Below are 71,597 nucleotides of genomic sequence, written 5' to 3'. Positions count from 1 at the left end.
TTAATGAGATTTCATCTCACTTTCTCTTCTTGTCTTATAGGAAAGCAAGCAGAAAGTTCACCTAGTTTTCTCAAACTTGTTGAGAACCGTTTCGTCTTCACAATAGTTGTGTAAATGCGACTTCACTTGCACCTATGGCCAGCAACCGTAGACTTGCACCTCGTCACATCACCAAGTGGGACTCGACGTGGTTTCTTGTAACGCAGATTGTCGTTCTCAAACAGGGGAAACACCTCAACGTAAGATTATTGTTAATGAAAAAGGTTTGAATGAAGATAGAAAACCACTACTTAGACCTGTTGAATGGATAGATTGAGTCGGGTCATAAATGATCCGACCCTAATTGATCCATTTAACACGTTTATGATCCATCTATTATAATGCAAATGCGCCCGACCCAACTTATACCCAATTCATATTCAACTCAACCCATTTAACTAAATTTAGAAAAAAATTTCTTCTAAATTAAAAAAAAAAAAAAAAATAGTACTACTAAAGTATTTTCATGTAATTCAAATTTAGTTGAGATTTTCATAATTTTTTTAAATAATAAAGGTTTCGTTTGTTTCTTATAATTTTTTATAAGAAAATGCAATATTTTTTTATGTTTGTAAATATTTTTTATTTTTTTAATAAAATTAATTTTTAATATATTTTTAAAAATAGTTTTTTATTTTATTTTTCCTTTTCTTCGACCGACAACCAACCACATGCGAGGTTGAGCCTCGCCACAAGTCAGGTGAGGCTTGAGCTCGCTCGAGGCCTCACCTAACCGGCGAGCTCAAGTCTTGCCCAAGGCCAATAGCTCATCTCTCACTTGACTGGTTGCTATCGAAGGAAGATGGAAGAAGGAAGAAAAAAGAAAATAAATAAAAATTAGAAAAATAATTATAATTATAATTCTGATTTAAAAAAAAAAAATTATAAGGCTAAAAAGGGAAAGAGTGTGTGTGTGAGCCTTGAGTTGGAAATGGGTCACAAACTCAACCCATTTAGACCTATTTATTTTAAACCTATTTAAGAAAGGTCTATAAAATTGAAATGACCCATATATGACCCATATATGGGTCACAACTCTTATCACAAGAACAAGGATGGACAACATCAAAGAAGTACCACGTCATACCAGACCATATGATTTTCATTTCATTAAAGTAAGATTTCAAATCCCACCAAACCAAAAGCATTGAAAGAAACATCACTAAAGTAAATATAAGGTGTAGTAACGATGAGGATAAACAAGAGTGTTAAGAAGCGCCTGGAACCACCTTCTCACCAGGTGGGAAATGAATTTGCCCCATCACTGTCTCAACAAAATATTCACATAAAAGAATGCGTCAGGCGATGGGAGTTGAGAATCGATAATTAAAGAAGTACAAAGACAAGCACATCGTCCAGAGACAGTACAGACTTCAATCTATATGTCTACTATGAAATTATCTAAGTTAACAACGAAGCAGCAACCACAATAATGCCAAACCGGACATGTGCTAATCCCTCCTCTGGGCTGACCACAGGTCAATCACTCCAAGTGGAGGGGCTGGAAGCATACACGAACCTCATGTTCTTCAGGTCCTGAATGATGCTTGGGTACAATGATCTCAAGCAATGTCCCTGTCTCATCACAATATGCTTCCAACTTAGCATCTTCTGGAATACGGGCTGGGAGGGGAATCTCTCTAATGAACTCTCCTGGAGGGCAGTGCTCCGGTGTTGGATCTGTTAGCTTAAAGGTCCTCTTGTGTCTTGATATAAAAGGTATGCAAGCTGTACTAACACAGGATATCTTCACAATCCCATGTGAATTAATGTTCTTCCATGTAACTTTTACCCTATGAAGATCTACGAAAGGCAAGCTAACAATGATCAGAAACCCTTCATCATCTTCATATATCGTTTTCGCTGCTGTAGCAGGGCCACAGACATTCTTCATGACCCCAGTAAATTCATTAAACCACGATGGCTCAACCGAGTAAATTTTCAGATCCAAACCTCTGTCAGAATGAGAACCATTTGATAAATTTAAGTCATCACTATTTCCATTTGGAGAATAGTCTTTCTTCCTTTTGTTGCGAACGGGCGACAGATCCACTACATCACCATTACTATGGTCCGATGGCTGGGTAGACAGATTTAAACCACAGCCATTGAGCAACTTCCTAGAGTGGTGATTTGTGTTGCTCTTTGACGAAGGGAGTGGCCGCTCAAGCTCAAAATCAGTGCTTGAAAGATTTCTCCAGGAACTGAAGTCACTAGCTTCCATAGGAATGGAAAAGTTTACATCTCTGCCAGTCAATTCCATCCACCTCTTCAGCTCTCGCTCATCAAGACCCGCAAGTTTGGGTGTCCGAACAATTTCAATCCCATGAACACACTGGGGATTGGAGAGGCCGCGGTAGTGCTTCCTCTGCATCCTGTGAGAACGTACAAAACCCCTATCCACACTAAAGGGAAATGGACGCTCCCCTTGCCGACTATGCCCATTCATATAACTTCTCAGCTGCATCTTGCCAAGAGCATTTTCAGGCCTTTCCTTAAAAACCCACATGTAAATGTTTTCCATATCATGCTGAACCAAGAAAGCATCGAGGTGCAAGTCTGATTTCTCAAAGCTGGACACACCATTACGGTCCTTAACTATTTTGGACTTGGACTTTTCATTCAACACGGGCTTGAAGTAGAAACTAAAGAAAAACCAGGCGCCCCACACACTATCAATGCGCTTGTTGCTTTTACGCCCCACTTTTGGGATATTAACAGTCATCTCTGTTTCACAAATTTGGGTTCCCAAACCAACATCTAAAATATCACAGGGGTTGTTCCAAGCTACAGGAGGCGGACTAGGCCTTGATGACAAAGGGAGATTGATATCAGGTGGTCCACCATGGATGATCGAGCCATGTATCTCTCTCTCCAATTCATCGTGAGACAAAAAGCCAGAGTCCATGGACAACAATGTCGATGGATGATGGCTGTTCATTTTTGTCCATGGACTCTGGCTGTCCATTGACAGTGCTTTTAAAAGAGCTTCTCCCACAAATTTCACTTTCGGCTGTCTTAACTCCAGCTTGTGCTTCTAAATCAAGTTAGAGAAAAGATCTTCCTAACATGCTCACGAAACAAATCAAAGCAAACACAGGATTCTTCGAGCAGCGATCAGTCAATCCACAAAACCACAGAGACCCCTCACAAGTACAGTCCTGAATGGAACCCACAAGAATCCAACCACAAGATATCGAAAGAGGTTATCCATCAGATTCAGTGAGTATCCCGCAGCACACCTAACCATCCTGAGATCACCACAGCCCTGGAAACAGAAATCAAGTCTTACAAACACATCGCAACTTCTTTTCTCACAACTACAAAAACAATAAAGTTTATGCACATGAACTTCAGTTGGATTCAGGACAAAATGAAAGTCGAAGAGAGAGAATTTCATTTTGCATCCGATTCTCAATCCTACAATCAGCAAACTAAAGAAGACTGAGGTTTACGGTACACGATTCGCACGAGGGATACTTTTAACTATCCAAGAAACTTCTTCGTACTGTACCATCGAGATTTAAATCGCCAACACCAAGAAAACCCTTCAAATACTCAAGAAAAAAAATCACCATCCAAGGCCAGATTTTTTTGGTGCTAATCTCGCTCAGATCTTATTCTTTCCGTTTACTCCCATTTCCTCGGCAACCAAACAAAACAAATAAATAAATAAATAAAACCACTCGATTCCAAAAAAACCCTAGAAATGCCGCCGCCGCCGCAGTTTCTCCATAAAGCAACAGATTCGTCGAACCCACGCAAATCCACCCACAAACCCCATCTCCTAAAACGGGCTGTACAGCCCAAAAGCAAAGCCAAATCAACGAATTGGAAAGCAGATATTCGAATAAATACCCGGAAAGAGAAGCCGAGAATCAACATCAACAGTCGATCCGCATTTCGAATCGCCGCCAAATCCGAGCGAGTGCGCCGCACACCAAGGAGGAGCGCTAGGTCAGGGGAGACAAGAAATGCGGAGAACAGAGGGAGAGGGAGAGGGAGAGGGAGAGGGAGGCAAAAGGGTCGTCAATTTGGGGGAAATTCGGAACGCTCGAGGACCATGACGGACGGTTGATTTTTATGCCCCTAAGATCGGCACCAGCACCAGCACCGGCACCAGCACCAGCACCAGCACCAGCCGAGGAGGACCGACCAATCATATCTCTCCCTGTAGAAGAAGGCGCATGACGAGAGAAGAGAGAGAGAGATTCAAAAGGCGGGTTGGGATTCAACTCTCGATACGAGCTGTGCAAAAAGCGGCAGCATTCCGCCCGCCCTCGCCCTTTTGGGGAAGTGGAGGCGCGTGGTGGTGCGCTACAGGACGCTCCATCCGACAGCCCCCACGACTTTTCCTCTTTCACGCTTTTCGGGCTTTCCTCGGATTGGAGTGGAGTTGCTGCGCTGGACCGAATGAAGAGGATTAACCAGTAAGCAAAGTGGGGGAACTTGGAAAAAAAAAAAAAAAAAAGGGAACAGTTCGACGTGGGGATGAATTGACATGACATGATAAGCATTTCTGCTTTTATTGGGTTATCTCCTTTCAGATTGGATTTTTAAAATTGTAGAAGTAAGAATGGTCAAATTTATCATACGTCATATCCCAAGGAAAAAGGAAAAATAACACAAATGCTCCCTAGACTTTAATCTTATATGTAGTATAGTCAATGAATTTTTAATTTATTCAATATAGTCCTTGAACTTTAGCTTATTGTGTAATGCCATCCCTACATTATCAATTTGTTCAATGTAATCCATAAAATATTTAATGTGGTCCTTGAACTTGAATTAATGAAAAATTAATATTTGATATTTTCATATGGTTTAGCAATTAACATGAACATGTACAAAAAGTCCAAATATCATATTACATAAATTAAAATTTTATGGACAATATTACGCATTGAGTTAAAGTTCAGAAATCACATTGAGTAACATAAAAGTTCAGAGACCACATTACACATTAAATCAAATTTTATAAACTATTTGTGTCATTATCTTAGGAAGATATCATACATGCGTACACATATATGTGATGGCCCAAATAATTCTCAATATGGTATAATAAGTATCGAACTCGATGAGTAGTATGGATATGACTTAGGAGTCATATGCGATGCGATATAGCAATTGAATATGTAATGGTTGAGCATGGCACATTGATGTGGTGTAAATTTCTGATATAACATGCGTGAATGACATGGTAATCCGATATGACATGCACGAATGCCATGTAAGATGATCGAATTAAACATGCTCAAATGATGCATGGTATGCTGAATGACTTGAGAGATTGCATGTGTAATGACTTAGAAATTGAAATTGGCATGAGCGAATAGAATGGAAAATGATGCGGCATTTCATAGAAGGCATGTTAGAACGACATGTGGCATAGCATAGAAATCGAATATGACATAACCGAATAACATATTTAATGAGGAAAAAATTGAATATGGCTTGAGCAAATAACATGCAAAATGACATAGCAATTTAGATATGACATGTGTGAATGACTTGCAATACAACATAGAAATCGTATACATAATAAGTAAATGATATGGAATATGACGTGAGAAACCACATACTACATGAACAAATGACATGGAAATCAAATAAGACATGAGTGAATGATATGCAAAATGGCGTAGCAATTCATATAAAACATGTGCAAATGACATGCGATGTGATGTATAAAAAAAAAAAAAAAAAGGCATGCGTACAAAATTAGAAAAAAACCTAACTTCTTGACACTACGAAAAGGCTAATTGGTCATGCAGGACAAAACTGATTGTCGGATTTGAGTGGCAATATGTGTATAAAAAAATTTGTATTGATGAGTATAACCCATTTTTCAGATTGAAAATAGGTTTTGTGCCTTGCATCTCATTCGTTAAATCTTGACAACTTTCGATGGCCTAGGTAAGCTATTTAAATTTTTTGAAATCTTAGGAAAATTTGAGGTGTCAGTACCAAATTACATTATGTTATGAACCTAAATCCACTTCATAGAGTTAAAAGAAATCAGAAAGCAAGCGTTTTGAGTGATGTGAAAATAACAAATTGTTTTAAGATTAGATAAAGTATAGTACCTCGGATCTGATTTAAAAAAATGTAAGTACATGACAAGGGCTAGATTGACACAATATTGACTCGTGGAAAGGAAGAACACCAAAGTATCTACTCTCGTAATAAAAAAAAAAAAAAAAAGTATCCAATCAATCTAAAATATATTATATTGATACAAATTTAGTTCTAAACTTTTCAATGGAATTTTTATATAATCATGCCAATCAATTCTAATAAAAAAATTGCTAACATAATGCTCTACTCATCGCTGGCGAAAATTGGCTAGACTACATTGAAATTTCATGTAAAGATTTATAATTAAATTGACAAAGCTAAAAATTTTATGACTAAATTGACATTCGCGCAGAAAATACAAGGTGGATTTGATAGTTTCCCCCTCTTATAAGTGTTGATGGTTCACACAGTCGATGGTTAGGTAGGTGAGTCTTGCTTTTCATTCACTATGAGCGCTTCTTTAAAAAAAAATTCGAAAGATTACAAGAGAGCCCTCGAGATTCGAGAGGTGGCTCAGCTCACAAGATGCCAAATGCAAGCCGAGTTGGGAGATATATATATATAGTACTCATCGAATTGCGTATCAGCTCCTGGCCGCACATCGGCACATGGCCTTCCCTCGATTATTACTCAGCAACGCATATAAGTGGGCATTGTTATCAACTAATCATTAAGAAAAACGATGCATTAGAAAAGTCAGCAATTAATGCCCTTTCCTCAGGTATCACCTGCCCGGGTTAGTCTGGGAATCTTCTGATCTGATGGAGGTTGTATCCTCACTTTCTTTCCAGTTTCCCCGCCAAACTATACAAGAGAAGTCAATAGCCATATCAAGGATATATATATATAAATTAGAAATTGGTGAGCTCAGGCCCAATGTAACATCATGGTGAATGAAGAATTTCCGGATCTTTGGGGGTGTGTGATCATACCAGCATTGATGCATGCAAACTTATTAAAAAGTTCAAAACTAAGCATGTTTGGGCATGATAGTATCATGGCGGGTAACAATTTGGGAAGTCTTCTTGTTATAATGCTTTTTAAGTCATATCTTATTTTATCTCTAGTGGACGGAAGCTTCCTGTAACCATGTCTTTGACATGTGGGTTAAAAAATTTGGACATCTTTTTTGTCACATACACCTAAATTAAAATATAAAATGTAGGTAATGTTCAATTTTGTAACCCACTAGTGATTTTTTTTTTTTTAAAGTCTTGAGAAAGAGAAGAGAGTTGGTTGAATGAAAAGCCTAATTTTCCTATATTCTTCTGCTTTTGGGTTCAACCATTTTTATAGTCTTCCTTTTGAGATTGAAGTAGCAAATTTGCATACGACTCTTGCAAAGCCGTCGCTTTTGAATTTCCTAGAAGATGGATTATCTCTTGGAATAGAATATTGCATGATGCCCCCGCCATCACTGCCGCGTTCCAAGGGATGGACTGAATCTGACCTTGGATTTCTATAATCCAAAACCCTAGCAATGGGACAAGCCTTGCAAGTAGGCGCTGCTGGACCACGATGTGCTTTTCCATCTAATAACTAATTATATCCATTTTGCGAAAAAAAAGGAAAAAAGCAAAACGAGAAAATTAGCAGAGGTGGGTTTCCGCGGGAGAAGATACCTCATGGGATAGTTGCACGCTTGACAATCACATGTGGCGTAGCAAGTAAGCACCACAGATGATAAGATATATGTCATGCAAAAATTTCCAAAGAAGTCCTAAATCTATTTGTGATAATTTAATCTATCCAACCAATTTTATCCGGAATTATTGACATGGATACTAATCGTCATACATAACACATCTAATCTCGACGTGGACAATTTTTATAAATGTTTTAATAATTTTTGTGAATTATTTATTTATTTTATTTTTCTTTTTTTCTTTTCTTTCTTGTTCTTTTTTTTTTTTTCCCTTCCCTTCTTTCAATAGCCGATCGTTGAGGTCCGATGACTAGTTAGAGGTGATGGTCGACAACCAGTTAGAGGTGAGCGTCCGCGAGGTTGACCTTGCTGGCCTATGGCAAAGCTCGCCCCTATCGGCCACATACACTATATATTTAAAACGCGATTGCAAATCACATGACATGGCAATATCTACATACGTCAAGACATGTCAAGTTAGATTCAAAATATGAAAATAAAATGACGTGACATGATAATATTCATGACATATTGTATTCAAAACGTTATAAGAAAATAAGATGACCTATCAATAATTAACTGTAATATGATATGACAAATAATAAAAAATATGACGCGATGATGTTATAAATGTGGAGGTCGAGGGACGTGCCTGGACCGGGGAAGCTTTGATGCCTTCACACCAAACACCGCAAATCGAGTGAACCTTTAATGAGAGAGAATTTCCATCTCGTTTACGTTTAAGAAAAATGCAAACGAGAGTTACCATCAGTAGGGAACCTTGCACGAGACCGGAATAGCCTTTGCACATCGCCAAAAATGGCCCTGCGCAAGTTTCACCCCCACCATGCTCATCGTCGGCCCGTCCTTGCGCGGGGTTAGCCGGCGCTGTGCAGCACCGCATCGACCTTGCCACTGCCACGTCGCAGTCATCGGCTGGCCCATCTTGAAACCTGACGTCCTTAAAATATATATATATATACACACATGCATACATACATATACACACGTATGTATATTCCTTAACCTTTGACTAATCTTTGATCACCCATTTTTTTTCTCATCCATCAGTCAATTTGACCCAATTCTCACATCCATAGAGAGCTCGTGACTTGACTTTTTGGCAATGCGGCCTCTTTCCTAGAAAGTGTCGGGATTGTTGATTTCCACAAGTTGGGCCAAATGGGCATTCAAGATGTTAAGTCATGATATTTCTTTTAACAAAACTCCTATTGAAGTGATTCTTGAAGCGCTAGAAAGCTCAAATCAGATCCACATGGTCTTATTAGCTGATTTGCGAAAATCATGATTATTCCAATATTATTGAACTCAGACTTTCACAATTAAAAGTAGCAATATCCAACGATCCAACTGTCTGATTTGGTCAAATTGGGTGTCCTTGGAAAGCTCTCGCAAAGCACGATCAAATTGTACCTTTCAATTTAAATTTTGAGTTGTTGAGTTTCAACCAAAATTTAGTCAAAATCTAGTTAAAAATTTGATGTCTAGTGTCTACACCTATTTTCTTTAGGTTTAAAACTCGTGTTGTCCGTCAAAACCTTGTTCAATTCTAGTAACACTAGGTCCATTAAAGTGAGGTGAATTTGAGGAGTCTCATGGCTTGTAGAGGGTGGCTTCAAGCTTAGCATGAGTAATCTTGAAGCTTGCTATCGTCTCTGGAGGGACCAATCCACCATTCCAAAAAACGCTATACCATAATAAATTCTGACCCCACAAACACTTCAGAAAATTTTAATAAATGATCGAGATTTATTCCTTTGACAATCAAAGGCGACTAATTCTTAGGATCAAACTTTCAGAGATATGTAACAATAGGATCAATTTCGCTATCCTATCAATCTCTAATGTCACTGGCTCTGTCAGTAGCTTCACCCCAAATCAATTTACTCAATCAATTTCACCATCCTATCTGATCTCCTCAATTGTTGTTCTTCCTTTTAGTGGGAGTTCTCCGCGGCCAAAGATCGATGGATGATGACTAGATACCGTGGCCTTTCCGCAAAAGTCATGAGCACCTTGGGTGGAGAAGTGGCAAAAGGGAGAGGGGGGAAAAGCAAGATCCACTGATCCAGTCCCCGAAGTTCATCCGGATTCTCTATGGGCCACGACAGCGACAGATCAAAGCCTCGCCCCTCGTTACCGTATCGCAAGGCAATGTCATCCCCGGTGCTCTCAACTTGCTGTTTTTAATACTATGGAAAAGCTTCATTTTTCCTTATACGAGCCCGTGGCAAAAGCGATTCCTCTTCGGGTTGCCATTACTTTTCCGGTTCTTATTTTTTTCCATTTCTTAGTCTCTGATTCACGAGTTGCTAGTGGACTCTCACTCGGGGGATTAAAGTGCTTGTTTTGTTCCTTTTTTTACCAGAAAAAGGGTGGAGGCCGGTCCGCCCTACAGCCCACTAACTAAAAAATCTCAATTTTTCGGCACTACAAGCGCGGATTGATCCGACCTCGAGATCTCTTAGGTGAGAATAATACAGGTTTCTTGCCTCTAAAACACCACCACCAAAAGTAAAGTACTCGCTATTAGATGGGTTAGCTAACGGTCTATCTGATCTGCACTTACTAAACTAAGGGTGCATTTGTTTGACGTAAAGTATTTTCCTGGGATTAGTTTTGCGAACTTTTACTCTAATGATTTGTCGAAAATGATTAGTGAACTGCAAACCTTTCCGATCAAGGAAAATATTCATGCATAAAATTAGGAAAGTAAATTCTAAATTTAAGAAGGTAAAAACACTTTCCGAAATTGCTCCTCTTGAATTTTTGGATATTTTATTTTTATTTAAAATTTCAAATTGTTAAATTTTTTATCTTTTATTTTATTTTTTCTTCTTTCTTTTTCTTTTTTTTTTTTTTATCCTTCCTCCTCTGCAAGTGATTGGCAATAGGCGAGGGCAGGTGCAAGCTAATAAGCATCGACCTTGAGCAAGGTCAAGCTTGCTAGCCTTGGGAGAGCTCGAGCTTGCAATGGAGCTCTACCTTGCCATTGCAAGCTCGAGCTCACCCACGGTCGAGGATCCAACAAGGCTCAACCTTGCCCGAGGCCAACCAGGTCAAACCTCATCAAGCCTCAAGAAAGGCGCTAGTGGCCTACCGTGACCGTTGCTAAGGCCTGCGTGAGGAAGGGTGCGTTTGGTCAAACTTTTAGAAAGTCTTTAGGAAAATGCAAAAAACTTTAAGTGAAAAAAGTTTTTCAAAATGCAAATTACATTTGGAAACTTATAATCTAAAAGTCCATCACGAAGTATCTTTGAACAAAATGGTGTTTGGAAGACTTATATTTACAAAGTACTTTTATTATTAATATATATATTTGGTCGGTAAGAGCAGCGGTCACCGGCGATATGGGAGATCGCCGGCAATAGCCGTCGTCTAAGGTCACTGGACCTTAGGTGGTCCTTGGAAACCATTAGTGAGGGCCGCCCAAGGTTGGGCGACCACCGGCAGGGGTCATGCGACCCTCGGTGAGACCTCGCTTGAGGTCGGGGCCTCAACAAGGGTCGCGCTTGGGTCGCGCGACCTTGCCGGTAGTCACGCACCCCGATCTAGCGTCACCTAGGCTACGCAACCCTCGCCTGAGGTCGAGGGACCTCGGTGAGGGCCACGCCTAGGTCATGCAACCTTGGCGAGGGCTACACCTGGGTCGCACGACCTCACCGATGGTTGCGCAACCTCGAGCAGCTGTTGCTGAGGCCATGCAACCCTCACCTGAGGTCGCGCGGCCCTCGTGGAGGCCGTCGTGACCCAAATGGCATGGAGATCGCCACGACACCCTTGTGATGGTCGCCTAGGTCGCCATGACTGTTGCCTAGGTCACCGTAATGATTGCCAACCTCTCTCTAGCCGATCGCCAGGCCCCTTGCAACCCTACGCAACCTCACCGACCACCCTCAACGGAGAAGATGAATAGTGAACACGGAAGATGATGAACAATAAATTTTTACATTTGCAAAGGCTTTTGAAAGCTCAAGGCACCCTAAGACCAACCTTGGGCTTTTTCAACCTTAAGAATGGCTAGCTTTTTTGACTAATGGAACTTGTAAAAATTTTCTCAAACACCTCATATTTAGTCCAAAGGACTTTAGGTGTTCAAAGCCCATTTGCAATGCAATTTTCAAACACAGCCAAAGAAGGAAAATGAAATAAAAATTATTAAAAAGATTCTTTATTCATTTAAAATAAAGTTATTAGATTCAAATCATTTTCCAAATGAGATATGAACATCAAAAAATATTTTTAATCATATATCACAAAAAAAAAAAAAAAACCAAACATTTTCCTGAAAAATGATTTACCAAAAAGTATGTCTCTTTTTTCAAAAAAATTTCCCCAAGCAAACGTTAATATGAAAAATGAATTAAAATATACATTATGAAAAAAGACCCTTTGTCTTGCTTATAAAGATAAGTAGATGAAAAATATCCTTATTATCCACGAAAATATTTTAAAATAAATTATTATTAATAATAAAATATATTTTATTGATTAATTATTTCAAAAATATATACTTCAGGCTCTGACACGATTTGCTCGATCAATATCATCTTCTATAGCCTATAGCCTATAGCCTCACCGTCCAATTTCCAGGAGGACATGACGACCCAATAGCAAGTCGTCCCACACTTATCAAATGAGGTTTATAACCTTTGGAGACAAGAACATGTGCGATCAACAGGAAAATCACCACATGTATCCAGCCTTGACGCGTCTAGCAATCAGCACGTGTCATCATTAATCCACTGCTTTTCCCGTGACACCGGAACATCACAATGCAGAAACTCATCAACATCGCTGAAGGACTGGAACAAAACATTAAAAAGCGGGAACAGAATGATGGAGGCTCAAAATCAGACTCAAATGCCAATAATAGGGGCACAGGAAAATAAAAAGCAGAAAAATACACTTCGATATTGCCAAAAAAAAGTAGTAGAAACAACCCAATCGCTTGAGACCTAGGCGTAGGTCATCTTTAAAATTCCAGCAACTTAATCGACCTCCTCAATCTTGGGACCAGCACCGCTGCTGCCCGAGGGAGGGGCATCCTCATCCATGCCGCCGGCGCCCATATCAGCCCCTGCGCCCTGGTACATCTTTGCAATGATTGGGTTGCAGATGCTCTCGAGCTCCTTCATCTTATCTTCGAACTCGTCGGCCTCGGCCAGCTGGTTTGAGTCCAGCCACTGGATGGCTTGGTCGATAGCATCCTCAATCTTCTTCTTGTCCCCATCAGATAGCTTGGCGCTGATCTTCTCATCCTTGATTGTGTTCCTCATGTTGTAGGCATAGTTCTCCAGTGCGTTCTTGGCTTCAACCTTCTTCTTGTGATCCTCATCCTCAGACTTGTATTTCTCAGCCTCCTGGACCATCTTCTCGATCTCTTCCTTGGACAGCCTCCCCTTGTCGTTGGTGATGGTGATCTTGTTCTTCTGGCCGGTGGTCTTGTCTTCGGCAGAGACATTCAAGATACCGTTGGCATCAATGTCAAAGCAGACGGTAATTTGGGGAACACCCCTAGGTGCCGGAGGAATGCCTGAAAGCTCGAACTTGCCCAACAAGTTGTTGTCCCTTGTTCTGGCTCTCTCACCCTCGTAAACCTGGATAAGGACTCCAGGTTGGTTGTCCGAGTAGGTGGAGAACACTTGTTCCTTCTTGGTGGGGATAGTGGTGTTTCTTGGGATCAACACAGTCATGACACCTCCCGCAGTTTCCAGACCAAGAGAGAGGGGTGTGACATCCAGCAACAATAGATCCTGGACCTTCTCATTGCCCTCGCCACTCAAAATTGCAGCTTGAACGGCTGCGCCATAAGCCACAGCTTCGTCAGGGTTGATGCTCTTGCAGAGCTCCTTCCCGTTGAAGAAATCCTGCAATAGCTGCTGCACCTTGGGGATCCTAGTGGAACCACCCACAAGGACAACATCGTGGACAGTGCTCTTGTCCATCTTTGCATCCCTGAGACACTTCTCAACTGGCTCCATACACTTCCTGAAGAGGTCCATATTGAGCTCCTCGAATCTGGCACGGGTGATTGTAGAGTAGAAATCCACACCCTCATACAAAGAATCAATTTCAATCGTTGTCTGGGCAGTGGAGGAGAGAGTTCTCTTTGCCCTTTCACAGGCTGTCCTCAATCTCCTAAGAGCCCTCGGGTTTCCATTGATATCCTTCTTGTGCTTTCTCTTGAACTCTTGAACAAAGTGGTTCACCATTCTGTTATCGAAGTCCTCACCGCCAAGATGAGTATCTCCAGCTGTTGCCTTCACCTCGAAGATACCCTCTTCAATAGTTAGGAGGGACACATCGAATGTACCACCACCAAGATCAAAAATCAACACATTCTTCTCTCCCGAGCTGGTGGCTTTCTTGTCAAGACCATAAGCGATGGCCGCAGCAGTCGGCTCATTGATAATACGCATGACATTGAGGCCAGCAATGACACCGGCATCCTTGGTGGCCTGCCTCTGAGAGTCATTAAAGTAGGCAGGGACGGTGACGACTGCGTTCTTGATAGTCGCGCCCAGGTACGCCTCGGCGATCTCGCGCATCTTTATGAGCACCATGGACGAGATCTCCTCAGCAGCAAACTGCTTCTCCTCACCTTTGTAGGTGACAATAATCATTGGCTTTTCACCAGGTCCGGGGATCACCTTGAAGGGCCAGAGCTTAATATCACTCTGGACCGAGGAGTCGTTGAATCTCCTTCCAATCAACCTCTTAGCATCTGCCAATTAATCAAATACATATTAAACACCATAGAGACAACCCAGAACTGCAAACCATTAATAACATAGAGGAGTAACGATTATGTCGACAGAATTAAGCACTTGTTAACAAAATTCGTTTTGGACACAAATTAAAACACAACCGGCGCGATGTCAAGCTGTTTCAATGGCCAAATAACAGAGCGATCTCGCCACATGGATGTAAGGACACCATCTGTCTGAAGAAAAAAGGCGCAGGAAATCTACGAAGAAGGCCCATGTTACCGGTTGTATACAATAGCTATGTACGAAATCTCAGTCAGGATACCCCAGGACGTAACGAACTAACACCGATTTGCCAAAACCGATCTCGTCAGATGTATCATGCAGCCACACTTGACAAATCCAAACTCGAAACCAGGAATTTTCCAACCAGTTACACAAATCGGATATACTAATGACCTCAATCCAGCAGGCAGACTAAACGCCAACGGCAGATCGAGACATTATCATAGCTAAAGCCCGTCGTCAGTCATACGACCACCTACGTTCGAACCTACACAAATCTACCCAAACTCATGCCGCGCACAATATCGAATCAACCAAACATCGACCGGATCCACCGAAAATTTTCAAATCAGGAGCAAAGAAAGCACCGGCCTGGAGACACTTACCGAAGACGGTGTTGATGGGGTTCATGGCGACCTGGTTCTTGGCGGCATCGCCGATGAGGCGCTCGGTGTCGGTGAAGGCGACGTAGGACGGGGTGGTGCGGTTGCCCTGGTCGTTGGCGATGATCTCGACGCGGTCGTGCTGCCACACGCCGACGCACGAGTACGTCGTCCCGAGATCGATGCCGATCGCCGGCCCCTCTCCTTTCCCGGCCATGCTCGGACCTTGGTTTCTCGGCAGATCGACGGATTGAGAGAGAAAACGCGAGAGAGATAGACAAAGAAGAAGAAGAAGAAGAAGAAGAAGATGATGAGGGAGGAAATTTGGGAAGGAAGATCGTGTGGGAGGGACAGGAGGAGGACGGAGAACGTATATATTTACAGGGGTAGGGGAGGTGTTAGGGTTTGGGGTTCCAGAAGGTTCGGCGATGGGATCGGCAGCCGTTGGATCGTGGCCGGGGGGAGGTGGATGGACGGATGATGGGAGCGGGAGCGAACGAGAGGAGGAGAAGGAAAGGGGCGAGGGGATGTGACTGGTCGGTCGGGGGAGGAGGGCCATTAACGAAGGACGAAGAATCCCGGGTTCCTCGAAGTGGCGATGACGCGGGCCACGTAGGCAAACACGTGGCGGCCCCGGGGGCGGGTCGGCGTGGGGCTGGGTCGACGCCAAGGAATGGAAGGCGCAAATCGGACGTCGTATTTCTTAAGTTTCCTTGGTTCGCAAAAGCTTGATTGGTTTTTCTTTCGCTTTTTACGTGAACTCAATTCATTTCGCAAAATATATAGCATTTTTGAATAATATTTTTTTTAAGAAAATAATAATGTTTTCCGGTGCTTACTTGAATTTTGAAAATGAACTAATGATTTTTTTTTCGTGTACTCATTTTAATTAAAATTTTATTTTTATTTTTAAATTTTAAATATAATTTTAATTTTTATATTTTCTATTTTCTATTTTTTTCTTTTCTTCCTCCTTTTCTTCGACCAATTGCCAGCCATAGTGACAACTAACGACCATCCCATCGAGTTCGAGTTCATGCTGGCGACTGATTGTAGAAGAAGAATGAGGAAAAGAAAATTTAAAATTTAAAATTTGATTTTTAAAAAAGAAAATAAAAATGATTGAAAATAGTGCAGATGGAAGATCAAATTGAACTTTCCATACTGAAGAAAAAAATTTCTAATTTACTTTCAAGTTTTTGCTGATTATTAAACTCCATATTTTTTACGAAATAAATGGGGTTTTAATTTAAAAAATTTTTACGTCATATTTATTTGCATGGTAAGTTCATATTTTTTTTTCAAAATATTTTTAAAAATTTAAGTAACATTTTGAGTTTTAGTGAGAAAGCATAATCATTTGTTCTAATTTTCATTAAATTGCGAACAAATTGGGGAAATGGCTAGTTCTTAGGGTGGTAGGAAAGGCCAAATTCCAAAAAGACAAACTTTTGCTTATTGGATGAACATATCTTTGACTTTTCGAACTATTCTTAAGAATCAACAAAGTTTTACGCGAGAGACAAAACACCCACCATTTAATTTAGAGAAATAGATTAGTAGAAGAAAAAAAAAAGAATTACAGCGATCTTCTAAAACATACAAGAGAAATGGGAAAAAGAAAAACAATGACGTTTCAAAATCTAACAACCTTCTACGAGGGCTAAGAGTGGAGACATTTAATTTTAAGTATTGGTTTCAACTTCCATTCTTTATAAAGAGGGCAAAATTCTGAGAGTAAATTGAGAATTAGAGTAAAAAAAAAAAATGTACACCATTTTGTAATATCATGTAACGTGCCACATGAGGTGATATAGTTAGAAATCCTAATTGTGTGTATCTTTTATCTTTCGAATTTCTATTTTAAAAGTCTGGGTAATTTTATCCGTGAATAAAAATTCGTGGGATTTTTGGGATTTGGCCGAATGGGAATGGGCACGAGGGAAGACAAAAACAAGGGTGATTATTTTATCGGTACCCGAGCGAATTTTTGCTTGAGATTTGTCTCTTTTAATTTTTGTTATTTGAAAAACACTAACTATCCTCCTCACGGTGTGAAGAATATGGCTTTGCTTTTCTATTTCTAAAGTCACCGATAAGAAAAAGAGTCGACAGTCCTTAGAGCAGTGGATCCTTCTACCTTAACTCATTTGTAATCACATAAGTTTTATTGTAAGCCTCGTCTAACATGTCGTAACACACAAAACTTAACAAATTGACAATCAACCGAAGAGAGGGTGAGCCCCCACTGATTAGTATTACATCTTAGAACGGAGTTGTACGAGTGAAATAACCGAATTGCACGAGTGACTACTGTCGCGTTACTGAAAAAACTAAAATTCATTCTACTTCTTTCTTCAAAATGATTATTGTACTTTAATGCCCACGATTAGCCCTTTATTTAAAGTGCTTTCCCAGAATGGTGAGCTGTAAGTCCGAGATGCTTACTCCATGGCTTGCTTGATAATTCCTATTAAGTACCGAAAATTGAAAAACTCACCTCTCAACGTGACTCGAAGTCATCGTCGGCATTGAGGTCATCTGGCAAGTGAAAAATTGATCGCTTAATTTGTTCATGATATTAAATTATTTGGTTTACAGCCTGGCCATAATAACGATTGCAATTCTGAAAGACATTAATTTCATCCATTAATCAATTTTCATTTATCACCGGGCACTTAAGATTGCGAATATATGATAGCGCTGTTTGGTTTAGCATTTGTAATGGGTTTTGGGACTCTAAAGTCCATTTGGTTAGCACAAAGTAGGTATCGAAGTGCGTTAGTTTTAAAGGCCTTTATCACAAAGTAAGTATCGAAGTACTTTTGGAAGTTGCATTTTCGGAATGGAAGTCTTGGTCTCAATTACTATTCATCTTTTCCAAAGACTGTCACACGGAAAAGCTAATCAGAGGTCGATGACCGTCGGTCAAGAAGTCGCGCACGCCGGCAACTGCTGCTTGAGGGTCACCTAACCTTGGCGACCGTCACCGGACCTCAAGCAACACCTAGCTCGTGCGACCTTAGGCGACGGTCTCATGATTTGGGCGACCTTAGGCGGCCATGGGTCGCCCGACCCAAGTGACAGTTGCGTGACCTCAGGCGAGGCCATCCGCGCCACTAGATTCGATAGTCCAACGACTAGATCGACAGTCGATGATTGGACTTAAAAAAAAAATTACAAAAATCTTTTTAATTTTTTTTTATAGTAAAAGTCATTTACAAATGCAATTTTTACCAAATGGCATTTTAACCAAAATTGTTTCCCAATACACTTTAAAATTACAATTTACTAAATGCTATTTGCATTTTGAAAAACTTCTTTAATCTAAAGGTATTTGCATTTTTCTAAAAATATTCCCCAAAGTCGAGCAAATGGGGCGGAAATTCAAGACTTGATTTTCCGGAGCTTATTTCCAGTTTTTTTTTTTTTTTTTTTTTTTTTTTTTTTTATCAGATAAGCCATCAGTCGACTAACTAAAGATGTCGCATTAGTATTTCCAAATGTGAGGCTAATTCAACTCGTGGTAGGCACCACGACAGCAAAATATAAATAAGATTTTTTTTTTTCCCACAGAGAGAGAGAGAGAGAGCTGATAGGCCACCACTTAGCTGTTTATTTTGCCTTTTTCTTTTTCGAAAGAGAGAAAGAGCACACAACGAAGCAAAATTAATAACTCTAAAAAAAAAAATCATATAGTTCAGTCCTAAATTATTTACTTTTAATAATTTTATTCTAATTTTTTGATCATTTGAATATTTAGTATCAAGCCTTTTGATGATTTTTGCCTATTTAGTTATTCAGGTTAAATTTGATTGAAAATCGTTAATGTAACAGTTAGTCATCATCAACGATTATATATGGCATGATCGAAGTTGACATGGATGATTTTTATAATTTTCATTATGGTTTTTTTTTCCCCTTTCCCTTGTCTTTTCTTTCATCGATTGGATTTTCAACCCAAAAAAAATTCATACATGTTTTTAAAAAATTGAAAAAATCATCAATGTTAGTGTCACCATGACAATTAGGATGCCCACATCCATGTCATTGATTTCCAGACAAAATTAGCCGGAAGAATTATAATAATAATTCATCAACAAATTTAAGACTAATTGCGAAAATTAGAAAGTTTAGGATGAATTGGCTACCGTACAATAAGTTCCAAGACTTTTTTGATAATTTTTCTCAAAGTAGAAATGCTGAGAGATGATGATGGCCGGCAATAGCAGCAGTAGCAACGGTGGCTGCTAGTTTACATTTCTGAGTTTTTCGGTTAGTGAGTGATTTTGCAATTAGGGCTTTTGTGGGTGATTTTGAAGGGTACAGATTGGCCCTTTTTGTCCTGGTGGTTTTGTCTTCAAATGCAACATGTAGCACATTGATCTTCATTTGGACAGTCCTCAAGCCCATATGCGGGTGGCCAATTGGATTAAAAATGCAGCACCTTTCAATCACAACTATACAGTACAGGGCTTCCTTGATTTTGAACAAATTTGTCATGCTTGCAACGAACAGATTATTGGAAACTTTACTGACTTCAATGTGGCGAATTGCATAGCCGTTGATCACGGCAAAGAGCACCCTTCACACGAATTGGCACATGCTCAGTATTGAATCCTATATGGTGCATAAGAACCGTGCCAAATTTTAATGATATTTGGCACAACAGATCGCTTTACAAACCAAGACGCTGTAAACCTGCCGTTGTATAGATATTCCAGTAGAAGAAGAAACAAAATGTCTCCCTCAAGAACGTTATATTCAGAAACCAACACAATGGCTAAAGTTAAATAAACTCATATTCCTAGAGAGCTATGTCAACAAATGGCATAATCATACAGGCAACTGGGAGCACCAGTAATGGCCATTGTGTGTGGCACAGCTGATTCTGACCAATGACGAAGTCAGTCAGAGACCCGTTGCAGCAGCTTCTGTCACTCCAAGTTCCAGACAGAGTGGCTTTAGTCCAGCTTCACCCAGGATACTGAATGCAGCCAATCCATAGTAAGAGTGATACAGATCTGGTAGCACTCCGGGGGACTTAGCGAACCCACCATACTAGCATAAGAAAATTAAGAAAGGGACAAGAACATCAGGCACTTCAACATAGAAAGATCTACAGCAGAGAACAAAGCAATTGCTGAGATTTGGTGGAAAATAATATAAGCAGTTCGATATTTCGTCTTTTTCTTTCTAACCGAGTATGTCTATTCTTTTTAATGACAAGGGGGAAACTTAGTCAAACTGACCCTATTTCCATAGCAACACAAGGTTAAAATAATAATCAATCATAAGGTCAGTTTGCAATGCTTCAGGCAAATGCCTCCCTTTGCTTAAACAAAGCATTTTAGTAAGGTCTATCATGACCAGAAAGGGATATAATTCCAACAATTCAACTCATGTAAAACTATTGCGCATAGTACTGACACACTCTCCTAACATACTAGCATGAATATACTGTTCCACAGCTTGATTATATACAATCTTCAAGGTAGATGTGCATTAGCTTCGGATGAAATCAACTATTCTAGTCCAGAAATGATCGACAAAACTCAAGATACAACACTGAACAGCAGACTCCCGCCAAATCATAATAACCCTTGATTAGGAAGATGGTAAAACCACAACCAAATAAATTGAATATTGTGATACTGGCAGAAAATGATCCAGCTACTCAATACTCACTAGCTGCTCGAGCTTGACTCATCTTTTTGGGATCAAATAAACTAGATGGCTTATCAAGTTGAGCTTGATTTAATTGTTTACACATATAAAAAATACACCGATGCCATTATTCTTGCACTGCATTTGAAATTTGAACAAGTGGGATCGAGCTTTTGTTGGTTATCATGTCTTCAACAATTGAACAGACTTCAGTTCAAGTATAAATTATGTTTGACTTGACTCTGCTTGAATATAATTATTACAGATCAAGTAAACATAAAAGCAAAAAGAAGCTATTTATCACCTCAGATTGGCAAGTCAATAGAAAGCTTCTCAATGCCATCTCATCAATAAATTTGTTTGCCCCTAGAATCCCCATTGTTGCTCCAATCCTATGTGGAAATATTACATATGTCAAGGCACAATAGACTATCTTGGAAGTTCCGAATGGATTTTTTTCACTCACCAGAAGGCATAACATGTATCACTAGGCTTATTGGGTCTACCTTGAATTCCACCATCAGCAAACTGCCTCTGGATGAAAGAAATAAAAGAAAGAGAAGATTTTACGGAGTCAGAAAATGTTGCCACTGACCGTATTTGATTAGTTTTTCAAATTTGAAGATTTTTTTGCTTCTTAGGTGCTTGATTTCAGTTCACTCGCAGCACGTTTTAAAATGCAGCTTCAGGAATCATACAGTAGCCAACAAGTGTGGATATTGAACCTGCAAGCTCCAATCGAGTAGCGACCGTATGTTCGCTTTTGAACTGGGTGCAGATGCATTAGACAAACAATCATCTCCAATGAATCCCATCAATCGCAGAGATGCGATGGCACAATATGCAGCACCACCTGAGCCACTGAAAATATTGGTATTAGTCATCAATAACCAATCCGGCAGAGAATTCTTCAAAATACAAAAATACAAAGGGCAATTAACAAGACTATGCAAGATCATTAATCATAGATCTGCTTCAGAAAATGTTTTCAGGTGAATGATAATAAATGAATTTCCTAGGCATAACAACGTTGATTACCAGTGAACAAAAGTATACCCCAAGAGCTGACCCAAAAAAAAGAAAAAACCGAAGAAAATCATATAAATAGATCAAGGAAATAAATCAATCTGTTTCCTGCAGTTCTCAATTCTCAAAAACAATGAAGACAGCAATCAGACATGCTTGTCACTCCCCACATATTTTGGACATCCTTGCCTAGGGGCCTATAGGTTCGCAATCAACAGGGAACAGTTCACTGTTGTTTCCACTGACAGTTCGCTGTAGGTTCCACTGACTTAACTAGGATTTTCTTTTCTCTGGATGCACAATGAAAGCACATGAGGCTGGATTTGTGATATAATGAGGAACCTAATTTTATCCATTAGGCTTCTTCATTGCCATGCTGGAAATTGGCTTATACCCACAGCAGGAAACCTCAATCTATGTGGCAGTAGACTAGAGGGGTGGCCCTGAGATACTTGCAATTCCAGTTACTCTCCAGAGATTTGTCAATGTTCTACACCAGCTACGAACCCGTGGTACGGTTGTTCTCTCGGCTTGTTTCCTAGCATTCATGATGGATATAAAGAACTCAACAAATCACTCACGTTCAGTTGGAAGCTGATGGCTTGGAGTTCAGATCCAAATTTCCCAACAATATCGACAACAAAGTCCAAATAGATAACAAAGTGATCACTCTCCCTATTCTCTGCTTGGCTGTATCTGGGAGTGGGGGTGTGGTTGTCTGTCACTGAGTACACGTGGCTTTGCATGCATGCATGCATGCAGACGTATGAATGTTGCACAAAATCATCAATGGACAGTGCTTGCAAAGAAGAGATGCAGAAAAATCATGGCCATCACTAATCTCCAGCAAGCAGATCTTATCACATTTCATGATGGCTTTAAGATTGCAACATCTTATCGTCTATAAATGGCTATGCTAGTCAATGAAGACCGAAATGCAGTTGTATGCTTTAGGTTGTGGATATGTCCGCAGCGTACTTGGCTTCAGACACATAATTTAATATAAACAGACAATTATACACTCATGAACAACAAAGCAAAACTAGCCAGAAAGAACAAATATTGTAAGATGTCAGACGAGTCAATGGTCGTCCTGATTCCACTGAACCACCTCCATAGGAAAACGGAAATTGGAATTGTCAAAAAATGTGTATTGTTTATGCTCATAATCTGTGTCTGTTTCTTTTCTCATTTTATATTAGAAAGAAAAGAAAGGAGATACAATCGAGAGATAATGGATGAGGATTATTTAACCGCTCACCAGCTGACATATCAAAGAACTAGGTGATTCTCAGGAAGAAACAATTTTTCCTTTACACACAAACAAGAAATAGATGGAAAAGAGAAGTCTTAGAGCATAATCAAGATGGGTATGCTCCTTCAGCCATCCATATCAGTGGTAAGGAGGTTCTCCAGCACAAGACTCCAAGAAGATGATCAAGGCTCAGGTGATAGAGGCAGCACTGCAGAAGGATACAGCCATGGGGTGGCTCCGAAGAGGATGAAATCACCATCATGATAGATCAGCATTGTGATTTGAATAATGAATGTGATGGTGGCAGGCCAAAGAGAAGCTCACGATGGAAAGGTGAGAGAGTGACAAACCAGGTTTAGCTTGCTCATGAAGGGTGTAGAGAGAGAGAGAGAGAGAGAGAGAGAGAGAGAGAGAGAGCATCAGGCAGGCAACAGTAGTTGTTGCTCAACAGCAACGATAGTGTAGAACAGCAACAATGGCAAAGTCATGGCCGATCAGCATCGGCGATGAAAGAGCGTTTGCAAGATCAGCAGCAAACATAGACGAATCGGCATTTACTAGTTGATTCAAGCTTGCTCTTGCAACCTAGTGGCAACTTAGTGTGAGTGGTGGCAACGTAGTGTGAGCGGTGGCAACTGGCAAGTATGGGGAAGTGAAAGTGCTCTCTCTGGGTAGTACAACGACAGCATGTGCATGGTGATTAGCTATGTAGCACCGACACGGACACGCGACATGCGACGCGATACGACACGACATGCCGACACGTCATTTCTAAAAAAATAGAGAATTTCAACACATTCCGAAATATATATATTTATATATAAATGCAAAAATAAATAAATAATAATAAAAAGAGCATAGAATTAATTTATACTAAAAATATCAATCCAATATTTGTTAATATTATTCATTGTTTTAATTTGACAAATATTGAACAAGAAATTCAAAAATTGCAAACATGAAAGAGTAAACTTGAAGGAACATGTCATGTTTTCTTATATTTGTCGAAAATTAGTGAGATTTCTTATAGTCTTAGACAGAGTTCGGAGTTCATGATATAGACTAGCTTGGAGCTCCTCGCAAAACAAGATTCGAGAAAAATGAAAATCCAGACAAGAACTCTCGAAGTATGAGCACAAGAAAAAGAAATCACTAAATTGGCCACGGAAAATGTGAGAGATAACTTACAAGCCAATAACATAGACCAAAAGAGATAACTCGCAATTGATGCTTGCGAGAAGCGGAAATAAGTAAAAAAAAATTATAACTTTTAAGTATGTGGGGGCAACGGAGCGACACTGATGAGAAGAGAGGCGTTCCAACCATCGTCACTCACGCAAAGATCAGAACTTATAAGTGAGAAACTTAAGAGTAAGAATTTTCTTATTTCCCTTTCATTTTTGTTATTTTCATTATTTTTTCATATATTTACATTTTGACCGCTCAAGTATTGAAAATTTTTAAAATTGACCCTGTGCGTGTCAGAATTTCGAACTCGTGTGTCGGGAAGAGTTGACCACGTGTCGGATTTTCTAACACTCGTTGACTGCGTGTCGGAACGTGTCGGAGCGTGTCGGACACGTGTTGGACACGAAGGCTTTCGGAGAGTGTCGATACTTCTTAGGTGATTAGGCAGCAATTATAGTGTTTATGGTGGTGAGGGTTAGGCCATGAAGTAAGTGTCTGATGGTGATGGAATTCCAGGCAGTCATTCCTGAAGAAGATGAAGGGGAAGTGGTGGATGAAAAGTAGTGATGGTGTTTTCTAGGGATGATCATGGGAGAGAAAGGATTTGAAAATTTTTGTCCGCTTCTATAATTAATTGTTTGTTTAAGGAGAAAAATTGGTTGCCCAATTTAAATGCTGTGCCCAAAGCCTAGGAGGCTGTGGAGATAGTAGCTCCCTAATTTTTATGTCTACATCCAAGCTTCTAAATACAGTGGAGTGCTGTTATACTGCAAACCAGACTATAAAGACAAGAGCACGTGACAAGGCCACAATGTAACTTTTAATTATGGAGAAATGAGCAGTAGCAGCGATTATCCGTACCATGAGATTCTGAGCCTGGACTCAACCCAAAGCCGCCATCATATGACTGCAGAAGAAACAGTACACTATTGTCAGTATGCATTCCCAGATATCATTTTGGATATGGCTACTGACTGGCTACTGACTCTGACAAAGTAGCGAAAACATGAATAGTGTCAGCTAAAAGAACCTATACTACTCTTACCTGACAATTTAATATATACTCTTTAGCTTTCTCCCTGTCCATGCCATTCCAGTTATTCAACATAAAGCAAATGGCCGCTGTAAGAACAACTAGCAAGCATATGTCAACATTGAGAAACACAGCAAAAATTTGATGAGTACAATAAATTATTCATCAGCACTCTTACCAGCACAATATAAAAACCGAAGATCTCTTTCTGCCCCAATATGAATGGGCATAAAGCTGAAAAATGTAATAGTATATCAGATAGCATCTAGACCAAATGGAAACGTTATGAAAGGAAAGCAAAATATGATCAGCTTATAATGAAATCATCTGGAACAGAATCTGTAGACAATTTTTAGTTCTGCAGAATTTAAGGTCCATCAATGCACTGCTATAAACATACATAAAGACGATGAATGTTAAGGGAGTTTGGTGTGCTTGCTTGCTTACTTCTAAGCAAGGTGTCTGTGTGTGATTACTGAGGAGTCTATCATCTCAGATCACCAAAAGAAAAAGAAAAAAAAAGGAAAAAGAAAAAAAGAGGGAGATATGGAAACAGCTCAAGATCATACCTTCCATCAGACTGTTGAAGATTTCTCATTGATGTTAACATGGATTCAGAATCAATGTTAGATAAATTGTAGCCAACAATTTTCAGTATTGCCAGGGCAGAGTATGTGCTTGCCAAATGACTTCCATTTGGAGTAAAAATCTACAAACAGGTAAAATAGAATGAACTGAACCCAGGCAACTGCAAAAGCTTGCTCGGGATTATATAAGAATGCACATATCTTTCACCATACCGCATTATCTTTTGAAGGGAACTGTGAGCTTCTGGAACCATGAAACCCATAAAATTGTCCTATTCAAACATAATCATCAGATTTATTGAGATTTAACTCAGTGACTGCTGAATAAGAAAGTAAATGCCATCTTCTCTCTTTCAAAATTATAAGCACCTAGTCCTCACTGTATGAAGAAGAATGGCTGCAGGAGCTAACATAGAACTACGAGATCAGAACTTACCTACTCATCTCACAAACCAAAATCTACACAGTCAATTTACTTCTTGTTCTTTTTTTTTTTCCATATATCAATGAAAGTGATACCGTACCATTGTCTAGATCAGCTTTACTCCTCGGATGAGCTTGGAAAGATAAAACCCAGTCAGCAACCGCATCTTTGTGTACCTAAAATTTGGATTGATACGTGAGCGCTTTTGTGTACCATAAATAAACACATCGCAGACGTCTGTATGAAGCATTACCCACACCTTCCCTCTGAAAGAAATCTGAGTAGGAGATATAGATTGTATATTAGCATTGTATATCACCACCCTTAATCATCTCAACTTCATAATTACCAATAGACTATGCCTAGTCCAGTGCCACAGAAAAATTTAAGCCGCAAAAAAGCATGGCCGTGAGTCAAATAAACTAGCTTGCATTCTATAAAAACTTGGCTCTCTTCCCCCCCTGAGCATGAGTGGCTCTAGCACTGAATTGGAACCCACTAGAGGTAGATATTAAATGAACATACTCGAATCAAAACATCGAACAAGCTTAACTACTTGATAAAAAAAAAACTAAAAAAATCTCATCTTTAAAGGAAATTTCCATACCCAAGATGGAGTAAAAGCTTAACGGCTTAAATTAGAATTCACATTATGAAATCCAGCCACGTAGAGCTGAAAGCTCAAATTTTTATAAAACCCCCCAACACCTCGCACAAGAGAGAAGGCGATTAATTTCGAAATTCAGCAAAGCTCAGGTTCGCAGCCAGCGCTGGAACTTCACTTGAGCCGATTCGATCGTCACCCGACCTCATCTTACAACGGCAGATTCAAGGTGAGGTCGGGTGACGAAATCAGAGTCAAAGTCAATTCTCAAAGCAAGCGAGAGAAAAAGGTGGGGAAGGACGAGGTACGCGATCGAGGGCGTCGAGGATGTCGAGGCCGGAGATGACGAAGTAGGCGAGGGTGAGGTGGTTGATCTCCTGCGACTGGTAGGGGCGAGGGAGCATGTGGTACATCATCTCCAGGAACGTCACGTGCCTCTCCCTGTCGAAGAAGGTAAGCGCGAACGGCCGCGTCGGGGAGAGTGGCGGGGAGAGCGATGGAGACGGCGGATCTGAATCGTAAAGAAGCCCCCGATCTCGATCATCCTCCATGGCGGACGCTCGGAGAGAGAGAGAGAGAGACAGAGAGACTTTACTCTCCCGAGACGAAACAGAGACCGTTGCCTCGAGCACGTCTGTAGACGCAAAATATATTCTAAAATAAGGCAAATGATCCCCGAATTTTCTCCTAATATGTGATATCGTTTTTGAAATTTTAATTTACTTAATATGATCTTATTATTTCTGAAATTTTAATTTATTTAGTATGATCTCTAAACATCTGGTATATATTTAATTTAATTCATGAATTATAGAAAAATGTGAAGTTTATAGATAATATTGAATATTTTCAAACAGTTTATGGATTAGATTGAATATGTACAAAAATTTAGGAGCCATATTTGAGGACGTCATTGTATAATTGATTGAAGTTTTTAGGAATACATTGAATACATAAAAAATTCAATGACGACATTATATATTGAGTTAAAATACAAGAACTATTCATGTAATTATCTCTAAATATATTCCATTTTTGATAGGTACACTCTCATATAATATAATCTAATCGAATTCTCACATTTTTAAAAAAATATTTTGATTGAAAGTTTGTAGGCGATATTTCAAGATTATTTTATTGTGACCAATGGCAAATTCAACTCTCGCTAATTGTTTTTTCCTTCTTTGGTCAATTTCAAAACCGAAATTGAAAGTTTGATTCTAATTAAAATCCTTCAAGACTAATGTGAATGTTATTGCACCCAATCGATCGAATAATTGAACATGGTTAGTTTTTCGAAAGAATTCACAGATTGTTATCACGTGGCACTCTTGAATATATTTGAAGTAAGTATATGTGTCACATATTAAAGTTGATTTAGTGTAACTAAACACAACAATATTACTTGTGATATGTGATTATAACAGTAGAAGTAATTCTTTTTAATTGACAGGTGAAAATTGATTGTTTAGCTGGCCAGTTTGAAATCAAAAAAGAAATAACTTACTTATTACGGGCATTGTGGTCAATCTAAGTAATGAACGCTTCGTCTACTTTTAACACTTGAAAATTTATGGTAATCTTAGTGAATCTATTTATTATAGTATAAATACGTGGACTTATACAGATAATTCTGTCTTACTTAACGGAACATTTAGAAGTGCCTTCGACAATTTGAATAATGGAAGTTCCAGAAAAGTCATTACTTTTTTATTATAGAAAATCGATCAATCGTATACCTAATGCTTTCAAGTTCAATGTATTCTGAGCGAAATAGATGTGCTCACATGGTTAAAAAATTTGCTTTATTTTACTTGATTTTTCAAATTATTTTAGGTAGTACTGAATAAAATAACTAACGCTGAGTCCGACAAGAAAATCAGTGTGGTTCTTTATTGTTTATCCATTTCAGAGAAGTTACAATTTATTGTTTTGCTTATCATCTCTTGCCAAACTCCAGTGTCTTATACTATAACTAATTCACCTCTAGGCAAGAAGTTGACTTTCACCTAGCACTTAGAATTTGAGGTTCTCAATCGACTAAGAAATGATCGGTGACGACTTTTAAAACGATTTAAACATTGGAATCATAATTACGCACCTAACTGGGGAAGGGAAGACTCTACAAGCAATGAAAACTTCGATCATTAAGTCTTTGATCTTTGGTCCAACTAAAAAAGGCATCTACATGGCCGAGGTCATGCGAAATTTGAGCAACGATGGCCAAGCTTGTCGACCCTCGAGAAGCATGGTCGCTCGAGCTAGCTAATATAACCCCAAGCAGTCATGGCTAAGCTCAGTGAAACTCGATTGGCTATGGCTGCAATCTTGAAGAAGGTTGGAAGCTAGGAAGCTCTCGCGGCCATGGTGAGCTCACGAAGCTTGAATGGCCATGCTGCGAGCTTGGAGAAGCTTGGAAGCTAAAATGACCATAATCGAGCTCAACGAAAATTGAGCAGCCATGTATGAGAGCTTGAAGAAGCTCTAGCAGTCATGTGTCACGGCCCGATAAATTGATGCATTCCAAAAGGGCTGTGGCCCATTCATGAGCAAGTGACCCTCCGACTTCTCAAAGTCCTAAGGGGTTCTAGAATATTCCTCAAAAAGGGGCAATGCAGTAATTGTACATCTATATGATGATTATAATGATTGTGGGAGATTTAAACCAAATCGTCAAATTAAAGAGGAAATCTATGGTTACGATTAACCCTTACTTATATATATAGGCGCATCATTCCCCTAAATTATACTATTTATTCGCAAGTGAAAATACACTATTGTGCTTCTTTCTCTACAAATTCTCTCTACGATCCTTGCGATTTGAGTGTGAGTACAGCTGACTTTGGAGAAATCCTGAAATTGCATGGGTTAGGAAACATTAGATTAATCCATCTGTACTACATGGTTGCTAGTTCAAAGAAGCTCAAGTGACCATGGCCATGCTTGACGATGCTCGGGTAGTTGTGGCTGTGAGCTTGAACAAGTTTGCGAGTTGAAGAGGCCATGGCCAAACTCATTGAAACTTAGCCCGAGTGGCCATAACCAAGCTTGATGAAGCTTGAGTAGTTATGGCTGCGAGTTTGAAGAAGTTTGGAAGCTAGTGCGGCGAGGACCGAACATGACAAAACTTAAACAACAAGATTGCCTATTCTTTTTTTTTCCTTCAATGTGAAGCTTTTTTCAAAATTTTCAGATCTCGTGTCTTCATTTCCTTTTTCTTTTGCAAAGCAATAATCCTTTGAATCTTTTTTTCTTCTTTAAATTTCAAGTCTTTTTTTTTTTTTTTTTTTTATGTGGCAATAAAGCTAAATGCCATGAGGCGAGTAACAAAGTAACTCTTCTCTCAACTCTGATTTTAACTATATGATAGATAAAAACAAATGAATTATATGAACTATATTTATATCTCAAAAGTTATATGTTAAATTTAAATTTAAGAGACTTAAGGAAATCATCTTGAATTAAGGAAATCATCTTGAATTTATTTTGATTACTTGTAATTGATTAAAATCGCATGAGTATGTTTTAATAAGTGAAAAGGCAACCCTACTTCATCCCTTTATAAACCCTAATTTCCCACCATGATTTAGACTTTCCATCAACAGAATCCGCAAGTCTTCAGTAGATGAATGTGCTGGAATCCTCACCGCAGCAAAGTTAGTCGGTGCCCATACAAGATTTCTTCTTCTCATAAACCCTAATCCCCGATTCCACATCCCCAGGAACCGCCGCTTTCTTCAGTTCAACGTCCTCGCTGGAATGTACTACGTAGAAAATCCACGGCAGCTCTAATCTCGGAGGTAGATAAGGTGGGTTCTCCCTCTCGTCAGTCCGGGGAATGTAATCGATCTGCAATTAGTAAACCTAGAAGTGTAAGAACAACGAGGATTATGGCAGAAGAAGAAGGAGCAGTGGGTCGCCTCGGCCATCTATGCAACAAATTAGGTAAGCTAATGTATGAAAACAATATGCAAATTCTTGATGAGGAGATATCGAAGGAAAAAATCCAGGAATGTCGCTCCTCCCTTGTTGGGCAACTATATAAAAACCCTGCCATCAACTTCCAAGCCCTTACAACAGCAATGAAAAAGGCATGGAGGAATGAAACTGTGGAAGTGAAACCCTTAGAAAATGGGAAAATCAGCTTTGTTTTCAGAAATGAAGGGGATAAGAACTGTGTATTAGAGGGAGGTCCATGGTCTTTCTCAAACCATTTGTTGTTACTAAGGGATTGGGAGCCGGATACCCCCCACATTGTTATGAATTTAACACATGTGCTTTCTAGATAATAATATTTGGCTTACCGCTGGAATAGAATTCTGAGAGCATGATAAAGAAGATAGCCAGCTCAATGGGGAAGGTTTTGCAAGTGAAAATAGATGCAAGAGGTCCTGCTTTTCAGAAAATTGGAAAAACACGAGTGGAGTTAGATGTGGCGGCTAAATTGAGAGTAGGACAATTGATGTGTCATGGGAATAAGAGAGTGTGACTGGATTTTAAGTATGAACGACTGCCATTTTTCTGCTACTCATGTGGAAAATTTGGACATTATGCTACTTATTGTCCAGATATATCTTATGATGAAGAGAAATTCGCAACTGAGCTGGGGGGTTGCTTTGGTAGCTGGTTGAAAGCTAAAATGTTTGTCCATAGCTCATTCTAGAAAATGTTTTATAATGAAGTAACCCTAATTGAAAATGATGATGAGGCTGTCCCTGAAACTCCTGAGCAACCAAGACAAAGTGAAGTGATGGAGGATGGTCAACTTCGCCCTCCAAACATTACTCAGAATATTGAAAGGGGAGGTCAGGAACAGATGCTATTGGAGACTAATCATAACAATACACAAGAGATAACTATGTGCAATGCAGGGAAAAGAGCATTAATGATCACCAGGCCGGAGCACTCAAACAATCCAAATTTCCAGCCAACAATGACCTCAAATAGCACCGGGAAAAAAACTCTCTTACAACCAAAAACTCCCTCTACTAAGAAACAAAAAAGAACCAGCAATCAGTCAACAACTTCAACACAAGGCTGGTTGGATGAAACTCAACTTATAGACACTCCTATCCAGATGACGGAAAAAGTTACAGCATAGGCTATGGTGGCTAGCCCTAATAAGCCATCAAATAAGCCATGAATATCTTGAGTTGGAACTGTCAAGGGTTGGGCACATCCTTGACAGTTCGGGAATTGAGAACCGTAATGGCTCAATTCAAGCCCTCTTTGGTTTTTCTGATGGAAACTAAAAATAAAATTGAGTTTGTGCAAAGAGTAAAAAGAAGGCTTCATTTTCAGAGTTGTTTAGTAGTCGATCATGTGGGTATGGCGGGAGGTTTGGCTATTATGTGGGATGATCGGATTACTCTGGAAGTTGATTCAATGGCTGAAAGTTTTATCAATCTGAAATGTGAAGAAGGGGTCAGGGGTAACAAGATGAGGATTACCTTCGTTCATGCTCCATATACATACCCAAAGCGGCTGCAACTTTGGGAGAGATTGAGACGGATAAGTGCTGAAAGCACTCTACCTTGGGTGTGCTTGGGGGATTTTAATTAAGTGAGATTCTATTGGGAAAAAGTGGGGAAGCGAATGGCTGAAAACTACAGGATGACATCTTTTCGGGACTGTCTAGATGCCTGCTCTTTAATGGATATAGACAGTAAGGGATGTGTGTTTACTTGGGCCAACAACAAGGAAGGGGAAGATTATGTAAAAGAACGATTAGATAGAGTGGTATGTATAATAAAATGGCGGTTAATGTACCCAGAAGTTGAAGCTTTCGCCCTTCCTGCAGTAGGCTCGGATCATAGTCCTATTATCCTCTCATGTCAATCGAACCAAGCTAGAAGAAAAAGAATTTTCAGATTTGAGGCCTTTTGGCTTGAGAATGATGAATGTAGGGAAGTGGTGTTAAATTACTGGGCTCCTCCAATCCAGCACCAACAAGGTTTGGTAGGGAAGATACATGATGTTCAAACTGCACTCTCTAAATGGAGCAAGAAGAAGTTTGTAAATGGAAAGAAGGAAATCAGCAAGTTGAAGCAGCAAATAGTGTGCTTAACTAATAACACTTCAGATTCCTTTAACAAGGAACACTTTAAAAAGATACAAGAAGAAATTGAAGAGCTTGGGAGGCAAGAAGAAATGTATTGGGGGTTACGCTTTAGAATCAATTGGTTGAGATGGGGGGATTAAAATTCAAAATACTTCCACGCGACAACTATTCAGAGAAGACAGAGGAACATAATTTCCATGCTTCAAAATGTAGAAAATGCATGGCTGGTTGAGTAGAATTAGTTGAAGGAACATACGTTACAGTTTTTCAGGAACCTTTACGAATCCAATGGCTCCTGAAATTTTGAACCAGTGATAAACCAGCTACCTGCATTAGTCACAACTGATATGAACATAATGTTAATTGCTGAAGTAAATTTAAAAGAGGTGACAGAAGCAGCATTTCAGCTAGGATCCACTAAAGCTCCAAGCCTGGGTGGTCTTAATGGACTTTTCTATCATTATCACTGGGAAGACATCAAATGGAATATGTTTGAGGAGGTGTAGAATTTTATGAACACCGGTTATCTATCACCAGCTCTAAACAGAACATCTCTCTCCCTAATCCTAAAGGTTTCGAATCCGGCGAGGTTAGACAAATTTGGCTACAAGGTTATCTCCAAAGTGCTGGTTAATAGACTTAAAACTTTATTACCAGCAATTATAGCACTGGAACAAAGCGCTTTTGTAGGAGGGCGACAAATTCAGGATAACATTTTTATTGTTCAGGAGGTCCTGCATCAGATTAGACTCAGAAGCAAAAAAGAAATTCCAAGCACTTCTCAAATTAGACATGAAGAAGGCCTATGATCGAGTAGAATGAGATTTCTTGGAGGCATGCCTACTAAAGACTGGTTTTGATGAGAAATGGGTGAAATGGGCAATGCAATGTGTTATCACGGTCACATTTAGCGTTAATTTTAATGGAGAACCTCTTCAGTATTTTCAACCTTCCAGAGGGCTCAGAGAAGGGGATCCCTTATCTCCTTATCTTTTTATTATTGTGGCTAATGTGTTATCCTTATTGATGAAAGAGGCTGTGGAAAATGGTAGTATCACAAGAATTAAGCTAAATATAAGTTGCCCTACTCTATCTCACTTACCATTTGCCGATGATTCGATCTTTTTTATGAAATGAACTATTCTTGAATGTCAAAATCTGGCCATGATCTTGAATCAATATTATCTAGCTATTGGATAGGAAATTAATTTAAACAAATCTGGTATTTTCTTCAATAGGGGATGTCCACAATCTTTGCAAGAGAACATGGCAAGGGAATTGCGGGTTCCTATCATGGACAAAACCGGCAAATATCTAGGTATTCCTTCTGATTGGGAAGGGTCGAAAAAGCAAATGTTTGCATGGATTCTCGGGAGAATTAGTTCAAAGCTGGAAAGTTGGAAGGAGAAGCTTCTATCAAAAGCCGGCAAAGAAATTTTACTGAAAACAGTGGTTCAAGCATTACCACAATATGCAATGTCAGTGTTTAAAATCCCGGTTTCTATATGCAAGGCTATTGAAAAGAAAATTGCTTCATTTTGGTGGAAGACTAATGAGAAGAAAACAGGCATTCATTGGAGGAGCTGGGATATCTCAAAGACAAGAAAAGATAAAGGTGGAATGAGCTTCAGAGATCTTCTTTCTTTTAATAAAGCAATGTTGGGGAAACAGGCTTGGCGGCTTGGACAAGATTCAACCTCTCTATGGAGCAGCTTGTTTAAGGGATTATATTATCCTCAGACAGACTTTTGGCATGCAGCTAAGGACCCTCGCCCTTCGTGGGGTTGGCAAAGCTTGGTATATGGAAGAAATTCAATAGCACCCCAAGCAATGTGGAAAGTAGGAGATGGATCAAAGATCAAAATCAAGGAGGATAAATGGCTGCAAAGAGGTATTATTGAGGGTCCTATAAATGTTAAGGAACCTCTTTAGTATCGGAACTTATTAATAAGGAGGAAGGTAGATGGGATGAAAGGTCCGTAGCAGCACATTTTGAGGATAATTTAGCAGAAGAAATTCTAACTATACCAATTAATCCTCAGACAGAAGATCAGCTTGTATGGACCGGTAATCAAGCAGGAAAATATTTTTACGGTGCCGAATTCTTGTTCATTTGTCCAAAGCTTAATATATATTCTTACCTTTTACAAAAAAAAAAATATTCAGTCAAAAGTGGGTGTCACTGCATAAAGAAAACCATGGAGCAATGTAATGCGAACCAAGCCACAACATCGTTTCAACCTCCCCCCTCACTCTGGAAGAATATTTGGACACTGAATACTCCACCTAAGATACACATTTTCATGTGGAATTTATGCCAAAATGCTCTCCCAACAAAGGATAATTTGTTTAGAAGGAAAATATTACCTGACCCCATATGCCCATTGTGTAGCCATGAAAGGGAAACGGCTGAGCACCTCTTTCTGCTCTGTTCTTGGACAAGACAAATATGGGATAATCATGTGTTAAATATTAAAATTTCCAATCAGGGTTTGACAAGGATCGAAGAATGGTTTAACAATCTAAAAGAGAGGGCAACTCACCCATTAATTCTAAACTTGGTGGCTGCTATGTTATGGAATGTCTGGAAGGCCCGAAACCAGGCCATCTTTCGAGGTAAAACACCAGTGGCTTTGGCAATTATAGACTCAGCTCAAGCAGCAATTAAGAGCTACACTCGCAAGAACCTAGGAAAAAGCAGGGGACAAGATAGAGGAAAGGCAGAATTTCAAAGAGGAGAAGCCTAGACAGGGCATGTGGTACGAAATGCTGAGGGGAACGGCGAACCATATGAGTCGCAGTCTCCAATGGGGGCTGAGGAAAATGCCGAAGAAGATAGAAGATTAGAGAGGAGAGAGTTGTGAAATCGAAGTGGAAAATCAAATCGTCGAGCTGAAGGTGAATCGAGGTGTGTAGAAGGTGGATCGAGGATACGAAAGTCGCAATCCATAGTCAGAGAACCGGAACCTGGAGAAGATGGAGGAATGTCATATAGAGAAGAACAATTGAGAGGAACTCCGCCTTTTGGGACACTCTTTGAACTGACAAATTGCAATGACGAGCAGAGAGGGCTCATAGTCGCTGGTTTGGGATGCTGGGTGGAAAATGAAGACCAGCAATCTTTGAATAGGGCACCGCTTCACAGATCTACCAGAGCACAAGGAGAATCGGGAAGTAAACCAGTCGGGCTGTGGAGGGCGTTTTGTCTTGGGCCGATCGAAGAACTGCGGCAAACCAACAGACCGCCGGTAGTTGAAGCTGGGGCTGGGTCGCAAAGCAGATTTGGAAGGGAAGTTCAGCGAGCTCGGCACAAAACACCAGTCCATCGGTATGTTGAGAGCTCGAGAGTTCATGAAGATGGTAGATTTAGATGCTTGGAGCTTGCTGAAAATGAAAGAACTGAAATTCAAGATGCTGAAAATCCCCAGATCTGGATTCCACCACTGAAAGGAGCATACGAGGTAAATATAGATGGAACATACACACTTGGTTCAAAGGAAAATTTCGTAGCTTGCATTTGCAGGGACTCGGGAGGAAGAATGGTCGGAGGAGCGGCTGTTTCGGTCAGAGCGTCTTCCCCTTTGATGGCTGAAACCCTAGCTCTATGGGAGGCTTTGAACTTTTCTTTTCCAGAAGACACAAAGAGATGATCTTTGAGTCAGATAACTTACAACTGGTAAAAGCGATGAATAGTTCAAAAGTGTTGAGTTGGGAAACTCAGGCCCTGTTTGGTTCAGCATTTGGAATGCTCATTTGGGCTCTAAAGTCCCTTGGCCAAATGCAAAGCTGTTTGGTTCGTTTTTTTGCGTGACTTTGGCGAGATGCAATTGCATCTCCAAGTAGCTCTAAGGGCCTTTAGCCCAATGTACCTCTTGAGGTTCTTTGGCAAGTTGCATATTCGGAATGCAACTTCCTATTGTTCATCTCTCCTGGAGAAGCCAATCGACCGCCCGAATAAAAATAAAAATAAAAATATTTATATTTATATAAAAATAAATATGTTTATATTTATATAAAAATAAATATGTTTATATTTTTATATAAAAATATATATTTTATATAAATATATTTTATGTTTAATAAATAAATAAATATATTTATAAATATAAACATATCTATTTTTTTCTCCTATTGTTTTTATATAAATATATCTTTATATAAACATATCTATTTTTTATATATATTTTATGTTTAATAAATATATTTTATGTTTATATTTTTATATTTTTATAAAAAATATGTTTATATAAAAACATAAACGTATTTTTATTCAGGCGGTTCGGCCGCCGAATTCGGCGGTCCTAAGTATAAATATATAAACATATATTTTATGTTTATTTTTTATATAAAAATATAAACATATCTATTTTTTATATTTTATGTTTAATAAATATATATTTATAAAAAATATAATATATATTTTATATATTTTATATAGATATAAACATATCCATTTTTTATATAAATATATTTTATGTTTAATAAATAAATAAATATATTTATAAATATAAACATATCTATTTTTTTCTCCTATTGCTTTTATATAAATATATATTTATATAAACATATCTATTTTTTATATATATTTTTATGTTTAATAAATATATTTTATGTTTATATGTTTATATTTTTTATATAAAAAAATATAAACATATTTTTGCTTTTTAAATTTAATAAAAGTTAATTACAAATGTAAATTTTACCAAACGGTATTTTGGCCAAAGTTGTTTCTCGATGCAAATTTTACCAAACGACATTTGCATTTCGAAAACCCCTTTATCCAAAGGTATTTGCATTTCTGCAAATGCATTCCCCAAAAGCCTAACCAAACGGGCCCTCAATCTCTTGTCGGTAAGTGCAAAGATAAAATGCGGGCCTTCAGACATGTACAGATAGTCCATTGTCTTAGAGAAGCCAACCTCGTAGCAGATTGGGTAGCAAAAGCTCATAAACATGGCTACTTACCTCTGAATTGGGCCTCATATCCTTCTCAAACTTTGTTGGACCTTTTATGTAATGACGTCCATCTTCCAGGCCTCACTTCTTTACTATGTTAATGAAATTAGTCCATTTTCGACCCAAAAAAAAGAAGTGAAAAGGCAACCGCGTTTTCAATTGATGCTATTTTCCTTTTATCGATCGGAGACTTTTTTCGATCAGACACTTAATTACCCACTCATTGCAAGTCCAACTTAGCCGACGTAGCCTAAGCAACATCATGGATTCAATTTTATCTTTTTTAGAGTGTATAGATTTATATCTTTTGTTTTATATTCTCTAAATGATATTTTCATTCAATTACAATGTCTAATTTAAAATTAGAGATCTTATCTCCCTATCCATTATACAAATTCTATTAGAATTGTAAGATTAAAAAATAAAGTTTTTGAACAACAAAAATTTTAAATTTTAGCTTATGAACTTCTCTCTCATCTGTTATTTTAAAATTGATTTCAAATTTGGTGGGCTTTTGGATAAATTATTTTCACTATAATGTATACTATATGTAAAGCCCACTTCAAAAATTGGCGTTGACTTTTTATATGGTCAATACAGAAAAGCAAAGAGAACATCGTTTATCATTAATAATTAAAATTCAGTATCACTATACGACTACTAACAAATCTTACATCTTAATGAGCAATTTGAAATTGATATCCATATTTTCCCACAAAAATCATCCATACCTCTCTCGAATCAGGCACGAGCATAATGTCTGTGAAGTAGTTTTCTATAAGTGCATTTGTTTTGATGAATATAAACTATATTTGAAAAGTCGATTTCCAAGATAAAATCAACAAACATGAATACGCAAGTTTCAAATAAATCAAGTTGTAAATTATATTCTTAAATTTTAGCTGAATTAAATTGACTATATTAATTATTTCAATCTTATATTTGTTTGAATTGAGGAAACTATAACATATCAATTAAATTGTATCATTCAAGAATAACATTTATTCAAAGTTTGATAAGTTTTACTGAATTAAACAAATTATGTAAATCACTTCGTTCTTAGTTAAACATATTTGGTTATTAAATAAAAATTACATCATTTAAAAAATTATATGATTTAATAATATATAATGAAATTATGATTAAGAAAACTCTATCTTTCTCTTCATCCATCTTTTTCGAAATTCAAACTCAATAAAGTATAAATGTTCTATGATGATGAAGCTAATTTTGATTAGTCGAATGTGACGAGTGACAAAACTATATCATGGGTCTTGCAATGTGGCACATAATTTTAAAAATAGTAAAAACTTTTCTTCAATATAGAATTTCTTTATCTTTATCTATTTTATTGGTTGTATACATTTAAACGTACTTTCTTTTAAATTTAATAAGTTACATGGTGAGTAAATAAGTTAATTTTCTCCGAACTTCAACATTTACTATAAATAATACATAGATAGCGCTAATATTATATGAACCTTTTTTTATATATATATTTCAAAAGAATTCGTTAAATTTAAATTTCACAAAATGGTAGATATTCGGAAATCATTTTGAATTTATTTTGATCACTTGTGAAGGATTCGAAGCGCATGACTATAACCTACTACAAATACTACGAAGAGAAGAGTTTTTGAGAAACAATTTGATAAATTTGGAGAAGTGAAAATCAACTGCATTTTTAATTGATCTTATTTCCGTTTGACGGAGTTGAAGGATAAAATTATATAAGATATGGCGTGAATAAAATGGTCAGGCCAATTAGTGCTCCACATATAATACCTATGTATATTTCATAAAAGAAATATTTGATTTTCAAGATATTACATCTCTTACGAGAAAAGTCAATGCACCAAAAATTGCCCTTTTTTTTTTTTTCTCTCTGTTTTTTTTTTTTACTTAAGAGGAGCTCTAGGGTCAAAGAAAATTGAAAGTTAATGAAGAAACTTCTTTGTTCATTGGAGTAGCAATTTAGAAGTAAAAAAGAAAAAGAAAAAAGAAAAGCTGAAAAATGAAAAAAAGAGACTACCCTTCCGGGGAAAGTAAGGAGCCACGCTCCATAAACGCACCGTTTTTGGTCTATTTCCGCGAGCCGTTAAAAAGAAACTGAGGTTGCTCAAAAGGAAAGCCCAGTCGAGCTCGAGAACCGTCCGGACGCATTCGGCCTCCCCAGATCGAAAGGGATTTGATCAAACAGTTGGTGTGCGTCGCGCCGAAACGTTCGGCGACGCCATGAGAGGGAGCAAAGCGACGGTGCTAACCGTCGGGGAGAAGTGCAAGGTACTCTCTTCCTTTCCTTGGATCCGTCGTGCGTATACACCTCCGGCTTCAAGCTTCGATACTGTGGGTTCGCATGTGCTCGTGCTGCTAAGCTTTATCGTATTGATCTTCACGTGGCGCGGTCCCCACTCGTCTTTCTTTCTGTTCCTGTAGAGTATACTAGCGTCGAACTGGCAAGGCCACCTTAGTACCATCAGAGCCGACGCCACAGGAAGGTGCTGCTTCTACTTTTCTCACGTTAAGTTGGCCTTTTTCTTTTGTCTGTTTTCTTGATGATATTGGGTTCGACAACACAAGGAAGCGCACGGCGAAATTGTACCGAACGAGTTGGTTCAATTAATAGTATAAGCATATCATATTGGTGAATCGAGAATTCGCTCCATCCGACCGCTATATGTTTATGCATCGTTTGAATCGAATTTGTTTGTCACTTTCGGCTTAATTGTGACAGCAAGGGCGACATACACAGTTCGAAGGTTAAGTATATGGTCAAGAGAGGGAAACCCTACATTTGGATTCCAGAGAATGATATTCACAATGTGGTAAGCTTCTTGCTGTTCTTGGGTGGTGTTATCTATTGTGGTAATTGTGACTTTGAAGGGGTTCCCTTTGTTGCTTTGTTCCCATTTTGCTTGAGGAATCTGAAGTAAGTTAAGCTAGCTCCGCAAGTTTCATAGCATTTTGTTGTACTTATATCCTGGATTGGGGGGGTTGTTGGGGTTGGGTAAGCAAATGCATTTTGTCCTGTTCTTCTGCTAAATGTTCTTGTTGGCATTTATTGATCATCTCACAGCCTGATGTCTTTAGAATATCAAAGCAGTTGCAGTCAGGACTGCTAGCGGGTTTGTCTTGATGATGAAGCTAGCTTCTCTCTTCCCCTAAAGACTGCACCCTCGTCTCTAACCATTCATAAAGCTGCTTGTGGCTGAACATCTTGTGTATTCCTTTAAAGTGAAGTGTTTCCTGAAGTACTCTTATCAATGTTGACACAGTAAAACACACACTTCTTTCACTTCTTTTTTAGGGATCCACTGCAGTATGAGCCCTGGTATTATCTCCTTCTCCTAGTATGCTCGTATTTGTTAAGTTCATCATATTTCAGGGAAGTGATAATAATCAGGTTCTCATTTTTAATAATCATAGTCTCCTCTACATCTCTTTCCTAGTGTTTGAGGTGATTCAATTGTAACTGCACTAAGAATGTCTATGTCACACTTATTTATTTCCTCAGTAAATTAGTCAATTTTCCTTTAGGCAGCAATGGTAACTGGGAAGAGTTAACTCTTGCCACGATGATAGCAACATTTCCAGCCTCTCTGGTCCGAACATGTTTGTGTTTTTGTATTTTGGCACTTCTACTGTAGCCACAAAGTCAAGTATTGACTGAACTTAGTTGTTTTACAATTTTACAAGATTTGGAAAGGTGGAAGTTTTTATTTTGATAAGCATGCTGTGGTCATGTGCTTGTTTGTTGCTTATTATGCACTTTCCTATTGGTAGAACACAGTAATTGATGAGCGTGGCTCGTTGGCAGTAGCAACACCTTTCCCAGGTCCGCTGGCTAATCTACTCAAGTCCCTGAAAAAGGTTGGTGCTTGTGTGGATATTAATTACCAACAAATATTAAATGTGTTATTATATCAATCATCTGCTCTAAATAGAGGGCAAAATTCTAATGTTGCTTCATGGACATGCTGCAGTTACCATCTCGGATTGCTCTGACCGGAGATGTTCTTCCTCTTAAGGACCAAAAGGTGAAGATTGTTAAATAGAATTTTGGTGCTTTTGGAATGTAATTTACTGCTTCAAATTGGTTGTGTTGGTCAGGGTAGTGATTGTATTTCTTCATTGCTTCATCAAGTTCATATCTTTGTATAATCAGGTTGGCCTTTGTATTTGATGGACTGATATCAGTCTTGACTTCTGTGCTTGAGAGCAGATCTTTAATTATTCTTGAGCCTTGCAACCTTCAACTGATTTTGAGTTGTATTTTTAGAATTTACAACACTAAATCTGGCCTTTAATGGTCTCTCTCTCTCTCTCTCTCTCCCTTCTCTCTCTCTCCATGCATCCGCATGCATGAGCATCTTTGACATGAGAAAATGGTAGACTTTCACATAGGAAAATGGTCAACTGCATCAGCTTGAGTGATCTTATTTCACTCGGGCTTAGTGCTGGGTTGTTGCTTCAGTAGCATTATTTGATGGTAGAAGTTTCTTATATGTTTATGGCCTGCGAGTACTCCCATCATTCTTCTGGTATTATATCAGTGACACTTTTGGCAATCATTACACAAATTCTTTCCCATCTGGAACTCATTTTTGTGTGTCATTTAGGTGTAAAACTCCTCCATTGAGGGGTTAATTCCCCATTGAATTTGTCTACTTGCACACTGTAAATCTTGCTAAGATGTACTCAATCTAATTTGTTAAAATTTTCAAATAATTGTTTAAACTGCTAGACTCAATTGAAAACGATAGGTGTTAATTATTGTATTTAACAGGCACCGTAATTATTATTAACTAGAATAGTAGACAAATTAGCTTCTTAAAGTTTTGTTGTGTTGTATTTTGAGGAAGGCACACTTCCTCAAAGTGGAAGCAATTAAATGAGTAAAATTGGTCTCAACTTGATTTGCAATTGACAGTCTTTTAATAAGATAAGATTGGTGAAGGTTTCTTTTCCTCTGTGTAGGCCCAATTGGCTTCTGAAAGCCTTAAAGAACTTATACAGTCTGAAGTGGAAGCAATTAGGGAGTCCAGTTATGCAGTATCTGGTGTCCTAAGTTCGACGAATCCTGTTTTTACATCTCGTAGCGAAAACCTTTATGACTTACTAGATGAAAGTCAAAAGCACGCCATCTATAAGTTTGATATAAGGTACAATGTCGGTCACACCTTTCTTTTTCAGGAACATATTTTGAAGTATAGATATGAGTGGCTATTAGATGCATATCTAATACATGTGACTCAACTTATATTTCCATATAGATCATGCACATTCATTGATAGCAATGGAGGAACTCATGAAGTTGATTTGGAAGTCATACAAACATCCAAGACAGATATTTTGGGTAAGGCACTTAGGTAACCAGATAAAAGCAGCTCTTTGGTCGTATGCTTCTTCCTACTTATAAGGAGCATAGCTTTCCTCCTTATTCATCATCATTTGTTGTTGCGGTTGTAGCACCCTATTCGGCCATGCTTGTTGATGGAATTAATCAAAGTGAATCAAGGCGAAGAGCACTGGTGCTTTTCTGTTTCACATACATGAATGCACCTGTGAGAGTAAGTTCTCCTGATTGCGTTGTATGCTTGTTGTAGTAGATGGTACCAGTGCATTGAGTCGGATTAGAGACTGCATTGTGAGCTGCCATGGCGGCATATGAGTTGGGCTCCTCCCCCACTGCCTTTGTACATAAATTAGTTTTGGCTTCCTGGATGCACTTAACTATTATGCATGAACTATTAAATTATTTAGCTGGTGGTTCCTCCTTTGTCTTGTTTGCTGCTTGCTGGGGCTCTGCCTGTTCTCCAATTCCCCTGAAATATGAGGTCATGTATTTAGAAAAGGACACATCAAATAGGTTACAAGTTAAGACATTTTTTTTTTTTTGGCTTTGACAACTTTTTTTCTGGCCAAACTTCAAAGACCTGTGTGAGTCTATGTTTCCGTAGTACTTTTAGGTGAGTATTTTTGCTTTCTAAAGTTCTGAGAATTAGCTTCTTGCAACTTCTAGTTTATTCATGATTTAGATTATTGTATCATTCTATGCTCTGGAGAGTTGCAAGTTTTGGGGCTACTGCATATATGGCATCATAGGTAGTAGATAGAATAAAGGCAGCGTTTAACAAAAATGGTCTGGTCAGTTCAACAGCTTGGACCGTCAATTAGTCTGATTTTGAAGGATTAAATAATCTGTTACCAGGAACTGATTGGAGTAGTGTTGACCTAATTCAATTGGTCAAAACAGGCAGTTCGACAGGTTAAAGAGGAGCTCCATTTGGTTTCTTTTGAAATGTAATTTTTGTGTTGTGTGGACATATGGGTTTCGAATTAGGGACTTTGATTGACATGCCATGCACAGACCATTGCGACCAAGCCATGCATCACTTCTAAAGTTACCCATATTAAGTTATACGAATAGTGATGCTTCAGGCAGGTCTGGTACCTTGAATAGGAGGCTCCTGCAACATAAAAGAAATGAAGAAGTAAAAAAAATATGAGTTTTATGACTGCGTTTTCATTGTAGGAATGAAAAGAACTAACAACAAGTCCATTTGATGATTTTGTCAATCAATTTAAATGTTGAAGATTAGTTTGGAATGTGTAGGTTTCGTTTCTTCGATGATAAATGTGTATTACTGGGATTATTATGCAGTTCCTTTAAAGGATAAATTTATAGATTCCACAAATTTGTTATGTGAAAAATAACTTTAACTATTTATGGTATAAAGGGTAATATCTGAAGAGTGTGGGCAGTTTTTGCTGAAAAACATGAAGAGGATTCAGCATATTGGATTGGCGGGTGAAAATTTATGTGACATGGTGTCCATTCTTTTCCATGATTAATGCTTCTTTGTTCTTCTTATGATCATCTTCTAGACCACAAAATTGACAGCGCCTCACGTCAGAACTATAACAAAGAGGTTCATTTTCAAATAGTCTTGTAGCAGCATCAGCACTAAGCCGCCATTCATGATTTGATGGTCCTCTGTGTACCTTTTGATTAACTGCTGTGTGTTATCATTTTAAGGATGCATTCATGCTGTCTCTGGATCGAAAGGGATTTGATATACTGGGTAAGGTCCCAGGTCCAGCACTGCAGGATGGTAGTTGGCAGTATCAATGGAGGGAATTTAGATTCTCCTTCAAGGCAGAGGCACTTGACATCGAATCCTTCTGCCAGCAGCTGGTGGAAATGGAGGAGGAGGCCGTTAAGAAGGTTTCAAGTTACAGTGGCCTTGGATGAATTGGAATTGCCTGCATAAGTGATAGACTACCGCAATGAAAGGGTAGTTTATATATAGTACCGAGGAAGATTGCAATATTTTTCAGGGAGGTCTAGGGAAGTCATGGCAATGACATGCCTGTATTGCTTAAGTTCAGCTTGCCTGATATAATTTCTTTTTGTTTGAAAAGAAGAATTATCTTCTTCCTACTTCGCTTCATTTCTGCATATTATGGAATTATCGAAAGATTGGGCAAAGTCAACTGCACGCCAATATATTGGACCTGCACTTCTCTAGATTGTAGAGAAATTTTTCATTGAAGAAAGGAAATGTCCTCGCCTGCCTACATGCGCAGATCTTGCAGGCATTTAGGCCCGAGATTCCTCCTTGTGTAAATTAGCGTTTGCACGGCCGGGTACAAAAATGCACGACCGGGAATTCCGGAGGCATGTGCAGTGGAAAAATTGTCGGCCACAATAGCATGCATAGGCAGACACATGAGCGTACGCATAAACAGTAAGCATGCATTGAGCACTGAATCATGACCATGATTATGCGCAGAGGATTAGGAAGGTATATTAAGTTCTGAATGACTAATATTATACACGTGGAATTGGCCAAAACCTCGTACCCAAGTCAAGTAGTTTGGCTACTAGTAATCTTGGTGTCACGACTTTAACATAGTCTAGTCTCTGTGAGTTGGTGTGTTTAGGTTAGGCTATATGAATTATGGGAAAAAGGACAAGTGACCACCATTTTGAAGCTCTAGGCTGTGAGCTGAGCTTTACATTGCTCTTCATATAATCCGTCGCACAACTGGACTGAAGATTTATGCTCGAGCATGTATATGAATCAGTTTTTTGCATAGGATATTAGTCTGCTTATTTGAACGCCACAAATTTCAAGTACTGGAGATTAGAAACCCTCTGAGCCGGTGGTGCAAGAACCTCTCTAATTGTCGCCGAGGGTATTCAATCATGCACAAAAAACTCAGCATATCAAATTTCGGTTCTCTAATTTCGTCCTTTCAGTACGGCCGAATGGCTCTTGCTTTCAATTCCTGATTTAGCTTTTTGTCGACTCCTTGCTGTGTTTTTTCAGCACATCCCGTGCCGGTGCTGGAACAAAGATGCCCAAATTGTGCGTGGACCAATTTCCCAGGATGGTGGGCAAGGGCCACTTGGTCTTGCGTGGCCCAGTTGGGAAGCTCTAAATAAAAGCTTTTGTCGGCCCATGAAGAGCGAGCGAAGAAGATGTGGGAGCGAATCATTTTGGCGCTGTTCAAAAGGAGGAAAAGGGGTGAAAAAGAGATCTACTTTACCGATAAATCTAAGCAGTCTTACAAAAGGGAATTTGCTGGTCAGACGGCCTTTAGAATATTAATATGGAATCTGCCTCAAGAATCTTCCCGAAATCATCACATGAGCAAGACTGAGGTAGATTTGTCCGCTTCTTAAGGGTTCTTGATTTACAGATCTCCAGATTGTTTTCTCACCCGCACGTGATCTAAAGCCGTAATGACAATTGCGCAGCAGATAGAGAGAGAGAGAGAGAGATGGCATTGATTTTCATTATCCATTAGAGTAATGTTTTCTTCTTGAGGTTGAGAAAGCCAATTGTGCATGCAATTTTTTTGCTCTGTACAGTATATCTTGAGAGAGAGAGAGAGAGAGAGAGAGAGAGAGAGAGGGTGTGGCAAAAGCTGCAAAGCCATTCCCTTTTTTCTTTCCCCAACAATGTGAGACTGTGCGCAAGAAGTAGGGTTGGCTCTGCTTTTTTGCATGGAAATGAGTAAAAGACATGATATTCTGTCAAAGGTTTGATTAGATAGGGAATTAGATTCCTACTCCACCAACTTCAATTATTATTATTTTTTTTTTGCCTCCCTATTATTCCCTAAGCGACAATGCATATTCAGCTCCGGTTGATCCACAACGGTTGCATGCACGAGCTGTTCCTCTCCCATTTAATATAAACAATTCTAGATATTTTTCTTCCGTCCAACCAATTTTTTCATTGGTACGAGTGACATCCATATTTGTAACTCACTAACCAGAAGGCTATTAAAAAACAAGTTTTTTTTTTTCTAATTGGAGATAAAGGAAACAAGATATGAACCACTTTCCAACTTCTATAAGAGGTATGCATAAATAAACACTCTAAGATAATCACCAAATAAACTTATTACTCATTAATTTTTTCTTTTCACTGGTTGGGTAACATGTGAGTCATAATTTGAATGAATGACGAAACCATAAAATCATTTAAACCTGATGATTCGAAGCATCATGTCTACATTGTGCACCTAATTCATAGTGTCTTAATCGCAAAGCCAAGTCCACAAAATTGTGCACTTGCTATTAGCAGGTAAAATGTTTATACTCTACATATTAAATTATATAAAGTCATATATTACCAATTTTGCAATTTTATTTTTGTTGTTTATTTTAGGCATTTAGTTTTAGCAATTTCACCGTGTACATGTAATTATAGGAGCTTGTAGCGCATTCACATGGAGAACCCCTTTTTCAAAAAGGTTTAAGGTATGTTAAGTACTAATGAGATTCTTGGCTTTGCATCGAATTAAACCACCTATTTCAACACTAGTGTGGGCCCCATCAATTCTTTGAATTTCATTCTCTCGAACGTACTCCCCAAGCAAAATAATTAGTGTGTTAGCTGCAACACTAACAAGAATACACATTTCTTCTATTTGCGATAATTTAGGGGGCATGAGCACAGAGACTTGGTTATTTGGAGGTTGAAAAAAGAAAAGAAAAAAGAAGGCAAGTGTCAATTATGCCTTGCTAATGCATAGTACTAGAAGTAAAGAAATAGTATGGCCTAGTCTCACTAATATCTCCTGATTTGCGGGGTTAGGGTTGGGAGACACTGATCCTTTTAGAGTGTAATGCTTTGTGGGTTCAAGCTGGTTGCTCATAGCAATAGCATGTAGAACCTAATGTATTTAAATTGGGCAGTGACACTTATTCAATTATGATATACTACAATCGTTATTCAATTAATTATGCCGAATAGAAACTGAAAACGTTAAAGAAAACTCTAGAAACTTGGTTACATGCAAATCACAGAAAACATTCTCTAGTCTCATTACTTTTCCACTTTCACCTCTGCCGGTAAACTACAAGTTTCTGCCCTTGATTGGCAAAAAAAAAAAAAAACTTCGCATCCTCAATTTTATAAAACGACATATTTATTTATACGATTGTCATTCCTCTTTTTTTTTTTTTTGAAAAGAATCATATTTTGTTAAAGAAAACTTCCTCCAACTATAATTTTAATTTTTACCAAAACAACTATACTTTTGATTGGTGAATTACAAGTTATGAACTTTACAGACATGCAAACTTAACTAAAGATGAATGTAGGTGATGTCCATATCCATAGTTGTTCTCTCTCGCCCTCTCAAAATGAAAGGACAAGTATGAATGTAGAAAATTTTTCTTCTGGCTGAAAAGCTTCCTGTGGTCTCGTCAAATAGCTCTACCATCCAAACTAAGAGCTTGTGAATAATGCACTCAGCTAATTGTCAAACACATGAAAATATACCCACTAATTTAGACAAAAGGCTAGCTAGATCGGAAAAGTGATTGCAACATCTTCTCCTAAGAAGCACAGTTTAAATTTTTAAACTCGAATTTTACTTGGTGCAACCTTTTAGAATACATACCATGAAAACACAATATCTTTATGAACATCATGGGATCCATATGAATGGCTTATTTTCAATCGAATCAAAGAGGTTAGTTTAGCATTGTGATAACATTATCTGTACACCACTTGACTAAAGATGACCATAAAATTGAAAATCTTCTTTTTCGTAACGTAGATACTTGATTTGATAAGTTTTTCCTAGTTTTACGATAACATAAATGAAAGATACAACTGCTGCCTTGTAAAGCCATGGGGAACAAAGCAGAGGCGAACGAAAAAAGGTGCCAAAACGTTATTATATAATAGCAAACCCTGATAAGCGTACCCACGAGGATGTAAACATCAACTTGGGGGTGATAGATTATTATTATTATGACCTAAATCTGCACCATTCATTACCTTATGTTGTCCTTGTTAACTTGGGGGCGTGCTGATCAACCAATCAGAGCTTTAATCAGAGGTGAAGTGGGGTCCACGCGGACAGAGGGTGTGAGATATGATAAAAAGGGCAAGAAAGGAAGCGAATCAAGTGTTCACAACACGATGCCCTAACTTTCCAGAGCATAACCGAGCGGCAGCCACAGGATCGTGCACCCCCCATGCATCATGTTCATTACTATATCATTTTATGTACTCTCGAAATTGGTGGTCCTCATGCACCTTTTCTGCCTTCACTTTCCCTTTGATGGGCTGTCCTCGTTCTCCAAGTTTTTTTTTTTTTTTTTTTTTTTGAAATTAGAGATCTGCTCATCATTTTCATGATCAAGAATCAAGTAACAATCTAAAAGTTGAGGTTTTAGTCATCTACTGTTGATGGAATAAATTGTCTTCGCAGAGAGCTCCTCGGTTCAACTTGAGATAAGTACTTGTTTAAAGTTGTCTCATGTAAGGACCTTCCATTGTTTAAAAACCACAAACAGTTCTCTACGGGAATTTACATGTCATAATTGTTACGGGAATTTATATTTGAAGAAAATAAAAAATCTCGTGGCTTAGTAAAATAGAAATAGGGTTATTGTAGAATGATCTGAAACTTAATGGTTTTAGTCACCTGTTGTTGGTGAAAAATCAACCTCACGCTGGAAAAAAATCAAGAAGAGCTCAAAGGTTACGAGAATTCTTGGTTCAACTAAAAGCAATTACTTATTTAAGGATTTCCTAAATTGAGAATCTCTTTTCATTCTTTTTAAAGAAATCATGAAAAAAACTCTTAGTATTCCATGTTAAACTAAAAGAAATCAACAGCTAATCAAAATACGGAGAATACCAAGGACATACCCGAGTTTTCGCCTAGATACCACTTACTTTCCCTTATTTAATTTTTATTTTTTTGCATCCTCACTTTAGCGATACTGTCCACTTGTTTGCAACTTTGTCATTCCCTTTTCCGAAAATACTCACCTTTCTCTCTCCCGCACCCAGAACTACACCCCACACCCTTGATCTCAGGGCTTGGGGCCATGGCTGCTGGAGCTTGAGCTTCCAGCCACAGTCGCTCGAGCCCTGCGTTGTGCCATGGCCGCCGGAGCATGGAGCTCAAGCTTGTGGCAAATTGGCACTAGAGCTTGAGGTCAGGCATGCCCATGGCTGCTCGACCTTTGAACTTGGAACCTTAGTTGCTGGATTTGGTATCTTGCTGCCATTACGCCCATATCTGGACTGAGTAGTGAGGGTAGGGCGATAGTGGCAGCGTGTAGGGGAGTCGATGACAGTGATGGTGGCCGGAGGTCAACGGCAGTGTGTGTTGTACGCTAGGGTTTGTGAGAGAGTTTGAGGGTTTGGAGATTTAAAAGGGGAGGGGAGGAATTGGTCTTCTCAGAGGGGGGTTTTATTGAACGATAATAAAATGATATTTTGGAAAACAGAGGTATGAAAATCATCTTTACGTTTTAGAAAGTGAGGCGTGTTTTTGATATTTCTTCTGATGAGAACCTTAAGAAAGTATTAATCACATCGAACACACGAACGAACATGGTTTGCGACATCAGACTTGCAAGGTCTCATTTTCTGGCCATAGTATCTTATAATAACGATCGACTGAAAGTTCTCCAATCAAGCTATGCATTGGTCATTCATATGGGTTCTCAGAACATCAACATGTTCTTTTAATTAGCAAAACCTTTCTACTGCTCTGTCTCTTCTCGCCCACTATTCAGCAGCATCATTGTTGCCTCCGAGGCCATTGTTTTTCTTGTGTGACTGACCATCGTGATAGATCGATGTCGACTGCGACTGAGCAACGCGAGACATACGGTGAGTGAGCTAAGGCTAATATAGAGAAAGGAAACTAGGATTTTCTTTTTCAAAATTTTGGTTAGAGCTACCTATGCGAGTATAGTTTTGTTTGTGATCACTGATTACCAAATTGGTTTAGTATGACTGGGCACGAGACATGATAAAACTATGGTAAATTGATCTGCGTTTTATCCTTAATTTTTCATGTGCGTTGAATGCGGGCCTCATCAGCCACGGACAGTGCTAGGGAGGAGGAATCAGAGAGTCAAAAAGGGCAAATTATTTAAGCTCCTTTTGGACTGGGTATGTTCAATGGCCACCCCTTTGAATGGCGAGCCAATTCTTTTTGGTTTTCTCAACTTTTTTTTTTTATGATTTTTTTATTTGTAGCCAAAACATTAAATTAAACTATTTAATGATTAAAGATGAGATGGGAAATATACATTTCTTAATATGATGTTACATTACTTTCACAAGTAAGAACTCAGGACCTCCAGTCAAACTAGGCTTTGATTTCTTTGTATATTAGCTTATCATTTTAAGTGAAATTCTAAAGTAATAATTCTGTTCGTGTCTTTTAAACGGAGCTCATTTGAGCAGTACATACAGTAGAAAGTTGACAAAGGTCTTTCATATCTATTTGGTTTAGAAAGCTCCACCAGAAAAAAAAAAAAATTAAAGTTGATAAATCCCTCCTTTCCTACCTTAAAAATTCAAAATTAGATATACCTAGGATGTTCCAAGAGGTCGATATTTTGCTTTGAGGAAAAGAAAAAAAAATAAGAAAGCTAATGAAAGGTACATTAGCGGATACATTCATTGTTGCCAAAAATTGCACGAACCACCCATACTCTTCAAATTTGCACAGGCACCTAGTTGGTTGCAGGGACATCCCATATTTTTGAATATTTGTAGTAATGTCACCACACTTCGATCAACATGCCTTTACATCCATATTAAGCTGCTAATTATATTGTACAAGTTTCGGGCAAAATCGAGTGTTTGTGTAAAGTTACAAAAGTAAAGGGTTTTGTGAACACGATCTTGTTAAAATGTGTTTTAAGACATTTAGTTAAGACTGTTCAGTTTAGTATGAAGGAATATCAATGCATTTTGCAAATGGAGAAATAAAATGAAAACAATTCAAGAAAGATAGCTTGAAAAAAGTTATACACACACACACAGTATAATCAATGACCCTTAATAAGTTCTCTTGGGCACTTTCTACAATTTTCTTCAGAAATAATAAGGCAACATATATTTGTAATTAAATCCCGATGGATTTTTTTTATCATAATAATACTCGATAATCGTAGTGAAAGGTGATTGGGTGGTGATCTCTCTCTCTCTCTCTCTGAAATTAGGGTTTTGAGAACGTCGAAACATGGTACTCGTAGCGCGGTTGAGGTTCGGGTTATTCTAGAAATTTCTTTAAAAACCTTCAGTCCGATTATATGCAGATTAGCCTGAAAAAATTAGGATGTTACTGCTATATACCCAGACCTTTTCATGCAAATTATGTGACACAAGAAATTCAAATAATTTCGTATCTTGTCTTATCTCCGGTCTAAGAATATGGACAATGAAGTATCCGTGGGAATTATCATATACAAAATAAACATATGACATCATTTGGACCAAGCAAAAACGACGTAAACTATTAACATCAACTTTTGGAAAGGACAATATTTTCTCCATCATTGTTAGAAGGAAGTTTTCCTCCAATTAGTGTGATTTTTCGGCTAAAAATATAGACATCACCTGCATTAATTACCTAATAATTTGGCATGAGGGTGATACTTGTATTGGTAACTGACACATCAAATGTCTAGTCGGAGGTTTTAGAAAATAAAAGATTAATTGAAAACATAATTAAGATGTAAGTGTCAACGTGTCAAGCGAAAAAAATCTTACATTAAGAATATGATACGATATGAAACAATTAATATATATATATATATATATATATATATATATTTGGTAAAGACTAATTAATATATTTTAGTTGGCCAATAATTTATTAATTTTTTTGAATATATGTAAGATTCAATTGGACATGTTAATGATATTGGACTTGAGCTCACTCTTGGCGATCTCCTTTAATGACCATACTTGACTTGTGCCGTCTTGAAATACAAGTGGTATTGGTGCCAAAGTACCAAAATTTAAAATTCACTAGTGTCATTATCTTGATCGAAATACCATCGTGAGATGGTATGTGCAAGCAATCAAGCTCACATGTAACATCCCAACTGGGAATCCTAAGAATTCAATGTACCCACTAACTTAGCTTTCTCAGATTCACAAAAGCTACGGATTAGGATCATATCAGCTAAGGATTAGGACAGCATCGATCTCAATGGTACAAAAGAATTCTCCCCTCCCAAGGCAAGGTATGGCCCCACTCCTTTATTGAAAAATTCTAGATTCTTTGAAAGAGCCAATCAACTGGAATCGTTGATTTGTGAAGGGGAGAAAGGAACTCGGGCATCCGACCTGATGAGATAGGAATGGTTAGGCTCATTGGTCGTCGCCTATTTTGAGTTCTCGTCTTTCAGATGTGATGTAGCCATTTGATCAAAAAAAGGAAAATCCACACAATAAGTTAGAAATAACTAGCTTTATTTTTAGGATGAGATACCTATTATAAAAGAGGCTTTTTGGGCTTTTGTTCAAGATAAGAGGCTAGGCCAATTGAGGGATAACTGATTGCAGTATCGAATATCCTAAGAGATGTTCTTGTAGGCACAAGAGGGTTTCAAGTAACAACTTTCTCGGCTACCATGTCGTAACTCTTCCGCATAACACCAACATGTTATCGTGTTCCACATTGCATGAATATGATTTCATGTGTCATAGTCCAAGAAAACTACAGTTGTATAATATCAGCCTCATGCTTGATGTAGGGACATCGTAACATGGCGGTGAAAGTGAAATGCAAACTTTTATGGCCAACCCAAGAAAGACTCATGTTAGCATATATACTATCTTTCCTTTTTCCTAGTCGGGTATAAAATAATTTTGGGGGACCCATGTATATATGTGCGTGTGTCAGATCTTTCATTCTTGTATTCTCGACAATAAAACCATGTGAATTATAAATTACGTACTTCTTGAGTTTGAATCGGGAACGGTGGCTATAAAACATGGGTTTATTTCTATTTTTGTCTCTGTACTTTAACTACTTTCCCAAACAGGTCCTTGTAAATACGGAATTTCTAATCAAGTCCTTGTGTTTACAAACTGTATCTAATCAAGTTTTTTTTTTTTTTACTTACACATGATATCTAATCAAATCCTTCAGGTACAAAATCTGGCCGAATTCACCTGACATAGTCATTGAGGGACGCTGGAGAATGGTGTGAACTTATTGCTGATGCAGGCCCACCATAGGTTGTGGATAGTGAAGGAATAATGTTTTTAAATTTATCTTTTTATGCTTCCGCCAATTCACAATTGACGGTAGGGGTTCACTTAGACAATATTTGGGAAAATTATCCAAAAACTCTTATATCTATTGCATTTTTCCAATTCAATCCTAAATATTTCAATTTATTGAGTCATAATTCTTTTGATAATTTGCCAATTGAGTTTATTAGATCAATTTTAACCAAAAATTGCTAACATGAACACTAGTAGTGCCACATAGGATGACCAATGTCGATGTTGTATAATTTTTCTAAATTATTATTTTTTAATTATTTTCTTCTTCTTTCTTCTTTCTTCTTTCTTTTTCTATTTTTTCCTACCAAGTTTGGCGAGGGCAGGGTGAGGGCTGGCCAACCCTTGCTTGGACTTGCCCTCACTTGTGATTAGTGAGGGTTGGCTAATGACCCTTACTAGGCTTGGAACCAAAAAAAATAAAAAATAAAAAGAAAGAAAAAGAGAAAAGAGAAAAGAAAAATAAAACAAAGTTCAATTTTTTAGAAATATTATTAAAATTGTCAAGGTCGGCACTAGCTTGTCATGTGGGACGGCCATTATTAATGTTAGCGATTTTTGACTAAAATTGATTATATAGATTCAATTAGCAAATTGCCAAAAGATTTAGAACTCAATTGACAATATTAAATGATTTAGTATTGCATTAGTAAAAGTGCAATTTTTAAAAAAAATTTTGGACAATTTTCTTGACACTATCTAACCTACATCACACACCGATGTCATCTGACAACCGCATAACTTGAATTTGGTTAGATTTTTGTTTCGGAGAGACTTAATATGACATTCAAAGGTTTGAGAAAAGAAGTGGAAAGTAAAGGGACTAGCTTAGAAAAGTAATTAAAGTACAAGAACGAAAAATAATACTTCTCCTGTGAAAAATTCGAATCAATTGTCGTGTGCCTGAACCAAACATAAATCCGTTACTTAGAGAACTAAAACAATATTAGGGCTTTCGAGGAATGAACCCACACACGACACCTAACATGGAACTTAGAAAAGTAGTAGAAAGAAATTCGACCTAAGCTTCAGACAATGACCTCTCTTCACCCGCCACCGACGGCTGATTCCAGATTAGCCTGCACTGTGGCCATCGTCTCCTTTTTTCTTTAGCCCAAAGTAATGAAACATGAGCCAAACAGGAAAATTCCGAATTCGTTACGTATCATTGTTTATCGTCGAAGAAAAGTTGAATAGTACTTGGCAGAAAAGGAATTTGCATATCCAGACATCAACTTTTGGTAAGTTGAATTATTGGTAAAGAAATTTCTTTTTTCCGCACGTATCGCTACATGACGTGTTGAATAGACACAGTTTTAAAGTAACCGACTTATACTCATATCATCCGAGCTTTAGAGAATATGAACCAAGTTTGCCCCCTCATTGTCGGTTCTTTAAGGGCCCCTTTGACCTCCATCTAGCAGAGGCTTAATTTGATAAAAGAAAAGCTAACTTTGCTGTTCTCCCGGACTAATTTTAAAGTTTGGGGGGCATTTTGCTAAGAAATATGAAATTTTGGACTTGTTAGAACATTTCACCCGACAAAACTTTGGACGTGTGTAGGCAGGCATGATTTTCTGCTATCAATATACCTTCCCCTTTTGTCTTCCAGGAAGTTATATATGGATAAAAGTATAACCTAACTTTTACTTTGTTCAGATACTGATATCCATTTGATTTTGACTTCGAATCATGCTTGTTCTTATAACATGATAAGTGAATTACTTAGTAGTGTTTGATTAATTAATACCACTACAAGAATTCCAGCACTTTTCGCACTCACCTAAACCCACTCTCCATTAGCATGTAGGAGCTTTTTAGCATTCATTTTGGTCCTTAATAATCGGCTTTACGTAATAAATCATAGAAAATACTAGGTCATGATGAGACTTACAAAGGGTTTAATTTTCTAGTATCTTATTATTGTTTTTTTTTGCAAGATATGAGAGATTTAACGGTGGACTTGATTAATTTTCATGAATGGATAAAAATCGATCCATCCTTGTGCATTGGACAAGGCCGCCTTGATGATTACTTCATTCCTCTGACTCTAATAAACCTCCAATTTTTATATATTGAAAGTGGGTAAAGCTCGCACAAGGTTGAGAGTTGACTCGCGTGGCATGCGCACGTATGAATTTTATCCAATAACTTCTTTTTAATGGTCATTTTAGCAATTCATTAATCCTAGCAAGTCTCTAGTTCCGCACCTCTAATTCTTTTGCATATTTTGGTAATAGATTTCTAAATGATACTATATATATGGATGAAGTACGCAAGAAATTAAATGACGTGGCGGGCTCACGTGTGAGTTTATGCGGTAATATGTTTCCTAACAAATTTCTAAATCTACATGTCCAATTCATATGCATATCTTGGCATAAAATTTATAATCGATATGCTTTTACATACTCTTATGCATAATTCTTTTATAGAAAAACGTATATTTTGGTAATAAATGTTCAAAATCTATTCTTAATGTGTGTGTATTCTATTAAAATTAACAGTACTTTATAGGTTTGAAAATAATAATTTACGATGAGGTTTTGAAAGAGTTTAACGATGTAGGGATACCAATTTCCTATTTGAACCGAATTTAAAAAACTATAACTTAAAGGTCAATCTAAAATTGGGATAATCTTTGACAAATAAATAATAATGATAATAATAATAATAGCATGTTTGAGAAATAATAAATGTTTGGTTTCATACAGGACTCATATTTGACATATAAATAATATCAAAAGATCAATATAAAATCCATTGTCACAAAAAATAAATAAATTATGGCATGCTTTTCTAGATAAATGACTATAATAAAATTACCCACGCATAGAAGGAATATATATTATATCTTTTGAGGGTTTTGTTACATGACTGCGTAAGCGAAATGTAATAAATGTAATAAATGATGACTATTATGGTTGAAAAATAGTATGGATACATATTATGGCAAAATTACATAACATGATAGCCCATATTTAACAGGTAAATGACATAATATGTACTAAATATGTGCTAAATAAGATGTTCACTAGGAGTTGTCATTGTAGCAAATCTATTATAACATGGTAGTCTACATTTGAAAAAAAAATCGATAAAACAATAGATAATATGGTAGCCAATATTTAACAGATTTATGATATAAATATGTACTAAATCTGTGCTAAATAAGATGTTCACCAAGAGTTGAACAATGTAGCAACGTCTTTTGTAACATGAAAGTCTACATTTGACATATAATGGAATTAGTGGAGTCATAACAAAATAATCCATCACTAGAAAAGTTAAATTACATGGTTTACAAATAAATGAATTTACAAAATAAAAGACCAACTATTAGCAAATCATTAGAAAAACTTTATCCATTTTTATGAAAATTTTATATGATGGAAATTGATTTGAAGGATGATCAGCATCTCCCTTATTCTTCACCAAAAAAGAAAAGAAAAAAAAAGAAAATTAATTTGAAGGGTCATATCACATGGTACACAAATGTGAAAAATAAAAATGATTTAGTGCATAGTCATTTGGTGATACTTACGATCAAACCAATACATTTGGTTAAGATCAAGTTTTAATCAGTCCTATCACTTCACGGTGAATAAGAACAAAGTAAGGTGAATTAACTATGGATGCCTATTTGACAAAGTATTTTGCTTTATTTAACAAATAATTAACATAACATGACATGATAGTAGTCTCATATTATCTAAATAAGATGCTAACACATAATTTTACATGAAAATGGAAAATAGCAAATTAATAATAGATTACCAATTAACAAAAGTATTAAATCAAAGAAAACAAATAATTTAAGTTGATGGAGAATTCGTAGAGAAGGAATTTGAATTTTATCAAAATGGGGGATGATCTTAGAAAATCGCCATATTAATATTTTTTTTTCTGCGAAAATTCTCATTGACGCCAACATTTAGAATATATAATATAATAAATATAATTTTAAACCTATGCAATGCATGCGTATCTTGTTAGTGCAAGATATATAAATAACTCCATGAAATTCCACTAGAAAAATTCCACTAGAAATGAGATCGAGAAACAAAGGGTAACTTCAATTGTGACACTCCCAATAAGACATTGCACGAATGGCCAGGAGGGATCATTTCCAGGGTAGGACCCATTCTAGAACCGGATCGAGACTGGTATTTTTTTTTTTTTGTCAGTCCTCTCTTTCTCTCTTATCTCTGATTTGTGTTTTGAAAGTTTTCTAGCTCAATGATCAAGTGGCTTTCTGGAGACTTACCGTGGCTTAGATAATCTTTGGCTGCCATCAGTTAAGTTTGATGTGAATTTCTATCTCGTAACGATAGAAAGTGTTTTTTGCTTGTGTTTTGCTGTACACAAGCCAAGCAGATGCAATTAAGAAAAATAGATCATGGTGATTTGGGTTCTTGATTTCACATCCTATACGTAAGATTATGTCGATGACTACTGCTACGTTGACGTTGTTAGCAAGGCTTAGATTGTTCCACTGGTCTATTTCCGCTTAAGAAATTGAGAATTGGATCAGGAACTGGATCAGTTCCTGAAGGAATCACCCAAAAATCGGTCGATATTGGCCTAGAGGCGTGCTCAACCCTACAAGTGTCCACCTCTTTACTCTCTCTCTCTCTCTCTCTTTTCTTTGTAGGTGCATGAAGTTAGAGAGCAACCCCTTGTGTTGAGAGCACAGGTGAGACTGAGAAAGACTTATGAGTTAAAGTGAAGCTTTATGCTTTTATGTACCCTAAATTTTATTAACAGTACCGAAAGTGAGAATGAGTGTGTGCACAGGGAGATTTCTTTTACTTAGAGAATTAACCAATACGATGGGGTTTCGGTTACTCTAAATAAAACTCCACATAATTTCATTGACGTGAATATTAACTCTGTTGTAATTTTCTGCATATTATTATTTATTTATTTTAACACAAATTCAAGAGATGTAAATCTCTCAAATTCCACTAGAAAGGAGACCGAGAAACAAAGGGTAAATTGGATCGCGACACTTCCAACAAGACGCTGCACCAATGCCCACCTTTTTGCTCATTATCATTCTTACGAACACTACAACTCTCTCTCTCTCTCAACTGTGCCGCAACACAAGATACAGGAGGTTACTCTCTAACTTCCATGCAGAGAGAGAGAGAGAGACTCTTATGAGTTAAGTAAAGGTTTGTGCTTTTACGAACCCTAAATTTTAATAACAATACAAAAAGAGAGAATGTGGGGTGGGGTTGGGGGAAGGAGGGGGTGGGGGGGGTGTGTGGGGTTTGTGAGAGACCAAAGAACAACATAAATTAACACACACTCTCCTTTATCTTTCCATCTTCACTTTCTCTTTCTTTCTCTGCAACTCTCTCTTCTTGATGTGATTCTCCACCATATCTCTCCCAAAAAAAACCCCAAAACCTTTTCCAAAAGAGAGAGAGAGAGAGAGAGAAAAGAGAGAGAGAGAGAATTAAAGCTCAAGAACCATGGTGTTCTCATCCATTCCAGTCTATCTAGATCCACCCAACTGGCCACAGGTAATTGTTTCTCCAAAATTCACATCTTTTTACATGATCTTATTCTCCAAAAGCTAAAGAAATCGAGAAAAAGATAAATATTCCCATTCCAAAACTCAACCCTTCTTTCTCTTCTTGAATATACCCAGATGTTTGATTTTTCTTTCTCTTTTCCTTGGTCTCCATGAGTTTTCTGTGTTTTTTGACTACTTTAAGTGCTTTTTTAGCAGCAAGCAAATCAACAATCAGGAGCAAGCAGTGAGATTCCTCAGCTTCCGCTGCCGCCGCCCCCTCTGCCAGCCGGAGGGGGCGGTACAGGCTCCATCCGGCCAGGTTCCATGGCCGATCGGGCTCGGCTGGCCAAGGTTCCGCAGCCCGAGCCTGGACTTAAGTGCCCTCGATGTGACTCGACAAACACCAAGTTCTGCTACTTCAACAACTACAGCCTCACGCAACCGCGCCACTTCTGCAAGGCTTGCCGCCGGTACTGGACCCGAGGAGGTGCGCTGAGGAACGTGCCAGTCGGTGGCGGCTGCCGGAGGAACAAGCGAAGCAAGGGCAGCAGATCCAAGTCCCCTGTCACCACGGAGCGACAAGCCGCTTCCGGCTCCACCACCAGTGGCAGTGGGGTTGGCGTCTCCTCTACTGCTGCGGCAACGGACATCATCGGTCATTTGGTCCCACCACCGTCGCAATTGCCCTTCTTACCACCTTTGCATAATCTGAACGACTTTATCTCAAGTGACATGGGATTGAACTTCGGGCCTGGAGCGCAGTCCCAGCTGGCGGTTGCTCGGAGGGGCGTCGTGCCTGACGTTGAATTCCAAATTGGGTCGAGCAGTGGAGGCGGCTCACAACTGTTACCGAATGGACTCAGTGATCATCAGTGGAGGTTGAATCAGATGCATCACCAAGTTCAGCAATTCCCTTTCTTTGCCAATTTGCAGACACCATCATATCCTTTGGAAGGTGAAGTCAATGCAAGCGAACTCCTACGCAATAAGCCATTGGATCATTCGACTGGAATTACCCATCAAATGGGGTCAACAGTGAAAATGGAAGAAAACCAAAGGTTGAATCTGTCGAGAAACTTGAACTTCTCATCAGGAGTGTCGTCATCAAGCAATAACAATGAGCAGTTTTGGGGTGGCAACAATAATGCATGGACTGATCTGTCCGGCTTCTCATCATCTTCGGCAAGTCATCTTTTGTGAGAAATCGCTCTGATCTCTTCAAACTCAAAATTGGAAGTCTTCCCTAATAATTGCTTCTATATGAGGTGACTTGATATGGCATGACTTCAACGGGGGGTCTCCAGGTCAATGATGCTAACTTGCAAGCACCCAGTGCAGGATTTTGAACAAGGGCAAAATTTGGGAAAGGTGGGTTTTCAATATTAACTATTGTTGTCTCTCTTGATCATTTGTTGATGGAAATAGAAGCAGTGTAGGCTTCTGTCCTCTCGAATTAATGCACTTCGTTTGCCCTTTTATAAATTCTTTTTTTAGCTTCACTGCAGTATTCTTTACTTATGAAATGTCTAGCTAGGCGATCATCTAGTAGCTAGTTTTGTGTGGTGATGGAGCTTGCTTGCTAACAAGCATGGCCACAATCCATGTTGTCGTTACTGATCTAAATGCGTTGTGCTGAGTAAGTCTCATGAACTTATATGTACACTGATTTTCGTCGATCATCATCTTTTTTCCTCCTATGAGTGCCTTTGCTTACATGATGACCTCGACAAATAGCATGATGAAAAGGTGTTGATCTGCTGATGCTTTAAAAACTCATGTAGAAGCTTATTTCAACGAGTTCAGTATATATTTCTAGAAAAGATTTTTCGTTTATTCATGATCATAATAGAACACTGAGAGCAGAGGAAAACTAAAATAAGGAGAACACATTCTTGAAGGCCTGTTAAGGAGAACACATCCACCAAAATCATTTATCACAAAGAATTTCTGCAAGCGTGGGTGACCATATAACTCTTTTGATTGTTTGTTTATTTTCGTATTTATTCCGTTCTAGCAACCATTTGTCCTCCTCCTCTTAAACATGTTGAAAACTCGAGCTTCATGTTTTGACACACAAGAATGTGCCTTCAAGAATGCGCCACATCGACAGTGACTAATGCTAGGAACATAAAACCGTTTCAAAAAGTTGGTATCAACATAACCGTATGGTTTGCATGTCATGTGTTGTCTCTGGATTCGAGATAATATGGCTCATATAGACTGTTGCACATCTTTCTCGCCATAAATATATTGTTGGTCCATTTCCTAACATTTCAAACTTTTGGAAGAAATGATTTGTTTAACATGTTATCAGAGAACAGGTCAAGAGTCGAACCCTAGCACCCTCTGTCAACGTCTCCTGCTTGTCATTCCTCTTAATCGGCTAGTTTCATGTTCTGCCAGTTATCCCGTCAATGTGGTTTCATCCAACTTGTCCTATGTGCACAAAAACTAGCTTACACACGAGGGCGAGCGTTAAGTCATATGCTATGATTACATCGTTGGCCGCTTCCCAACAACTTAAACTTAAGGGAAGACAGTTTGTTTGTCGTGGTCCGCCGGGTTGGTAGACGTTTACTTAATGTGCTTGGGTGTATCTCCCTCATTTATTATCAAAAGGTAGAGTTTTGTATATCTCGCGACGCTTGTTCATAATATAACCAACGGCTTATCAGTTACTGCTCTCCGGGAAGATTGTTTTGAATCTTGTCTGCGGGAAGTTACTAATCATCCGCCGATATTGAAACAAAAAGAAAAAAAAAAGCGAAAACAAAAGACAAAAGTAAAAGAAGAGGATGGGAAAAGGTGGAAGAACGCAAGAGAGATGATTTTGAGAAAGCACTGCACATCAACCGTACGTCTTAACTAGCTTCCTTTGCCATTTCAAGCCAAGAGAAGTTGGTGGTCAAAAAATTTCCTTCATTTCTCGGTCAATTTTTCTGATCCGCGCAGTCACTTCTCAGCAATCTTTGTTTGATCTTTAAGACCCATGCATGAAGAACTGTTTCTCCACGCTTCGATTCATACACATCCATCACCCTTCTTTTCTTGTGATCGCGTCCATTCCAATTACGAGTTCCTAGAAAATCTGTCGGTCTTGCTTTTTTTGGAACTTTTACTCGAGAAAGACTGGGTTTTCCACCTGCCCAAGAAAGGCCAAAATAATAATAAAAGCGAAAGAAAATCATCAGTTGAACGCATCTAAGTTCGTGCCTCCAATCAAGGAAAAGGAATGAGAAGTGTCGCGACTCAGGACCGGCCATATTTTCTGTTCATATGCACTATATTAAGTTTTTGGGGAACCCTAGACAAGTGGGAAAATGACGACGTAATCCTTTGTTGCCTGCTTAGGGACACTATGACGAAAATGATTGTGTAATTATAGGCGAGATTTTCTCGTACTCGTCTGTCGTTGTGTTGCGGAGTTACACAGTGCATGGTAATTGATGGACAGAGAAGCAGTTGGGTAACGCCAAAATCCCACTCAAAACCATGCACTGAGAGAGAGAGAGAGAGAGAGAGAGAGAGAGAGAGAGTCTTTTTCTTTTTTGGGGGGTGGGGGTTGAAAAAACTAATATATAACAAGACGTAGACGAATCATAGGACGTGGTCAAAGAAATGATGCCAAAAACGAAAATGTGTTCAAACGCTCCTAGTTATCCATTTTTGTTTCATTAGGGTTTTGTGTCAGTCATTCGCCGGGCAGACAACATCAAACCACGGAAGAAAAAAAAGCCTTCTTTCTCGCTATAATTGCTAAAAAGAAAGACGAATTCCACTAAAGTGTCTATCATTTCGCCTTGTCATTATCCTTACATCATTCCACTTCTTAAACTTATAATCATCGCACGTTGTATATCCTTTGTATCTCGAGCTTTAATCAGTCCAGCGTAATGTGGGTTATTGACTGTATATCCAAGGGACATAACTAGAAGATCTCAGGTGGAAGTATATCTTTATAGATTTATAGTAGGGTCAGAGGGAGTCAGTTGTTTTTACTCATTTTCACAACCTTTCTAACCCTTCTTGACGTAACTTTAATTTATCTGATTTCAGCAGTGCCGGATTAAGGGGGGTTCCACCCTCCGCGAAACCGTTGTGAAATTGTAAAAGTGAGTAGCAAATAATTGATTTCTCTACAAATTCCAAATTAGACTCTAAGTTTTCATCAAGGTTATCATTTGGCGAAAGAAACGGCAAAAATATGAGACTTCTCTTTTTCATAAACTTACAGAAAATAATTTCAAAATTTGTATGGTTGAAACTTGCCGACAAAAGAAACTGCTATCATTAGATAATAACACATGAGTTTAATCTAAATATACAATTAACCGCCCTAGATGACCGAACTCCATATACTAATTATTATTATGAATATCTGTGCCACTATCTGATACACATAGGCTTGTTTCAAGAAAAGGTAGGGCCAACAATGGGGTCGATTCTCGACAAAGTTTCTCTTACAGACACATTCATTTTGTGCTTGAATATATCTCGTTTGTTTATATTTGATGTTTGGTTGCAAATACTCATTTAAAGTTCGTAATCAATATAAGCTTTTGAGTTTTGAACAAAACTTCTACATTAACCAACATAGGTGGGCTTGGACGTGACTAGGATTATTGCTTTCGAAGGGACTCGAGAAAATAGAAAAAGAAAGAGCTTCATCTCTCTCTCTCTCTCTCTCTCTCTCTCTCTCATTGTTACCAGCGTGATGATGGGATGGGATCTTCTTTTCTGTGGTCGGTTGGTCGAAGTGGTACAAGAAACGCTGAGATCCCGAAATGGCCAATAATAAATGAGGGGGTATCTATAGAAGCATCAGAAACCGTAAAAAATAGGGAAAACAAAAAGAAAAAATCCCAAGCTCCATATGAATGTGTGTATGCCAATCTGTGTTCTTCTTTCCATCGATGCCCACATGAATAGGCGTGAAATGCTCTCTGCGTTTCCATGGCAGCTTTCGCTTTTTCTAGACGTCCTTGTTTCACAAGACCCTCCTCTCTCTCTCTAGAGAGTGGGATGTTCCAATCTATCTTCTTTTTTAGGGTCACGTGGTCCCACATGTTGTCAATCATACAAATATTAAAAGATTCCCCAGTCATTTCTAGAAACCTTATTAGGAGACATTGGATTTGAAAAATTGTGTGTGAGAGAGAGAGAGAGAGAGAGAGAGAGAGAGAGAGAGAGAGAGAGAGAGGGAGACCATATCTATATGTGATCGGAGGGCTTCAAATATCAAAAAGGGATTGATCTTGTCTTCCACTTTTTGGGAACCCTCTGTAAGACCATCTTTTGCGTTGAGTAATGAAAGCTTAGGAAGCAAGCAAATTGGTTAACGAGCTGTTCATAGTCATTTAATTGAAAGACAATCAATCATCAAAGCTTCACTTTGATCCAAAAGATTTGGTGACTAGTTGACGGATATTAAGTCGCAGTTGACAAGGCTTTATTCACATCTAACTTATAATTATAGGATCTTTCAACACTGGTTCTAATTAAGAAGAAGTTAGGTCCAATATACCTGTTGAAGAAGATGGAATTAGTCTAATACAAACGGATCGCCGTTCTTGCGTGCCTTACTTGAATTTTTAATTTCCTTTCTCATATTCATGAGGAGTAGAATTCTTGAAAAGTAATTCAACTCTAGATAAATTCTAAAGATCCTGATATTAATTCAGATTATGGCAATTGTGAGGAGGAGAGGAGAATGCGAAAAGGTGCATCCACATACATGATGCTGACAAGCACCAATTCTTGAGTTTTTTTTTTTTTTTGGTTGAATAATTCTTGAGTTGAATAACAGGATTGTTCGAGTTTATTGCCTAAATAGGGCCATTTTTCCTTTTGATATTTATATTTAGTTAAGTCTCTGTGCAAATGATGTTTAACTTAAAAACCACTTATTAGAGGCATAGTTGGAAGAAACTTCATCAAATCGGATGAAAAGATGGGCCATTTCGATATGCATTACGTGCTTTTGTTTCAAATGTAGGAAAATGATAGCATACAATGCTTGGCTTGGGAAAGAACCCTTTTCTCCTATTCAATCTACTTTATTGCGCAATACACGCAGTGTTTTTCACATCGTTTTTTCTCTTTTGATTTTCCATACGTTGTCGTGCTTGCACAAACCCCTCTAGTCACGGTAACAAAGCAATAATTTTGCATGAGTGCGCTTGCGCAACGAAGCATATTCAGCATTCAAACGAAGAGTCAGCTTTGATTTTGGCCTCGACATTGAGCCAGTGCCAGTCAAACATGTCCATGGCTTTACGCACTCGAGATATAAAAAGATGGAAGGGGACAAGTTTCATTTGACCAATTTCTATCCAACCAAAGAGATGTCGTCGCTTTCATGAAAGTGCGTGATGCGAGACGACAAATTTTCATTATCTTGACGTTAATTTCTTTAACTCAATAGACAGCTAAAAGACACCGGGAATGATTTATCTTTCTTGGAGTCGAGGAGGGTTAGGGTTTGGATGCCCTTCATGTTAAGCAAGAAAGAGTTTTCGGTTCGTGAGTTAGTAGGTCATTTTGGTAGGGTTTGAAAAGGTGAATCGACGATGAATAAAGAGCCCGTTGTCATCCATGCTGATGCTTTTCCATTACTTTATCAAGCCCTTAAATAAATATAAATCATGTGGATGGTAATTATCAAATAGGTTTTGAATGCCTTTTATCTAAGTTGATAAGGATTTTGGTTGATAAATAGTAGGTCATTCATAGAGTTCGGAAAGGTGGATTGACGATTATCATAAATAGTCTCTGATTTGATCGTGCCAATGCTTTTCTTTTACTTTTTCAAGCGCTTGAATTAATAAAGCTTGGATAGAACAATTTGTGCCCTAAAGTTCAAATGCAACGACGAAAAGTGGGCCTTGTGTGAAATTGATTTTACAAAATGAAAAAAACACATTACAAGAGAAAATTGGGAGAATTACCAAAAAAGTTCTAAACTTATTGCAGTTGTGCCAATTTAGTCCTAAATATTTTAAAATTGTGCCAGTTTAGTCCATCTGGCTAAAATTGGCTGGTCGGTCTGATGTTGACGTCGGTCGTCCGCGAAAGCCGACATGGTTTTTTTTTTTTTTTCAAAATTTTAAATATTTTTTGAATTTTTGGATTCTTTTTTTTTTTTCCATCTTCTCATTCCTCTGGTCGGCTGGCGCCGATCAAAGGCAAGGGTCAGCGAGATCAGCCTCGTTGGCCAGTGGCGAGGCTCGTCCCCGCTGGCCACTAGCGAAGGCAAGCCTCGCCTAGCAATGGCGAGGCCGCCGTCGCCAGATTTGGTGAGGCTCACCTCGCCCAACCAAGGCAACGGTCAACCTTGCTGGTGGATAGCAAGGCCACTGTCGCCAAATTTAGCGAGGTCGACCCTCACCTTGGATCTGGCAAGGCTCAGCCCCGCCCAGCCATGGCGAGGGTCGACCTCGCCAGTGCCGGCGAGCTCAGCTCTCACCATGGTTGGGCGAGGCCAAGCCTCGCTAGATCTAGCGGTGCCTCGCCCAGCAAAAGCGACTGGCGATGCCTCACCCACCAACGGCGAGGCTGGCCTCACCATTAGCCGGTATCCACGTCAGCGCCGGCCGGCTAATTTTGGCCGGATGGACTAAATTGACACAATTGTAAAAAGTTTAGGACTAAATTGGCCAAAAAAAAAAGCTTAGGGCTGAATTGGCACAATTGCAATAGATTTAGGACTTTTTTTGGTAATTCTCCTATAGAAAATCTGACATTAAGATGAAATTTCAAACAAACTCTCGTTAGACTATAAATTTCATATTCCAAAATTTTTCTCTTGTTGTAATTGGGCCCTTTCTCAGGCGTAACGAATTAGATATTTCTTGGATCATCTAACTTTTTGTACGCATTCCTTTAAAATTCTCACACGTCCACTCATACTTAATTGAATCTGAAAAGGGATTGAGATCCTTCAAAATTGGAGGGGATTGGGACCTGAAAGAAGTTTTGGACCTTCTTACCCGTGTTTCATAATGAAAGTGAGGCCTGAATCAGTATACATCGAAGGAAATTCGATTGAATATTTTAAATCACAAAATTACCTGTAAGTCATTAGTGGAGTGAAGAACCGTGTAGAGTTGGATGATCTCCGGACCACTAAACTAATTGCCTTGTCAATGTTTCAATGAATGAAACAAATACATGACACGTCAAATTCTTATTTGATTAATAAAAATACTTTTAACGCACGTTTAAAAATGAAAGTAAGGCCTAATGCAAAATACATTAGAGGAAAATTGAGTGAATATATTGAACCAAAAAGTAATAGTTGAAATAGTTTCGTCAATTAGATTATAGTCTATTCCTATATAATAGAAAATAGGTGTCTTTTGAAGTAGATTGGAAATCTAGCTAGCTCATTGCACGTATCTTCTGAGGGAACACCCAAGTAACTCTGATTTTTTTATTTGTATTTTAGTATTTCAAATTTAGGATACATTAATGAAATTGAAGAGGTTGTATTTCCAAGGCAACTAATTATAGCTTCCTTACCACCTTTTACACGGCTTTGAGTGGATGATATTATGTGATCTATAAGTAGATTAGAGATACATGTCTGTCGGTATTCTAAACTACTGCTTTTGACAGGTAATCCTTGCGATCGACAAGGCATAACCTGGGACATATGGTTGACCCAAGTTTTGGCCAAGTCTTTTTGCCTTTCCATGATCACGGTTCGTGCCATAGAGAGAGTGGCTTTTGGGAGTTAAACGAGTCATGGGCTTGTCAGTACTTGAATGACTGCTATAGGGTCATGGAAATTGCTAATTGTGGTCCATGTCAGATGCTAAAGCGTTGGACTTAAAGCAAAGCCTGTTTGGGTCAACTTGGCAGCTAGCTTTTGTCTGAAGCTTGGCCATCTGCAGGAGTAAAGATAAAAAGCACAACTAGACTCGATAGGCTCTTCTTCATGTTTCTTATTTCACGTTTTTCCTTTTCTTTGCATTTATCTATGTCCATAGCTCTTACAACTCTCCTTAATTGAGAGAAATAAAGTATATTCGCGGCCTTGATTGATGAAGAAAATCGATGACGTTGCCGAGATGCCTTTCCCCAATAAAGTCGACGTGGACGATGGGGACTTTGCAAGGGTTTGATGGGATTATCTCTAGCATTTCAATTTGGGAAATAAAGGACGTCCATCCGAATCTCTTTTTATGAACGGATACAAGAGAAGATAAGTTTCAGGAATTTCGGTTGAATAAATGCTTAACGGGGAAGAATCCTTCTGTTTATAATATAGCCGAGCACGCAAGCCATGCATGAAGCAAGTGGAGGATGGCGTAGGTGGAGCACTAATTCACATCAAGATGGCTCCTTTACCTGATACTGACAAGCAATCATGTCTTCTTCAGCACCGCCACACGTATGTCACAAAAGAGAGAGAGAGAGAGAGAGAGAGGGAGATATGATGGCACTACCTTTAACTGTGAGGTGAGGCATGCAGATTTGGCGTTTACTTGAAAGGCTCCATTAGGCCTGGAAAAATTTGTCCATAAAAACTTAAAGTTATTATATAAATTTCAATTTCGCCATAAAATTTTCTAATTTTATCAATATAATTTTAAACTTTTTGACAATCTTCTAATATAATTCATCCGATCAATTAATGTAAAAAATTTCTAATGTGATGGTCCAATCAATACTATCTATTTTACGTGACACAATTGATGGTTAACGTAAAAGAAATGAATGAAAATGATGTCATTTTACATTTTTTAAATTTGCTTAATTTTTTCCCTTTTTTTTCCATACCACTATTCATCTTCTTCGTTGTGTGTTGATCTCCTTCCACTTCATTGCCAAGAAGACACCATTGCTACCACCCCACCATCATTAGAAATTGGTCGGTGGCGGCAACTGAGAACTCGACAATGGCCAGCAACCCTTGCCGAGATTTGAAAGAGGGTTGTGACCCTCACCTATGGCAAGAGAGGGCTAGCAATCTGGACAATGAGGGTTACAACCCTACTCTAGATTTTGTTGACACCTAAATTTTCATTAGGTTTTTAATTAGGCCTTAATTTATTGTATTTTTTCCTTTTTTTCGGATAATAAATAATAAATAACAAAAAAAAAAAAAAAAAAACGAAAAAGCAAAAGCAGCATCTATTAGGCCCAGCCCCTTTCCTTCCCCTTCTCCCTCTCCCACATAGGCCAAGGGCCCAATCTTCCTTTTCTTCACCCCAGCCTGGCCCCTTCTCTCTTCTCTCTTCTTCTTCTTCTTCTTCTTCTTCTTCTTCTTCTTCTTCTTCTTCTTCTTCTTCTTCTTCTTCTTCTTCTTCTTCCCCTCCGCCTCTACAACTCACACGCGCAGAAGGTGCCGACGCGCGAAGGACAACCTATGGCAAAGAGAGGAGCGTAGGCCGGTGTAGTACCCCGAACCCTTCGCAGGTCGCCACAAGCACCGATGTTACATTCTTATTACCCTTTTGTTCTACACTTAGAAGAAGCGTCGTTATTCACAGGCATTTTTTTTTTTTTTTAAAGCGGTCCCAGCGCGACTCACTAGCGGAAGCAAATTAAAGCATCACCATCTCTCCCCCTACCAACCATGATACCAATACACACCACTAATCACCATAATTTTAATAGACAAGCCACGACACTTTATTTACATATATTTTCAAGATGGGACTTCTTTTGGGTTGGTACATCAAAAAGGAAAAGCTAGGACTCAGCCATGTCTAGCCTAAAACCTCAAAAAGAACCCTCGACCCTCGACCCTCGACCCTCTACATCACATGTGCACAATCCCCATCATAAGTGTCGGCTAACTATCCCAAAAAGAAACAGCCCATACTCATCACGCATAGGTCTCACACCTAGTTCGGTGCGTCAGGTGGCGGCGGCGGCAGCATCCCTCTCATCACCCCATCACGGCGAATGTGGATAGAGACAAACTCCTGGACAATCGGGCCCCCAGCCAGGCCTATGTCGTACGAGACAAAACAGTGCACACGTATGTATGTTAGTCCAGGCACATAAGGACAGCTGAACTCCTCACACTCTACCTCGACGTTGGACGGTAACCCGTAAAATGCACCCCGCGTGACGGCAGGAAGCGGCATATTGCTAATCTGAAATGTTGGTCCCCAAAAGGGGTGAGTACAACTACTCAGCAGATAAGGAATCCAACAACCACTTAATGCATAATACGAGTCATACATGCATTGCAGGCGTTCCTTACCTTGATGCCATGCGCATACTATCATGCATCATCATCACAAATTATAACACATACATGTATATCATCATGTCATACATGTCATCATCATTATGACATCACCACATCACACATGTCATCATCATCATGGCATCATCATATCATCATGCATATCATTACGCATATCATCATGCCATATCACATATCATCATCATCATTGTCATGCATATCATCATGCATATTATCATATCATATCATATATCATCATCATCGTCATGCATATCATCATGCATATTATCATACCATATCATATATCATCATCATCATC

At 38.4% G+C, this 71,597-nt stretch overlaps 5 protein-coding genes and 1 long non-coding RNA gene across 7 annotated transcripts; 2 read left to right on the top strand and 4 right to left on the bottom strand.

Annotated features, from left to right (window-relative positions):
- Positions 1-1,247: 1,247 nt before the first annotated feature.
- Positions 1,248-4,484, bottom strand: LOC104420898. The gene is made up of 2 exons (XM_010032674.3): positions 3,898-4,484; positions 1,248-3,307 (listed from the first exon to the last, which is right to left on the bottom strand). Exon 2 carries the CDS (start codon positions 3,005-3,007, stop codon positions 1,523-1,525), a length of 1,485 nt encoding a protein of 494 aa, XP_010030976.1. The 5' UTR covers positions 3,008-3,307; positions 3,898-4,484; the 3' UTR covers positions 1,248-1,522.
- Positions 4,485-12,499: 8,015 nt separating this feature from the next.
- On the bottom strand, positions 12,500-15,520 carry LOC104420897 (heat shock cognate 70 kDa protein 2). Its single transcript, XM_010032673.3, has 2 exons — positions 15,168-15,520; positions 12,500-14,513 (listed from the first exon to the last, which is right to left on the bottom strand). Exons 1-2 carry the CDS (start codon positions 15,379-15,381, stop codon positions 12,778-12,780), a joined length of 1,950 nt encoding a protein of 649 aa, XP_010030975.2. The 5' UTR covers positions 15,382-15,520; the 3' UTR covers positions 12,500-12,777.
- Positions 15,521-20,075: 4,555 nt separating this feature from the next.
- LOC104420895 (geranylgeranyl transferase type-1 subunit beta) lies at positions 20,076-27,579 on the bottom strand. The gene is made up of 11 exons (XM_010032671.3): positions 27,257-27,579; positions 26,445-26,520; positions 26,134-26,192; positions 25,903-26,042; positions 25,512-25,567; positions 25,346-25,422; positions 25,162-25,207; positions 21,557-21,684; positions 21,298-21,365; positions 21,136-21,223; positions 20,076-20,225 (listed from the first exon to the last, which is right to left on the bottom strand). The coding sequence occupies exons 1-11, from the start codon at positions 27,497-27,499 to the stop codon at positions 20,076-20,078; spliced, it is 1,131 nt and encodes a 376-aa protein (XP_010030973.2). The 5' UTR covers positions 27,500-27,579.
- Positions 27,580-30,409: 2,830 nt separating this feature from the next.
- Positions 30,410-36,713, bottom strand: LOC108955774. Its single transcript, XR_001981900.2, has 4 exons — positions 36,496-36,713; positions 35,553-36,393; positions 35,377-35,437; positions 30,410-33,336 (listed from the first exon to the last, which is right to left on the bottom strand). It is a non-coding gene; the product is annotated as an uncharacterized LOC108955774 (long non-coding RNA).
- A 3,363-nt stretch (positions 36,714-40,076) lies between these two features.
- LOC104420894 lies at positions 40,077-45,496 on the top strand. The gene is made up of 9 exons (XM_010032669.3): positions 40,077-40,248; positions 40,402-40,463; positions 40,700-40,790; positions 41,749-41,835; positions 41,949-42,002; positions 42,943-43,127; positions 43,239-43,321; positions 43,435-43,535; positions 45,005-45,496. Exons 1-9 carry the CDS (start codon positions 40,201-40,203, stop codon positions 45,218-45,220), a joined length of 927 nt encoding a protein of 308 aa, XP_010030971.2. The 5' UTR covers positions 40,077-40,200; the 3' UTR covers positions 45,221-45,496.
- A 14,358-nt stretch (positions 45,497-59,854) lies between these two features.
- On the top strand, positions 59,855-61,754 carry LOC104420893 (dof zinc finger protein DOF3.6). Of its 2 annotated transcripts, none has more exons than XM_010032667.3 (2): positions 59,855-60,082; positions 60,289-61,754. In XM_010032667.3, exons 1-2 carry the CDS (start codon positions 60,032-60,034, stop codon positions 61,273-61,275), a joined length of 1,038 nt encoding a protein of 345 aa, XP_010030969.2. In that variant the 5' UTR covers positions 59,855-60,031; the 3' UTR covers positions 61,276-61,754. The 2 variants fall into 2 exon arrangements, with proteins under 2 accessions (XP_010030969.2, XP_010030970.2); XM_010032668.3 differs by having other exon boundaries at positions 59,856-60,082; positions 60,292-61,754.
- The last annotated feature ends 9,843 nt before the right edge of the window (positions 61,755-71,597 follow it).

The sequence above is a fragment of the Eucalyptus grandis genome, chromosome 10 (assembly GCF_016545825.1).
Source record: "Eucalyptus grandis isolate ANBG69807.140 chromosome 10, ASM1654582v1, whole genome shotgun sequence".
Classification (NCBI taxonomy): Eukaryota; Viridiplantae; Streptophyta; class Magnoliopsida; order Myrtales; family Myrtaceae; genus Eucalyptus; species Eucalyptus grandis.
The sequence above is the reverse complement of the archived record's forward strand: the minus strand, read 5'-3'. Positions and strand labels throughout refer to the sequence as shown.

Bases quoted from the DNA above. Each gene is read 5' to 3' on its own strand.
- LOC104420894 (XM_010032669.3), top strand. From the start codon at position 40,201: ATGAGAGGGAGCAAAGCGACGGTGCTAACCGTCGGGGAGAAGTGCAAG. The intron at 40,249-40,401 runs GTACTCTCTTCC...CTGTTCCTGTAG, and splicing joins CCGTCGGGGAGAAGTGCAAG to AGTATACTAGCGTCGAACTG. The intron at 43,536-45,004 runs GTAAGTTCTCCT...TATCATTTTAAG, and splicing joins ACATGAATGCACCTGTGAGA to GATGCATTCATGCTGTCTCT.
- LOC104420893 (XM_010032667.3), top strand. From the start codon at position 60,032: ATGGTGTTCTCATCCATTCCAGTCTATCTAGATCCACCCAACTGGCCA. The intron at 60,083-60,288 runs GTAATTGTTTCT...GTGCTTTTTTAG, and splicing joins ATCCACCCAACTGGCCACAG to CAGCAAGCAAATCAACAATC.
- LOC104420897 (XM_010032673.3), bottom strand. From the start codon at position 15,381: ATGGCCGGGAAAGGAGAGGGGCCGGCGATCGGCATCGATCTCGGGACG. The intron at 14,514-15,167 runs GTAAGTGTCTCC...ATTAATTGGCAG, and splicing joins CCCCATCAACACCGTCTTCG to ATGCTAAGAGGTTGATTGGA.
- LOC104420895 (XM_010032671.3), bottom strand. From the start codon at position 27,499: ATGGAGGATGATCGAGATCGGGGGCTTCTTTACGATTCAGATCCGCCG. The intron at 26,043-26,133 runs GTATGGTGAAAG...ACCTGTTTGTAG, and splicing joins TCCCTTCAAAAGATAATGCG to ATTTTTACTCCAAATGGAAG. The intron at 21,366-21,556 runs GTTCAATATCCA...TCTTTCATCCAG, and splicing joins TACTCGATTGGAGCTTGCAG to AGGCAGTTTGCTGATGGTGG.
- LOC104420898 (XM_010032674.3), bottom strand. From the start codon at position 3,007: ATGGACAGCCAGAGTCCATGGACAAAAATGAACAGCCATCATCCATCG.